Source organism: Myxocyprinus asiaticus, chromosome 21 (assembly GCF_019703515.2).
Source record: "Myxocyprinus asiaticus isolate MX2 ecotype Aquarium Trade chromosome 21, UBuf_Myxa_2, whole genome shotgun sequence".
Classification (NCBI taxonomy): Eukaryota; Metazoa; Chordata; class Actinopteri; order Cypriniformes; family Catostomidae; genus Myxocyprinus; species Myxocyprinus asiaticus.
The window spans coordinates 33,003,639-33,068,308 of NC_059364.1; the positions used below are offsets into that span (position 1 = coordinate 33,003,639).

Below are 64,670 nucleotides of genomic sequence, written 5' to 3' on the forward strand. Positions count from 1 at the left end.
AGTGCCACTGGAGTGAGAAAAGAACAAAGAGGACTACAAAAATGTACTAACTAGTGCTTGACATTGTTTGCCTGGATACAAAGAATGGACCAAACCATCTAATCATTGGCTCAATGTTTAAAACGGAGTGGCATGAGTACCAGAGGATTGCTGAGTGTCTAGTTGTGTGTCTGTTTGGATCTGCCATGTTACATTAAGAGAAAAGGTTTTGATGTCACATTTCAGTCAAGAAATTAAAATAGAAGACTCATACAGTCAGCCAGGTTAGCTATAAAGCTAATGATCAGGTCACTCTACAAATGGGCAATTTTCAGCTGTCGACATTTAGCAAGACACTACACATGTTTATATCCGAGAGAATGATACAAACCTTAAGTCACAGTATTACTCTGATGATGTCCGTTTCTTTAAAAGTTTGCGGCCTTGGGGCTTATCTGTATGTGCTTGATTCCATTCTCATGAAAGCTCTGTGACTCTGGTCCCACCCTGATAGTAAAACAAAGCGTGATTGGTTGAAGATAGAACATGCTACGATTGGTCTGAGTAATGTGGTCATTATCTGATTGGCTTGAGTAGATGATGAGTGGAGTCCACCTATTTATAGATTTGTGTGCACGTCTTGACGTTAGATTTCTTTCAAAATCGATAAATGCATGTAGCGATCCGCAAATGCACAGGAAGCAATCCACAAATAAATGCTGGACAGAGTTGTGTTTGTGAGTTAGAAAATACATTTGTACTTTCTTTCTTTTTTTTTTTTTTTTTGCAAATCTCATTTTATTTATTTGTGAATTCACTTTATTTTTTGTGAAACTCTTTACATTTATTTCTAAATCTCATTCTTTTTATTTGTGAATTCATTTAATTTTTGTGAAACTCCTTACATTTATTTGTGGATCTCATTCAAATTATTTGTGAACCAACTTTCTAATTGTAAATCACTTTCCATTTGTATGTTAATATGCAACAATTCTATCTCCATACTTAACAATCCCATAATCCCTCAGGAGCTGAGGAGACGTCACGTTCAAACGCTGGATTTAAAAAAACGCTCTTTCCAAAAGTACATGATTTATATACTAAGTTGTTCCTTGTGCTTAAATGGTGCTTGTTTAACAAAACTAGAGCAGATTATTGTTATTACGTCATATTTATTGGGTCACGGGTCAATACCCAGGTCTCCGAATGAAGTATACGGATGCAGGGAGAGATTTTGCTTGAGACGGAGCACTTGTTTTAAAATGAATGGGAGAAATTGGAACACTCAATATGGCGGATGTAGAAAAGGAAGTCCCGCCTTACAGGTAAAATAGCCAATACAATTTTTAGATACAGACATCGCCTGTCAATCAACTCGAACGCACATATGCATTAGCATTTTTTAGCTTGATCTGAGCTAAAGAAGCACAATTTATGATACCACTGTTGTCAGATTTAACAGATGATTTGAAATATGTTCTTTGATCATAATCTTGACCAACCGTTTTATAGATTCCTGTCTTTCCCCATTCAAGTAGATTGGAGCTGCACTTCTGCTTGTATCCATAGAAAATACAGTAGCTGTCCGGGAGCATTCCCAAGATGGCGGACTGAGAAGTCCCAAGAAGTGGACCGAGTTGCTTTGAAAGGGACTTTGATATAGTCCATTATACAAATTTATATTTTAAGACCACATTTTTGTCATTAAACGTAATAAATGTATCTGATATTTTAAGACAACATAATGGTTAAATCTTACATTTAGATTTAACATTATGATTTACAATTAAGAAATAGGTCCTACATCTTGCTCTTATATTTAATACAACATATTTATTTAACCATAAAAGTATAAAAATTAGGCATATGAAACCTGCTATATTTTAAAATAGATCTATCTATTCAGGTATGTCAAATTTGGGCAGCTTTTTATAACATGCTTTATTTTACATTTGGCAAACAAGCAAGAGTGACGATTGGTACAGATTTTTTCTTAGTTTGGGCAAGTTTCTTTTCTCCCCAATTTGGCATGCCCAATTCCCAATGCGCTCTAGGTCCTCGTGGTGGCGTAGCGATTCACCTCAAGGAGGACAAATCTCAGTTGCCTCCGCATCTGAGACAGTCAATCCGGCATCTTATCACGTGGCTTGTTGAGCTCGTTAACACTGAGATTGTGGAGGTTCACGCTATTCTCCGCGGCATTCACGCACAACTCACCACGTGCCCCACCGAGAGCGAGAACCACATTATAGCGACCACGAGGACGTTACCCCAACGTGACTCTACCCACCCTAGCAACCGGGCCAATTGGTTGCTTAGGAAGCCTGACTGGATTCACTCAGCACGCCCTGGAATCGAACTTGCGACTCCAGGTGTGGTAGTCAGCGTCTTTACTTGCTGAACTACCCAGGCCCCGATTTGATACAGATTTTTTGTTTATAATTTTAGATGTGCATATTCTTCGAGCACTGCAGAGACAGTTTTTTTTTTTTTTCAGTTCTACAACCAAAGGCATCAAGGCATCTCAAATACTTATTTTACTTTTTATTCCATACTTGCATTTACGTTAAACGTGATAAATGAATAAACAGGGAACTTTGTTAATAGATATAGAAGATGAATGGATAAATGGTAAATGGTAGTCTGAATACTGAAACTGAAATATCACAAATTATCCTGTAAAATGTTTTTTTTTTTTTTAATAATTCTAAACCTGTAAAAGTGAATATTTTGTTAGCACTTGGTGTGGGTAAAGCTGTGTACCATATATTACTGAGTTCAAATAATGTTACGTGCTGTTTCTCTACTTCTGACATTTGAAATTCTGTGAGCAAAGTTTAAACTCAAGTTTTATCTCATGTATTTGATGACTGAAATCAAAACTGGAGGTCTGGTATAATGACAGACAGATTAAAAGGCTGAAATGTATGTATGGCCATAGGGTGAAGGTCTGGCACTGCAACAGGATATTGTGTTTCCTCTGTGTATGTAAAGAATACATTGCCTCTTCCCACCATTAATCATGTTAGGGGTAGACGTGCATAACCGTACTCTCTTTGGAAGATTGCCATACAACTCACTTTAAGACCCCCGCCAATCTCCACATTCAATGAAAGACCCTGTGTCCTTATACATCTGTGTTTGAAAATCCAAGCATCTGCTCTGACTGCAACCACATCAGTACTGGTAATATTCTTTGTATATATCAAGTTTGGCCTACTATTTTCATTACCCAAGGTCAGTTTGATTCAAAGCTTCTTTATTTCCCATCTGGCCAGGAATTACATTGAACTGTTGCTGTTATTTTAGAGTTTATGGTGGGGGTAATTACAAGGGTATTATGCTATAAATGTGGTTTATGAGGACATTTCTAGTGTCCCCATAATTTAAATCACTTAAAAAAAAAAAAAAACATACTAAACGATGTTTTTTTTTTGAAAATGTAAAAATGCAGAAAGTTTTTTGTGAGGGTTAGGGTTAGGTTTAGGGGATAGAATCTATAGTTCATACAGTATAAAAATCATTATGTCTATGGAGAGTCCTTATAATGATAGCTGCACCAACGTGTGCGTGTGTGTGTGCGTGCGTGTGTTCATGTTTCTGTCACAAATAATTTTTCATATTGTCTCTTCAAAGATGCTCTCATTACCTTTTCAGACAGATTTTAAACTTTACATGTACACAGGTGAATCACATGGAGTAAATAACCTCTAGCGTTAATGAGCTGGTGAGCATTGGTAATTTTTTCACCTACATTTGAATATCATCTTTAGTGTCATAAATTGTCTAGAACATTTCAGGACATAGGAACTTTATCCACAATTAAAAATCTCTCATAGCAAAAAAGGCCTTACTTCGTCTACACACTTGCCTTTGACGGTGATTTTCCTTTGCAGGCTGAAATGTGTCTCCTTCATTACTCTTTCATTATGAGTGCATGTGTAAGTACTCTACTGCAGTAAACTGGATCAAAGCCACCCTTCACTGTTTCCTGTTAAAACTTTATGGTGTGAGCTGATGGACAAGAGGCAGTTAAAAGTGCCATTAGACATTAGAGAAAAATCAATGTGGTTATTGAGTGGTGCATCAAAATGAAGTTTTGACTGAACAAATGTGTCTGGTGAATACTAAACGTCTGTTCCAAACATTCATAAATAAGGCTTACAGAACTGTTTTCTTTACTTTTACTGGACAGTGGATACCCTGCTAGGGTCTCAGGATGTGTGGTTGTTGAAACCATTTCAAAGTGGGTTTATACAGTATTTATGCTTTCATTTCCTCATAAATAGAATTACAGTGAAAGGCAATCTAATACATATTAAATTTTGTGTGACTATTTTCTACTTTATAAATCTTTGATATTTGTATCATAAATAAAAGTGTTAGTCAATATATTTACTTGACAAATAAGGCATTTGAAAATATGTGTGAAATAATAGAAATGTCCCAATTGTGAGTAACACTTTATAATAATGGTCCGTCATTAATAGGTAATTATGCAGGAATTAATACAGGATTAATGAGTAGTACTACATTAACACTTTAGTTATTACTATTAACTAATATGGAAACATGATTAACCAATCAGTAAGTAATAGTGAACTGATGACTGAGGTAGTTCACTGTTAGGTAAACAATAATTACTGAATTTGATTTTCCTTATTGAGAACTATCAACTAACTATGGCTAATTTAAAATAACTACTTATTAATTACTAACCAAAACATAAATAGTGTCTAAAATGTGAACGATTATGTTTTTATTGTGAACATGATCATGAAATACCCCTTCAGAGAAACATGCGCCTCACGTGATCTTTGCTGGAATTAATTTATGAACATAACAACTATAAATCATGTCTACAATGTCTGGTAGAGTATCATAGTCAGCTTACAGATGTATGTGCCCAACCTGTGTATTCCTTTGGATATCTCTTCTGTTCATTACAAATTATTAACTTCGGCAGGTTTGATATTGCTGGAGGTCTTTATTTATTTATTTATTTATTTATTTATTATAATTCTGGTAACCCATAAGTAATGAGTCAAGTGTTACCACATAAACAGGAAGGAATTACTAATTATTTTAAAGCGAGGGTCATGGTAACGCATTATTAATTAATGAATACACACTTGAATAAACTCCAAAAAAAATAATAATTACAAAACATTTTTTAAATGAATATTTTATTCATAGATACTGTAGGTTAATCTTACAAGAAGTGTTTAATTTTATGTAAAGTGCTTTTTTTTTTTCTGAGTAACGTAATGGAACCAGTGAAAAATGAGTGTCTGGTCCATCAAGCTTCTAATCCAATCAGGGTTCGCCATATTCAATGCTCCCGCTGAAACTGAAAGAAGAGCGGGTGTGATTTTGCTCCGCCCTCCCGTCAATCTGCCTGCACGCGGTAAACTTTAACAAGCATTCTGTTCTGTTCATACCTAACATAGGCAAAGGAGGAAACATGTCAAAGTAATTTGATAAAAACTACGTATTTACAGAGTGGGCTGTCTAGGACAGAAGTACACATGTGGAAATCGGCCTTATGCTGCACGCCGGTTTTCTCTCCGTTTTCTGTTGAAGTCTTGTGGAGATCAACACACTTGTACTTTGGACACATAATTTTATTATTTTACTTTATGTTAAGATATAAGACTTTTAAAACATGTAGTAACCGTGAGCAATTAAAAGCATTATCCTGCTAAGGTTTGTAGCCTATGAAATTATGTTCAGTTATTTCAATGATTCATAATTCAATGCCAGAATAAAATGTTTTGAACGTCTGTGAATGTTTGTTTGATCTGTTTGATTAAATTAATAAAATGTAGGAACAAACACTTGAGTATTCATTACTAACTGACAAGTAACACCTCAGTTACTATTAATGGTTTATAATGTGTTTTCACTTTAGAATATTGGTCCAGATAATATTTAACTCCCAAGGAAGGAAACAGTAAGATCTCATTAATTAATAATATGTTACCATGACCCTCACTTTAGAATAATGGCCCAGATTATTAGTAATTCTTTCATACTTATGTGGTAACACTTGACTCATTACTTATGGGTTACCAAAATTATTGAAAATGACCTTCAGCAATATCAAACATGCAGCAGTTAATATTTTTTTAATGAACAGGAGAGATATCCCAAGGAATACACATGTTGGGCACATACATCCCTATATTTCTGTAAGGTAAGATAACTATGATTATGGCCACAGCCACCATAGACATTGAGGGGGACTAAAGTGTTAATGTAGTACTACTCATTAATCCTGTATTAATTCCTGCATAATTACCTATTAATGACAGACCATTATTATAAAGTGTTACCCAATTGTGTTGTGATTTTCTTGCCTGTCTTTAGCTAGTGGTGTTTACATTATAGAGTGGATAAAGTAGGTTAGAGAGTTCCAAATAAATCTAGTTCAACAAGACATCACAGATCTATGTATTTTCATCTCCCTGGTGAATGTGTGCAGACAGTGGTCCGATGCTACACAAAGGGGGGGGGGGGGTCTGTTATTCAAACAAGTGTCTGAACGTGATGTTCACAGTAGAGTGAGAGAAGAGTAGATGGCTGCAGTTTGAACCCAAGTGCTAGAATAATTGCAGGGTGTACCGCAAGAAGACAACACAAAAGGATGACAACTGCAGGTGTGTTTGATGATGTCTGTTTTACACCAGGGTTATTAATGTAGGCCATACTAAATCTTAGACTAAAACTACTGATTTAAATAACAGTGAATCTGAAATAAGACCATTCTTTCTCACCACAAATAAGTATGTTCCTTCATTGTTATTGAGCACTTGATATGGCGTTGAGCTGCCAGTGAGGAGACAGATATTGATAACAAAGATACAGATCTTATATCCGCCAAGGTAATGGTTATTTAAAATGTAAATTGGTTCCTCAACTAATTATGTTGGCTTACTGTTATTCTACAGACTTGGTTTAGGGGTTTTCCAGAATCCATAAACCAAGACCAAAATTTCCAGTTGTAACTCCTGGTGCTTTCAAGCTACATCAACAAAACTTGGTGCAGACCTTCAGACTGTTCTGATTCGGGATGCTATGACTTTTCTAACTGATCAGACTTACATTTTTCCCATAAGAGAGGATCAAAAATCCAAACTTCAAGAATTTAAAACTGTTTTTTAAACTGTCATGCCAGGCTTTTTCTTGACAAATTCGACTTTTATTTATAAACACTGAAACCCCTAATACGTTGACTCTACTCATTTGATTGAGTAAACTCCTTCCCTCTATTAAATTGAGTAATGGCATCTCCAAAGCTTATGTAATTAAGTTCAATTAACTTGGTGTTCATATAGAATGAACTTAACTATTTAGGTTAATTTAACTGCAAGTAGACTTAACTCAGATTTGCTATATAAGTATTGTTGTTTCTACTGTTTTTAATCATTTTAATTGATTTCATTCAATTTTAGATCAAACAAAAGCTCAACTTAAATAAAGATCATAACTGAGTCTAGGTCAGTCATTGAATAAATGTAATTCTCTAAAGAAATACATATATATCTGCACTTTAACTGCAGAGTCTAACTTGATCAAATGGAACACTGATCCCTTAATGGTGACATTACAGGAAACAATTATTTGCAACACAACAACATAAATAATACAACAAAAGAGCTAAGACCTCTTTAAATTCTTAATAAATATAAAATATATATAAAACAAAATACAAATATGTCCATAAAATAAATGCTAAACTACAACTATAAAAAAAAATTACTTAAACTAAAACTTAAATGAAATGATAAATAGATTTGAAAATAGTATTAAAATAAAAACAAACCTGAAAATGTAATACCATAATAACCTTGGTTTACACAATGTGGTGGACACATTTTGTTTTACTTACAGTGTCATAAGTTAGAAAGAGTCTAGTTTATGTCAGTGACATGAAATGTTACCCATGTCAGATGTCTGTGCAGTTTCATCTGTCACCTCATAACTGGTTGATTTCCATTTGCTTTAATGAAGAATTAAAAATGACTGCCTGAGGGAAAGCACCATCAACTGTCCAAATGCCTTGTAAAATAGCAACATCAAACGTTGTGTGTAGTGGAGGTTACTTAGGCAAATGCAGGCATGTTAAAGCACTTCCTGCTGATTCAAGTGACCCTGCACCATGGTGATTACATCCATGCAGGAAATGCCTCTCTTGGACTTCCTGTTCTGTTTTAGTGCTTTTCAAATCAATGAGAGAGAGATGTGGGTCAGTGCAGAGTAGTATTACACTAAAAAGGGCAGACGACTTTCTAAACAGCATGACAGAGTTCCAGAAACATTTGAATGTTGTTAGCCAAGGGACAAAGACAGGATGTTAGACTAATGGTCAAATGTCTAGAGCTTATTTTTATCCTAAAGACCAGCATTGCTGGTGACTGTCTTATGTTATGTTTTGGATCCTGGTTCCTAGGATGGTGTCCTGTTATATCACTACCAGGCTTCTTAACCAGATTGACCAACAAGCCTCCTTCAGGCAACATTTGATCAGCTTTTTGTTGTTGTTGAACAACATGGCTATGCTGGTCCACTAGCTAGACCAGCACCAAACCAGCATAAATGCACTAACCAGCTATTGTATAATAAACCAACATATGGACATTCAAGCTGGTTTAAACTGGTATTTAGGGCTCTGTACGAAGATGGATTCCTTCAAGGTATTTCAACTATGAAATTGTCAGTAACTCTCAGAATCAGCCCAGAAACTAGCCAGAAAGCAGTTGTGTTGTCCTGTGTTTTTTTCCATTGTTGCTTGGTGCATAGACTGAAACATGCTGGAAGAGTTATTGTAAATAACACTGGGCCAGTGGTTTCCCCCAAAGCGTATGCTGTTTGTAATTTACTGTATCATTAAGGGATATCACCTTACCACACTTAAGGCATCAGATCATGGCAATTATTAAAAAATGTGGTTAAGCTGATTAAATGAATTAATCTAATCTATATAGTTAATTTGGTGAAAGTATGGTGTGGAGCAAGTAAGGTAGCTCTGTGCCCATGTCAGTGTCTGACAAAAGCTATTTAGACAACACAGGGGTGTTGCATTTCCACTAGGAGATGCCAAAGAGCCAATCAAAAGCAACCACATAGGTTTCTCACACTGTAACCCAGTATTCCACTGCCTTAGAGCTAGGAACACGGATAATTTCCTCAACAACTGCTCCACTTTGCTTCTCCCTGGGGTTGTCAAGCAGACTAAGAACTGCAAATAAGTGCCCTTTACACTGCCGGGGTCTGGCAGCTGATAAGAATGGCAGTGGTAAAGATTAATGCTTTCTCTCATGTATCATTGAAGGTATCAGGTAAGCATTATAGAGGGCGATTTTCACATTTGTTTGACTTCAGTTATGTAGAAGCTGCTGGCAAAGATCAAGTGGAGGAAAAGAAGACTCTAGTATACTACGTCACATTGGCAAAGGAGATAGAACCATTACGTTGGATGGTGCTAGTTATTTTGAATATTTTTTTAGATTAAAGTAAACACAACTACAGAGAATTCTGAGCAATGTTTAGTTAGAGGGAAAAGTCAAGGAAAATAGATACATAATGGAATTTATACAACAGATCTGGTTGTCTAAGGCCACATACACACTAATCTGTTTTCCTTTGAGAGCTCTGTTTTCAGTTTCCTATGTCATTGTTTTCCAAAGTATACGGTAAAGGAGAGCATTTTTCGAAATGGCCCATTTCGGTGGAGGAAAACGTCATTCCAGTGTGGATGTGAGGCATAAACATAGCAAAATCAATGCATTTTCAAGCGAAAATGTATTAGTGTGTATCCGTCTACTCTAATTCAATGGTATTACAGTTCGGGTCAGTCAGCCGCACTGGGGCCCATGGTCTATGGGTTTGTTTTGACTGGACCTTACCTTAAACATTTCAATAAATGCATGCCTTGCTGAGTTATGAAATACAGCTATAACAACAGACTCACTGTTCCTTAATACTCATCACTTTCATGAGAGCTAATGGTTCCAATTTATATTAGGTGCCTTTAACTAATATGTACTTAAGCATTTGATACATTGTACTTATTATGTACAACATATTTGTTGCATTGTACTTACATTGAAAGTACCTGCATTTAGTCACATCTGTAGTTACACTGATAACTTTACCCCTAATCCTAAACTGAACCCTACCCCAACACTTACTCTAAATCCTAACCCCTACTCCTTAACTTACCCGTACCTCAACCTCAGTAGCAGCAAATGTGAATCTTATGAGAATTTTGCAGAACAACAAGTACATTGTATTGTATGCACAGTGCATTCAGAAAGTATTCAGGCCCTTTCATTCTTTTCACATTTTGTTATGTTGCAGCTTTATGCTAAAATGCTTTAAATTATGATTTTTTCACATCAATCTACACTCCATACCCCATTCTGACAAAGCAAAAACCAGATTTTTTTAATAAATTTATTAAAAAGAAAAAAATTAAATATCACATTGACATAAGTATTCAGACCCTTTGCTATGACACTTTAAATTTAGCTCAGGTGCATCCCATTCTCTGGATCATATTTGAGATGTTTCTACACTTTGATTGGAGTCCACCTGTAGCAAATTCAATTGATTGGACATGATTTGGAAAGGCACACACCTGTCTATATAAGGTCTCACAGCTGAAAATGTATATCAGAGCAAAAACCAAGCCATAAGGTCAAAGGAACTGCCTGCAGAGCTTAGAGACAGGACTGTGTCGAGGCACAGATCTGGGGAAGGCTACCAAATTTTTTTGGCTGCATTGAAGGTTTTCCATAATTCTTAAATGGAAGAAGTTTGGAACAAGCAGAACTCTTCCTAGAGCTGGCCGCCCAGCCAAACTGAGCAATTGGAGGAGAAGGTAAGAGACAGAAGCCTCTCCTCAGTGCAAGACATGCAAAAAAGCACCTAAAAGACTCTCAGACTGTAAGAAACAAGATTCTTTGGTCTGATGAAACGAAGATTGAACTGTTTGGCCTCAATTTCAAGCGTCATGTCTGGAGGAAACCAGGCATCGCTCATCACCTGCGCAATACCATCCCAACGGTGAAACATGGTGGTGGTATCATCATGTTGTGGGGGTGTTTTTCAACATCAGGGACTGGGGGACTGGTCAGGGTTGAAGGAAAGCTGAACACAGCAAAATTGAGATATCCTTAATGACAACGCAAGAGTGGCTTAGGGACAACTCTGTGAATGTCCTTGAGTGGCCCAGCCAGAGCCCGGAGTTGAACCCAATCAAACATCTCTGGAAAGACCTGAAAATGGCTGTCCACCAATGGTCCCCATCCAACCTGACAGAGCTTGAGAGGCTCTGCAGAGAAGAATGGCAGAAAATCCCCAAATCCAGGTGTGCAAAGCTTGTCGCATTATACCCAAAAAGACTTGAGGCTGTAATCACTGCCAAAGGTGCTTCAACTAAGTACTGAGTTAAGGGTCTGAATACTAATGTCAATGTGATATTTATTTTTTTATTTTTTATAAATTTGTAAAGTTATCAAAAATATGGTTTTTGCTTTGTCATTATGGGATATGGAGTGAAGACTGTTGTGAAAAAATAATAATTTAAAGCATTTTAGCATGAGGCTGCAACATAACAAAATGTGAAAAAAATGAAAGGGCCTGAATACTTTCTGAATGCACTGTGCATACAATACAATGTACTTGTTGTTCTGCAAATCATAGAGAATTTTAGCATAAGGCTGCAACATAAAGTGTGAAAAAAAATGAAGGGGTCTGAATATTTTCTGAATGCACTGTATTTTAATGATAGTACATAGTAGTTAAAGACACTGTAAAGGTTTCACCAGGAAGGAAGCAGGAAGCGGGTTGGCAATCCAGGTAAATCAGCTTTTATTCAGAGTTCAGCTGCACATACCAAGTACAGGCTTTTCAGCTACACACAACTCTTTCTCCCTCACTGGCATTCTCAGCAGCCTTTTTAAGCCCATCTCCGTCATCACTGTAACGAATAAACAGGTGTTACGTATCATTAATCACCAGGTGATGGTCCTTACTGCTTCCTCTCTCCCCAATGACAGACACACGACCACATACCACTCCACATACCCCCACCGCCCGACTCAGGCCCGGGCAACGTCCGGCCTGCCAACTCCCCCCCTATTCCTGGAAATCAGCCACAACCAACTGTGGCCCCGGCCTGTGGACCACCTTAAATTTGAAGGGATGAAGTGCCAAGTAGGCCAAGTAGTGATCCGTGCATTGGTATCCTTCATACGGTGGAGCCACTGAAGCGGGGCGTGATCCGAGTGGAGGATGAAGGCCCGCCCCAGCAGGTAGTAGCGGAGGGTTAGGACTACCCACTTGATGGCAAGGCACTCTTTCTCGATGGTGCTGTACTTAGTCTCCCTCAAAGAGAGCTTATGACTAATGTACAGCATGGGGTGCTCCACCCCCTACACCTCCTGCGAGAGCACGGCCCCCAACCCCCTCTCAGATGCATCTGTCTGTAAAATAAAGGGGAGAGAGAAGTTAGGAGCATGTAAATGCGGGCCACCACAGAGTGAAAATTTCACTCTCGTGAAAGACTGTTGGCATGGCTCCATCCACTGGACTGGATCTGGTGCCCCCTTTTTAGTGAGATCAGTCAAGGGGCTGGTGACATCAGGGAAATTAGGAACAAACCTTCTGTAATAGCCAGCCAGCCCCATGAACTGCCTCACCTCCTTTTTGGACTTGGGATGTGGGCAGGCAGCTATCACTGCGGTCTTATCAATTTGGGGACGTACCTGCCCATGACCCAAGTGGAAGCCCAGATACCGTACTGCCACCCGCCCAATTGCGCAATTTTTCGGGTTTTCCGTGAGCCCCGCCCGCCTCAGCGACCTCAGGACGGCTCTCAGATGCTGCATATGCCTCTGCCAGTCATTACTGTATATAATGATATCATCTAAGTAAGCAGCGGCATACGCAGCGTGTGGCCGGAGGATCTTATCCATGAGGCGCTGGAACGTGGCGGGAGCCCCGAACAAACCGAATGGAAGAGTGACGAATTGGTGTAATCTGAACGGTGTGGAAAAGGCCGTTTTTTCTCGGAATAATGCAGGTAAGGGGTTCTGCCAATATCGCTTAGTTAAATCCAATGTCGAATAAAATTGAGCCACACCCAACCGATCGAGCAGTTCTCAATTCGGGGCATTGGGTACGCGTCAAATTTAGACACCGCATTGACTTTCCGGTAATCAACACAGAACAGGACTGACCCGTCACTCTTCGGTACAAGAACAACCGGGCTCGCCCATTCGCTGTGCGATTCTTCTATTACCCCCATCTCGAGCATTGCCTCTAATTCGTCCCAATCACCTTTTTCTTGTGTTCGGGTACGCGATATATTGGTCGGTAAGGATTTCTTTCGGAATCCCCACACGGGAGATCATTTTGAAGAGTGCCTCCACAACCCCACGTGCTGTGATGTTGCGTAAAGGCACTGCTTCCAGATATCGTGTTGCATAATCCACCAGGACTAATACAAAACGGTATCTGCATGCTGACTGTTCTAATGGCCCAACGAGGTCCATTCCAATTCTTTTTTCGAAGGGGACCTCGATTAACGGTAATGGGCGCAATGGCGCTCTTGGGGTGGCCAGTGGATTCACCAACTGACATTCAGGGCATGCCGCACACCATCTGCACACATCCCCGTGAATGCCCGGCCAATAAAAGCGGGCCATTAAACGGTGTAGTGTTCTTTCCGGTCCTAAGTGACCCACCATAGGATTGTGGTGAGCTGCCTGGAAAAGTGTTTCCCGACGGCTCCTCGGGACTAATAGCTGAGTTGTATTTTCATGGGTTTGAGTGTCCTGCGACACTCGATACAACTGCTCCCTATTAACTGAAAAGTACGGGTATGTGAGGGCGATGTCCAGCTGGAGCTGCTGGCCATCGATTACTCTCACTTGGCCAAAGGCGTGCCTAATGGTTTCATCACGCGACTGCTCTAGAGGGAAGTCCCCCTCCTGGAATTCCCGGAGGGTGGGAACACCGGAGGATTCCCCTCCTGCGTCATTCTGACACTGAGCAGATGCGGACGGCCCCGGCGCCGCCTCCCCAGCGATCGCGTCACACATCACACACCGTGTTTTCGGTTTGCAGAACCTATCTGCACATAATGCTTTCAATAATCTTTTAAACCCCGGCCTGTGGCGAGTCGGGGACCCGGATCCACATCCCCACTTCCATCACCGGGCACCGGTCCTGGACGTGTCCCGGCTCCCCACAACTCCAACAGACTGGCCCAGGCTCCCCGGCTGCACCTGTGGCAGCGGAGACATCACCCTGGGAAGGACAATGGAGAGGGGTAGGGGAGGGGTTTTGTGCATAGTGCAGCCCGGGGAAGCGGGGCGCCAGTTTGGGTAAATATGAGAGAGTGAAGAGGGAGGGGCAGAGGTAGGAGTAGGAGAGAGAGAGAGAGAGAGAGAGAGAGAGAGAGTGAGAGAGAGACTTGGACTGCTTGCCGGCTTCGGGGTAGGCCGCCATGTGGGCTTCGGCCAGCTGGACAGCGTCATCCACCGACGTGGGGCAATGGCACTGGACCCATTCCGCAGTCTTCTTGGGCAGATGAATGGTCAGCTGCTCCAGCACCATCAGCTCTATTATGTCCTCCATGGCGCGCCCTTCCCCGGCTAGCACCCATTTTCGGCAGGCATCCCGGAGCTGCTGGGCAAATGCAAATGGGTGACTTCACTCAGTGTAATGGAGCAGAACCGCTGGCAATGTTGTTTGGGGGTGTGGCCCACCCATTGCAGGACAGCGGTCTTCAGTTTCACATAGTCCAGGCGGTCTGCAGTTGGCAGTTGTTGCGCCACGAGTTGGGCCACCTTGGAAAGCAGCGGTAGCAAGTGGAGGGCCCACTGGGCTTGAGGCCAGCCAGAGGTGGTGGCTGAGTGCTCAAAGAGGCCCAGGAACGCCTCTGGGTTGTCCTGAGGGCCCATCTTCGTCAGGAGGAGCTGCGGTTTCATCGCTGCCTCCAGGGTCGCGGCAGAGAATCCGCCTGGAGTTAACCAGCTCCGTAGAGCCTGCCCATCCTCGGACTGGGCCCAGAGGAGCTCCTGGAAATGACGCTCCTGGGCGAGCAGGGCTTGGTGATGGGTCTCCTGGATGCTAGCCAGGGCGTGGATGACTTCGCCCAGCGGTGAGGTGTCCATAGTGACCATAATGAGTGGTTTTGGCACCAGTGTAAAGGTTTCACCAGGAAGGAAGCGGGAAGGCAATCCAGGTAAATCAGCTTTTATTCAGCGTTCAGCTTCATGTAACAAAGAACAGGCTTTTCAGCTTCACGTAACACTAAACAGTTCTCAGACACAGATGTGGCTTTCTGCTACACGCAACTCTCTCTCCCTCATTGGCGTTCTCAGCGGCCTTTTTAAGCCCATCTCCATCGTCACTGTAACGAGAAACAGGTGTTACGCATCATTAATCACCAGGTGATGGTCCTTACCGCTTCCTCTCTCCCCAGTGACAGACACACAACCACATCCCACTCCACAGACACCTAATATAAAGTGGGACTGAGCGAATTCAAATTTGTGGCTCTGCCATACACTATGTATCTCATCCATTGACTTCTTTTAATTCTATTCTAAACTTCTAAATTATAGTCTAACATCTAAACATAATATCTTACTCCAAAACTGGACAGCATTTGTGGCATATTCAAAAAAAAGCAAAAAAAGGCACTTACAGTAAGGCACTTACAATGGAACTGAATGGGGGCAAGTCTATAAACATTAAAATAAAAACAGTTTCAAAAGTATAACCACAAGACGTAAACAATACACATGTCAATATTTTTTTGTGTAGCTATGGTATACTTCTAAAACAATGTGTATTTTAATACTAAAGGACTGGACCCTTTCTGGCCCATTTCCATTGTAAGTGCCTAACTGTAACCACATCTTTTGCTTTTTTAATTAATAAAGGACGTTGAAATTATTTTTGTGTAAATCAACATTATGCCACAAATGGTGCTGATTGAGCTTAACCTGTATTGGACCCAGAGCATTTTTTAACACTTCAAAAAAGACACAATAACTATCCCTATTGTATCTAAAAGGTAAGTCACTAGATATTAACTTCTTGTTTTAGAACTATTGTATAAAAACAATATCACAATCGCTACAGTTACCTGCAGAATCACAGCCATGCTGATATTCAGTACAGCAGCACTCTTGCTCTGTTATTTTGCTCAAATACACATCAACAAATACTTGTCATTTATTTCCTCCTTTGGAATTTCTGAGGGGCCACAATCCTAGTGCCGTGCTTGTCAAGTAAATTCCATTTCCATGAAGTCAGGCAAATGAAAACAGAGAAGCTTGACATGTTATGAAAAGCTATCACGAGTCTCCATAGAGCACATCATTGTCATGATAATTACACCTTTGCTCAAGTGACTTGTTGAAGACGGTGAGACATTTTGAGCAGTCATGGCAATGAAAATGACTGATAGTGTGAGGAGCAGCAGCACAGGGGTTTGGACATGGTGTGAGGTCTCGTGAAATAAAGACTATGTGCGAAACAGGGAGGGAAAGGAGAATGCCAGCACAGACACTGAGAAACGAGACCGAGATGAGGGGATAATGGGTCTGACTGGAGACAAAGGAGAAACATTAGCTTCTTTAAGCCACCCAGGAATGGCAGACAAGAGGAGCTGTCCAGAAACAAAAAGAGAAATGGTTAAAACATTGAACTATCAACACCTTCTGTGATTGCTTAAATACACACATTAAATGCCAAGTTGAAAACTTTTGATGTATAAAAAACCCTCCATCTGAATATGCATGATTCCTGCCGTGCTACACAGTATGAAAAAATCAGTTCGTAAAATGAGTAAGATGTCTGAATACTCAATATGTTTGATACAGTAGGCAAACAATACCAGGATGGCATACTGCATCTAGTTAAATTCTGAAGTGTGCAACATGTGGACACTTTGCTATTAAATAAGGCCATGGGAGATGACGAGTGTCGATCAGATTCAATCAAAAGTATATAAAATGGTGGAGAGCTGTGTTTAAGGTGACTCTTTTTAAGTGCTTTACAGCCTTGCAAGGACAAAATGCAGTAACTACACATTTTGTTGAGTTATAACCGTAATCTGGTCTCTTAAACGATGATCTGTGCCGTGACAGACGGGTTCGGCTCTATGGTCAGATTCAGAGAAAACAGAGTGCGACCGCATATTCCACATTTGCCTGGACAATCAAAAAAGGTTAAACTTTTTTCTCAGGTTTGAGGGTTGATGTAGTTACTGTGTTTTGGCTTTGTAGGGCCGCACAGGTAATAAAGTTGCTCCTTGCAGTAAAATTTTTTGCAGTTGTTGTTAGTACGGCTGTTCTATAGGGTTGCCAACTTTTTGCCATGTGAATACGGGACGATCACACAATATCTCATCGAATACGGGGATGATTGGCAACCCTGCTGAAGTATATCCGTAGCGCTGTCTGAATGTGTCCCTATTCACATGCCATTTTTTAGTGTAGTAGTGTGAACCCCTCCGTTTAGAGAGCCAATTGTTCGTTAGATCAAGGGTTAGTTGTAACCTAATCTTTCCATTAATGCTGCTATAACAGATGCAACCAAACTCCCCACCCAGAAAAGACAAGGAAAAAAGCACAAGCTTGAATTCTTCTACTGTGAGAGAGTTACCCAGCCCTCTGAAGCAAAGAGAAGTGGATTGTCCCATGGCACTCTGGTGTGTGTGTTACCCAGACTGCAGAGTGAAGGTGGGGGCACAAAGGCCCTCTGTTTCAGGGAAGGAGTGGGTCTACCTGCACCAGCTCTGATTTCACAACAACACCCGTGCTTCAGCTGCAGCTGGGCTGCAGAGTAACATTGTGCCATAATAAACTAGTGTCATTTCAATGTTGATGTGCAATGCATAGACCAGATGAGAAACTGGAGCTAATTTGTAACCTGTGATTGGTGGTAATGCTCTAGGGGTATTTGAAATGAAGATAATCATAGATAAGAATGAAATGTGACATTTAAAGGATTAATTTATGCAAAAATTAAAATGCATTACTATTAACTCAAACCTTCGTCGTTCCAAACTCATATGACTTTGGTCTGTTCCTTACACAAAGCTATCATATATTCTGGGCTCAATACAAGTTAAGCTCAGTCGACAGCATTTGTGGCATAATGTTGATGACCACAAAAAATTTTCTTCTACTTTTCCCTCCTTTTCTTTAAAAAAAACAAACAAACAAAAGTCTGGGGTCCAGTAAGGCACTTATAATGGAAGTGAAAGGGGCCAATCCGTAAATACTAAAATATTCACGGTTTCAAAAGTATATCCACAAGACGTAAACTATACAGGTGCATCTCAATAAATTAGAATGTCGTGGAAAAGTTCATTTATTTCAGTAATTCAACTCAAATTGTGAAACTCGTGTATTAAATAAATTCAATGCACACAGACTGAAGTAGTTTAAGTCTTTGGTTCTTTTAATTGTGATGATTTTTGCTCACATTTAACAAAAACCCACCAATTCACTATCTCAAAAAATTAGAATATGGTGACATGCCAATCAGCTAATCAGCTCAAAACACCTGCAAAGGTTTCCTGAGCCTTCAAAATGGTCTCTCAGTTTGGTTCACTAGGCTACACAATCATGGGGAAGACTGCTGATCTGACAGTTGTCCAGAAGACAATCATTGACACCCTTCACAAGGAGGGTAAGCCACAAACATTCATTGCCAAAGAAGCTGGCTGTTCACAGAGTGCTGTATCCAAGCATGTTAACAGAAAGTTGAGTGGAAGGAAAAAGTGTGGAAGAAAAAGATGCACAACCAACCAAGAGAACCGCAGCCTTATGATTGTCAAGCAAAATCGATTCAAGAATTTGGGTGAACTTCACAAGGAATGGACTGAGGCTGGGGTCAAGGCATCAAGAGCCACCACACACAGACGTGTCAAGGAATTTGGCTACAGTTGTCGTATTCCTCTTGTTAAGCCACTCCTGAACCACAGACAACGTCAGAGGCGTCTTACCTGGGCTAAGGAGAAGAAGAACTGGACTGTTGCCCAGTGGTCCAAAGTCCTCTTTTCAGATGAGAGCAAGTTTTGTATTTCATTTGGAAACCAAGGTCCTAGAGTCTGGAGGAAGGGTGGAGAAGCTCATAGCCCAAGTTGCTTGAAGTCCAGTGTTAAGTTTCCACAGTCTGTGATGATTTGGGGTGCAATGTCATCTGCTGGTGTTGGTCCATTGTGTTTTTTGAAAACCAAAGTCACTGCACCCGTTTACCAAGAAATTTTGGAGCACTTCATGCTGACCAGCTTTTAAAGATGCTGATTTCATTTTCCAGCAGGATTTGGCACTTGCCCACACTGCCAAAAGCACCAAAAGTTGGTTAAATGACCATGGTGTTGGTGTGCTTGACTGGCCAGCAAACTCACCAGACCTGAACCCCATAGAGAATCTATGGGGTATTGTCAAGAGGAAAATGAGAAACAAGAGACCAAAAAATGCAGATGAGCTGAAGGCCACTGTCAAAGAAACCTGGGCTTCCATACCACCTCAGCAGTGCCACAAACTGATCACCTCCATGCCACGCCGAATTGAGGCAGTAATTAAAGCAAAAGGAGCCCCTACCAAGTATTGAGTACATATACAGTAAATGAACATACTTTCCTGAAGGCCAACAATTCACTAAAAATGTTTTTTTTATTGGTCTTATGATGTATTCTAATTTTTTGAGATAGTGAATTGGTGGGTTTTTGTTAAATGTGAGCCAAAATCATCACAATTAAAAGAACCAAAGACTTAAACTACTTCAGTCTGTGTGCATTGAATTTATTTAATACACGAGTTTCACAATTTGAGCTGAATTACTGAAATAAATGAACTTTTCCACGACATTCTAATTTATTGAGATGCACCTGTATGTGTGTTAACATTGTTTTAGTGTGATAAAATCGCTTACTAAACTTTTCTGTGTAAACTTGTATCCAATTTTACAACTATGTTGCCATGATGACGTTACATTGTATATCCTCAACGGCTGAAAAAAAGAGACGACTTAAACAACTTTACAGCTAAAATAATACACAAGTTGTTATGTAATGTAAGTGCTTTTATAAAATTATAAGCTTCACATTTCTGTCTTTAAATCCTCCAAAAAACTGGACCCATTCGTGTCCATTGAAAGTGCCTCACCGATTTTTGTGACAAGTCGAAATGACTTTTTATGGTAATCAACATTATATTCCTTTAAGAATACATCAAAAATATGGTTGGGACCACTTTTATGTTGATTTTCATTTTGGAGCTTGACAGCTCCATTCCTCATTCACTTTCATTATAAAATTAAATAACAAATTCACCTTCTGTGTTCTATGAAAGGAAAGTCATATTAGTTTGGAACGACATTAGGGTGAATAAATGTTGACAGAAATTATATTTTTGGGTGAACTACTCAAGATTAAAGTTTTGTTATTAAAGTTGGTAAACAGGCCAGGCTGATAGTAAACCAGCTTCCTCCTTTGAAGTAATTCACAATGTCAGAGGGCATTCTCTAAAATGAAAACAACCATTTTGTCTTGGACTGGGTTTAAAGGTGCACAAAGTAATTACATGTTAATGTTTTGCTAGCTCGGTTTCGTCTTCCTTAAGTGGTCAAGGTTTGACTGGTTGGCATGGCCCAGTTTCCATCTGGCCCCAAAAAGCACCTGTCTTATTGGACTGCTATCCAAAAGTATAGCTAGACGAAATAAAATGTTTAGGAAGCAAAATATCAATTGCCCATATTTCATTATATTATTGTAGATGTGCCCAATTTTTGGAGGGCTATTGAAAGCTTCTTGTGGATGTATCTTTTCCTGTCTGCTGCCTTTCAACTCAGCAGGACAGTTACTATATATACAAACTCTATTAACAATACTGAAATCCAAAATGGCGGCTACATCGGAAACCTCATTGGTTTTTGCACATCTCATGACCAAACATCATGACGTAATGTTGCTACCTTATTGGTTCTTTCGAAATGACGTTTGGTCATGAGACAATGGGACATTCATTAAACAATTTCCTTCTGCGTTCCCCTGAAGAAAGAAATACAGGGTTGGAACAACATGAGGGTGAGTAAATGATGACAGAATTCTCATTTCATCCCTTGGACAAACTGAAATACAGTGCTGGTTATATGATCTCAACAAGGGGGCCACCATGACGGGACAACCAGCCTTACAGTGAAACTGATATGACTGGATCTCATGTGAGTACATCATTTTAAACATCAGTTAAAAACACTATTCAAAAGTGTAAAGGTTTTTTGTGGCAACTTTGTGCACTTGTAATTTGCATCCACACAAAATGTTAAGTTTGCATTCAAAAAACTGGCACAGGAAACCTTAGACTGTTCATTTAGCCTGTAATATTGCTATCTACTGAAGGAAAACTGCACTGCAAAGTTACCAAAAACCCTTCTCACACATATCAAATTATATGAAAAAAAAAAAAAAAAAAAAAGTTTTTGGTGAAATATTAAAATGAATCACTTTTATTTATTTTTTAACCAGGACAACCATGGAGTACAACCAGAACAGAAAAATAATATGCACTTGGCTGCTTTGGGCTCATTTCCACCAAGCAGAAACCACCCACTGTAATCAGTCTCATCTTTAGTGGGCTTCTAATAGAAATAAATCAGAACAGAAGAATTCACCGCCTTCAAAACAATTACAGGAAAATGCACAGTTTTCGATTCACACTATTCTGAAACACTACAATCATTCGGAAATATTCTATGAAGTACTCAAGACTCATAATGGATCTGACTTCAGCCAGATCAAACTTGTGCATCAATAACAGGGCTCTGGTTTTGTTTGCAATGAATAAGAACATGGCCACATTCACACAAAGCTACCCTGGTAGGATTACACAAGGATCACAGAACGAAGCATTAAGGGATCAAATGAACAAAAAATTGTGCAAGGAATATTCAGGAACCGAGCTGATATGCATGCACTTATTTAGATGCATGCATAGAGACGTGGGATACGAGTCAGCAAAACAAATGAAAGATATTGAACAAAACTTTAACTATCGATCACTGTTTGTCACTGTAACGATGAAAGGGATCAGAAAGCAGGTCCTTGTAGTTCCTAATAAAATCCTAACTGATTTTTCTAAACTCAATTTAAACATAAATAACAGTTTTATTGCTAAATAAACTCTGCTAATAACTCACACATACTGGCACAAGTCATGTATTATTTCAACAAGAAAATATGCTGATAAGGAAAACATGTTAAAATTACTAGCAAAGGCAAAAGAAAAAAAAAAGCTTATTTGAATTAACATTAATCGAATTACAATTTTACATCATTTGAACTAATTATTCAACATGAGCTTGTTAAGTGTTTATTGAAAGCAATTATTCTGATCAAATTAACTTGTCAAAGAATGTGTACGTATATAATTGAGTTTGGTTAGCTCCGCTGTCATTAAAACTTTGTACAAGGAAAAAAAATGTATCAAAATAAAATTAGCTTCAGAATTGAGTACGTTTCGAGCTTATTTACATATATGAGGGGGACTAAGATGTGGATGAGCTAAAGAGTTCACTCATCAGAGCCATTAGCTTGTGTTTTATGGTCACCATCTTCTGAGGGATCGACCTGCATCAAGTAGAGAGAAGACAATTTAGTAGACAGATTATAGGAGATTACAGATCTCATAGTGATGAAACAGACAAAGTTAAGTGTACGGTAGGTTCATACATTTGATAAAACACTCTGTATTTTCTTCATGATGGTGTCAAGGTTGGAGACTGTGCTGTGGAGCTGTTGTTCATAACTGCCTTTCTGCTGGTCTGATGCTCTCAGGTTGTTCTCTGTGTCCCTTAAACTGTTCTTCACCTCCTCCAGCTCGCGTTGAAGACTACGGTTAGCTGCCTCTAGTTCTACTGTATGCTTTGCATCTTCCTCTGCAAAACAAAAAGGTTAAATTGGCAAAACTAATGTTACTTCAGTGCAACAAAAATATTATACCAGGACTGAAATTCAGGGTTCCAAAACATAATGATCAATGAATTTCCATGACTAGAAATAACGTGTACTGATGAATCATGCACAATTAAACCAGGATCATGTATTTAGAAAGTAAATATGGTCAACATGCCTTTTTAACGTCACTGACATTATTGTTCAAATACACATAAGACATATCAGATCATTACCCATTTTAATGTCCTGCTGCATGAGTTTCTGCTCAATCTCCTCTCTGGTTTTCTTACTCTTCTCCAGCTTCTGCATCATGCTGCCCACGTCCACCATGGCTCCATTGTAGACAATCAGGCTACCTGACTCGCAACTCTCCACCAATTCCCGCTTGCTCTTCTGACTGGGCAGCAGTGTTTGGTTACCTGTGGGCACACACAAATCAGTTTCAGTCTACTGTAGGATGATGGAGATGTAATCTCGAGTTACACATAGGCATCTCAGTTCCAGCTATCATCCTCTTTCCATACCTAAAAGGTTGTCTATTTGAGCATCAGGGGTCAGTGTAGGACTGGGCTCATCTTTAGGCCGGTCCGTTAGCTTGCGATAGTAGCAGGACTCTTTAATCAAAGGTTTGTTTAACAGTTTCTTCACCTGAAAAAATCAGCACAAAATAGATTAGATGGCGAACGATAGTGGACTTAGCCGATACCGATAACTAAGGTAGTAAAAGGCTGATAACACATTAATCGGCCAATTGTTTTTAAAAACGATTCATAGAAAGTTTAAAAAAAACAATTCGTTTTTCTTTACTATGACGGGCACAGACACAGAGGCCACAGGAGCCCAAAATGACAAAATTCCCATATGCAGTTTATTGTTCAATTAAAATCCCAATAATAACCAGAAATTTTGTGCATAACTTTTAACTATAAACAATCCCGAAACACACCGGTGACTCTTATTTTTAAATAACAGAGACTTGGCTCCATTACAATGCTCTATAGTTAAATAGGCTACTTACCAAACTATCACCAAAAAAAGCAACTATCGATACCGATTAATTGGTAAAACCGGTATATCGGTCCACAATAGGTCAAAGCAATTTACGCTATGCTATGTAACAATACTGTACCTGAAATTACAGCTAATCATAAAAAAAATATATCCAGAGGTGTTGAAAGAGCTTCTACATTCTCTTCCCTTTACTGATAATCTTGAAATTTATGCAAGCACTATATGCGAGTGAATAATTAATTACAGATTTTACAGATTAACCTAGATTTTTTAAACCTGCTAAAACAGACTTTAGTCAGAATAGATTGCATATTTAAAAACAAGGCTGAGGGACAATGTACAGTCCACTTAAATACATTGTACTTTTGTGTACTTGGTTTCCATCTGGCTGTCAAAACATTAAATTGAGTCTTTTTTGCCCACTGCAAATTAGCCTGAAGGCTATTTTCAAAGTTTCCTCAGCTGAACAATTAACATCCAAGTAACAAAACAGCACAACATATTAAATGGACTGTACTTTGCCCCTCAAAAGTCTCCTTTTCGTTTGCTCCAAATGAAATATGACATCTACTCTAGAACATCTCAACACTAAACACTGCACAGCAGCAGCACCTGGGCTCTGGAGAGATGCAAGCCCAGTGTGTACATGATCTCCTCCAAGTCCTTCTCCAGCAAGTAGCCACAGTGACTCTGGTCGAAGTACACAAAGGCCATCAGCAGATCCCTGTTAAACGTCAACATCTGCTTTTTCTTCTCATCCTACAAACAGACAGATGAAGACATTTAAGCAATAAAATGAATAATCCCACTCCTCACCTCACTTACTATGAGGAAAGTTGTATGCTGCAGGAGATGTGTGTAGAACTCACTTTATCTTTAGAAGATCTGTCTTTGGATTTTCGGTCATCTCGACGGTCATCTCTTCTGTCTCTCCCATTGGAGTCTTCATCATCTTTATCTAAAGAACACAACAGATCACCTCTGTCTTTAGTTCTGACAGTAGAAATGTTTGCATGCGCAGTTATAATCTTCATCAGTCTGTTCAATTATACATGACACAATGTGTAATTGAATATTTGAAGAAAGTGACGTAGATGTTTTCCGGTTGACCTTTTGCATAAAGCATGCTTTTTCAAGCTTTCTAGGTGACTTGTGTATACACTTCCTTGTTTTTTAAGAATGTTTAGCTCTTTCAGCTGCAACAAGATGAATGCGGTTTGCTCATCCATCTAAAATTTACATACCTAACATTTGTCATGATACCTCAACCTTGTTTGTTGCGTTTGACCGGGTTAAATACATGGAGCGTATCACGTCTGTCTTTCAGAACATACGCCCATCGCCGAGGCCAATTGTGGTCTTTTTACGTGCATACATGCTGGGCGAATTCGAGCTACAATCGCATCATCTAGGTCTGTTAGACCTACTTCAAAAAAATCAGAATGTGATTAAAGCGTTTACACAACATATTATTTATTCTGACTGAAATCTCACTTTTAAACTGCATGTAAACATACTGAGTCACATAAACTGAAGCCTCTGTTTTAAGACCAGATGCATTTGCTTGTGAAATAGTTTCAGGCCTACCATCATCATCGTAGTCGTCTGCGTCTTCTGCCTCTAAGGGGTCATATTCATCAGCGTTGTTGTTGCTACTTCCATCTTCATTATCATCTTCATCTTTGGATTCTTCTCTCTTAATGCCTCTCTCCTTCTCCTCATCCTACACTCAGCACACATAAAGTCACGCTGATGGATTACTCATGTATTTAAAAATCCCCAACCTTCAAATGAAATTCATTTGAACAACCATGATGCCACTAAGGCACATCTAAGGCAAATCAATTAGAACTATGCACCCACCTTTTTCTTCTCATCATCTTCTCTCATTCTCTTTGAGACAGGCTCTCCATTTTCTTCATCCTTCTCCTTCTTTATGTCCCTCCTTTCAGCCTCTTTCTTAGCTTTCTCTTTTTTTTCTTTCCTCTCATCCTTGCTCGGAATAGCAGCAAGTGCTTTGTAAATCCTGTAGCCAAAGTCTCGTTGAAGCATCTCATTAAACAGCTCAGCAAACAAAGACACCTGAAACAGAAGCCAATAGACAAGCAGAAGTGAGACCATACATGAAAGTTAGGTCTTTATTCATTATGATGTCTAATGCAAAGGAATGCAGGGGTCTCATGATGCATTTTTAAAAGTTGAACAGCAAGATGCAATGCAAGAGAAACACGTCAATTAAACGCATGTGTACACAGACCAACAAAAAAGAAATGGCAGAGACAGAACGCAAAAACCTGTTCTGTGTGAATGGCCGGTTTGAAGCAACATAATACATAACACAGAATGTATTATTTTTGGGTGAACTATCGCTCTCCATTCTCTAAGTTGGTTTGTCTCCATGCAGCGCTCCTCACCTCAAAGGAGTGCTCCTTATTATCCTCCAGTCTGTAGTCCAGCAGCACACTCAAGGACATAATGCTGCAGTCAAATTTGCCGTTCTTTGCAGCCCAGTTGGGGTGGACGATAATGGTGGGCTCATCCGGCAGAACATACCTTCTTTCCCTGCGCTGGCGCTCCTGTTCCTCCTGCCGCTTACGCTCCTCCTCCTGGAAGGAAACATTTTCATGTTTGGATCTGATTTATCTGATAGACCCTCCACAAGTGCAGAATCCTCTGAACTCTCTCACCTCTCTATCATCCTCAAGTCTGCAGGTCTCAACCTCCTCCACGCATGGAGGTTCAGGCTTCTCCGGCTCCTTGGACTCCTCTACCTGCTCCTCTGTCTTCAGCTGTTTGGTGAGGCGAGCGATTAGCTGTGACTTCAGCCCTTTAGAGCTCAGAGAACGACTCTCCAACTCCTTCCGCAAGTCATTCACCTATGGTGCAAATCAGATTAAAATCAAAATTGGGGGTTTTGTAGTATTTAGTCCATGTCTATTAGCTTTAAAGAAATATTCCCGGTTCAATACAAGTTAAGATCAATCGAACAAAAAATTATTTCGACTCGTCCCTACTTTTCTTAAAAGAATCGAGGTTACAATGAGGCACTTACAATGGAAGTGAATACCAGAATATTCCTTTAAGGCCATCTATATGGAAGTGTCCTCCAAAAAGTCAGGGTTCCCACACTGTTTGACCATGTTCTTTTCAGTTGTTTATAATTAGAGGATAAGGATTTCCTTAAAAATAATTTTATAGAGATTGCACAAACGGATTTCCATTTGCACGCTAAGAACTAATCTTTGAAATGTATTGAATTAAATTATTACACTACTAGTCTCCAATAAGATTCTCAATGGACAGACTGATGTTATCACGCTGGCTTGCGAGCAAGTTGTACTCTACACAAGCACTCACAGAGCAATACACAGTAATTAAAATATTTGAGCACAGCAAAAATGAGGAAAGTTTAGCAGATATACACACACATTTAAATCTACTATCTCTTCCAAGAAAATAGACTAAAATTTTTAAGACTCATCTTGTTCGTAGGGGCATTTAAATTAAAACATAAATTGTTTTCAAATAAAATGCTCTCTAGAATGAGAATTGCCCTCCCCTAATACCGCCTGACACAAGCAATAGCAAGTGGCAAATCATGCTGTGATGTAACCTAGACTAATTTGTAAATGCATTTTCTTTTTTAAATACTGCACTTATCAAACAATGCGATCTTTCAAGGAAATGTACATCTAGGGGATGACAAGACAATAGGCCCTTTCCCACTGCAGGGACTAAGTACCGTTTTAGGTACTTTTCCCCAGGACTAAAATAGATAGTTTGGTCTGTTGCTGATAAGTCATCTTACCTTCATTGATTTCGGATCAAGCTTAGTCCAATGAGTCGGTGTGGTGACTTCCTTTGCATCATCTTCATCTTTATCCTCCTCCTCCTATTGCACATGTGTAAAAAAGAGGGAGAGAAAAAAAGGACAAAAGTGTTAAAACGCCACTCTCTGACTCCAAATGAGTTTTCTGCAACAAAAGTTGATCCGTGCAAGAAGCAAGGTCACAACTGTCTCTCATTGTCTCCTCCTACTGAGTTCTTGATTGGGTAAAAAAAATATCCATTGCTAGGATACACGGAAGCTCTCTAGCTTTCAGAAACAGATCCATATCCCACTCATCAGCCAATCAATGCCAGTTCTGTGGAATACAAGAAGATAATCATTGACAGTGGGTTCAAGAGATGGACATGGGGACAGATGCACTCACAGATGGTCTCCAAACTCATGTGTGTGGGGACACCCTACAGCTACCTTTAGCAAGTTTATTGCTTTTTAGCTTGTTTTCACCTAGTCAGAACTGTCCTGGGATAAACCAACCTCCCTGGAAAAATCACATCCACAAGGGTCTAAACACAATCCAATCAGAGAATAACATAAATCAAAATAAAAGAGACAGACAAGAGACAGAACTCAGAATATTTGGAGCTCAGCAGGCATTGAATTATTCAGATAACAAAACATTCTAAAAAAAAAAAAAAAAACACAAACATAAACACAACTGGCTCTCCAGATTCCAGTATTCATTTCCCAAATCTCATTGGTTCTTCATCATGCACAAATTGACTTGGAAAGTTTTTAATCAGATGTTGAATCAGGTAATTGACCCTCCGTGATGCTCCGCCTTAAAGGCGTTTCTGACCAATCCTATCTTAGCAACTGTCACAATTTCTCTGACAAAGGCTTGCTTTTTTCCAACGAGAGTTTACAGGAGTAACGCGTGTTCGAGTAGTTTTATGACGAATTTTATATAAATGATCCAAATTTTTTTGCATGTTTCTGGGTCACTTTTATTTAAAAAAAAAAAAAAATTTTTTTAAACAAATCTCAAAAAGCTAATGAGGGCTACGGATAAAACTTTGTCAGCCTTCATTCCTAAATTTATATGTATGGCATCAGCAAGGACACCAACATTTTTCAAAGTAAAAAACTTAATGGTAATTCATTTATGTATTGATTGATTCAGGTCTTAATAAAGGCGATAGTAAATAAATAGTTCACAGCATCATAGTGAGTTTATTATGAGACGTAATGAGCAGTTCTGTTCACTTACACTAATGTTATCAGGTGTGTAATCGCTATCAAATGACGCTTCTCTCTTTTCAACTGACTGATAATCATTTACCTCAATTCTGATTCAGTCTTCACAGTTTTCAACCAAATTACTGTAGAATTAAAAAAATATTATCGATTCCATTTATAATATAATATTTAGCCAAAAACTGCACCGTTCACAACAATCTCCCATTTATTCCTATGGGAAGTTCTGCAAAGCTTGTCAGAGCAAGCAACAGTAACCAAGGGGGCTTAGCGAAGGGTCAACTGAGTCAGTGTTACATTGCCGTCTAAATTAGGGCCCTACGGCCATCAGATGAGTAATTGTGCTTTATTGCTAAAGCTGGAAGCTGGTTTACCAGTTGATGCATGTGTCATTAAAGTAGGACCTAAGCTCTTCCGCTGTGTGTGACTGCGTGAGAGAGGGAGAGCAGAAGGAAATGGGGTGGAGGATCAGGGATGAGACAGGGATGACAGGAAGGGATGGTAAAAGTGGGTTTGTATGATGCCTGTGATACTTGTCTGTTTCTTTGTGTTTTTTTTTTTTTTTTTTTTTTTTTTTTTAGTGTTTTGTTTGTCTATTCCTGTGCCTGTGAGAAGCGGAAATGAGAAGAGAGGGATTAGCGTTCAGTGCCTGTTCTCCATCAGCCTCCTTCCGTTCAGCCAAGATTTTCTCTGCCAGCTGCTCCTTGAGTCCACGGGACAGGCCCTCCCACTCTGAGCGGGTAGGAAGACAATGCCAAACATCCGGGAGAAATAAAACCACTGTCTCCACATGTGCGGGGACTGTCCGCCCTTTGTGAGTCTCCTCAGGGCGGTGATAGCGTATCTCTGCAAAACGATACCTGTCGCAAAGGAAGAGGCGCGTTGGAAAGAAACATTCTGTGAGACATCACACAATTTCACACACTTTCCCCAAAACACACACATACAGAAAGATCCGATCCCCTTGCGACCCGTTTGTGGTTACACAACCCTCCCTCCCGAATGAGAAGTGTATGAAAATACAGTCTGCAAAACTCCATGGCACTGTCTCAGGATGAACGGCAGCCACGTATTAGGGAGGTCGACAGACAATATAAACTAAACAAAACAAAAAGCCCTCCCTCTTTGCCTCAGGCCCCACCCCCCGGCACTCATGAATCTGAACCAGTTGCTTGTGAAAGATAGCTTACAAACCCCCGGGGTGTGAAAGAAGGACAGATTGAGACAGTGAAAAGCAAGTTAAATATGTAAGATATTTAACACAAGACAAAGGTCATAGAGAACAGAAAGTAGCGATGGCGGCGACTCCTCCGGCTCTGCTCTCGGAGCAAAACAATCAATGCATTCACCACATAGATAGAGAGGCTGGACTGCCACACACATTAGCGTACACATTGCATAACAAAAGAAAGAAATCAAATTAGAATCAAAATTAAGAAAATACAAAAGCATCAAACATGTCAGGAGATTCACTGCTGTGTCAAAACCATGCAGCGGGTCAGACGTTTGGGTGTTGTATATCGGGCCTTTTCTGATGCTAAGGCCTAATATTAAGAGATGCACACATGGAGATAACAGATGCAGCATCAGCACAAACGGAGAAAGTGTCTGTACTTACCACTGGGTACATAAACTCAGATCAATGCCTGTCAGAGCCTTACAACAACGTATGGCTGTCTTTATAAGGACTGAGGCATCGTTTTCAGGGTCAGCCCCATCCAAAGAGGGAGACCAGTGACCCCCGATGGCCATGGCCTCATCTTTTCCTCGCATCCCCACCAGGAACTGAAAACAGATGAGTTCACAAAGAACACAGGGATTAAATAGTATTCAACACAAGAAAGCTGCTGCCACACAGGCATTGTGTGAATGCGGTGGACACAGGGAGAGACAAAATCAGATAACATAATATTCCACATAGCAATGCGTTCAGCAATGGAATAGGACAGAGACACCACAGTCAGCTCCCCAACACCAGTGACACAAAACATACCCATATCACCATTAAAATGGACAAACATCTTTTAGTGACCAGGAGTACAAGAAAATTAATGTCATTGTACAGATCCTTTAATTGACTGCAACAGCAGGGTTTAGGAAATAAAAATGGCATTTAAAATCTCCATAAAATTGATTATAAGTGAATGAACATGTATACCTTGTTAAAAGATGGAATATGTTTCCTTAGAAGCAACAAGTGGTGTGATTTGCATTCATTTATAAATTCATGTTCATTTAATTGCTGAATTCCAAGTGAAGTACTACACTACCCATAATCCTGAAGAGAAATCAACCAATCAGAGATGTTGCCATTATCATGGAAACAGAAACCGTGGAGAGTTTTCACAAGATGGTAAAGGCTGACTATGTAACGTTATCTAGCTACCTATCAAGCTATTTGTCTAACATTAGTTAGGGTAAGTAAATTATTTTTTAATGGCTGATGCCAATGCCGACATATCACACAATTGAATATAATCGTAAAATGACATTGTCTAAAAAATTAATTAACTTTCATTTAGCATTATATTTACTGAAACGTTCACACAATTTTTTTTTTTTTTTAAACACGATTTTGTGTTTTAGATGGTACATAGCAGTTTCTCCTGGTTTTTGTTTAGTCTTCCAATTTTAGTACTTGTTTGCATATAAAGAAATTTTAATACATTAGTAGGAAGGAAATAACAACAGTACACACAATAGTCCAGAAACCACAGAGAGTATGTGCGCATTAGTAATTGCATTTTCTCACAAAAAGACTGAATAAAACTAAATTCGATAATCTGGAGTCATTGGAGAGGGAATTATCTGCTAATCTGCTAGTGACCAAGGTGGATTTGGAGCGTGTCTGGGAGAAGTTGGAAGACATGGAGAACCATAGCCGGTGGAATATTGTCCGAATCGTAGGAATTCCTGAGGCTGAAGAGGGTCAGGATATGGTGAAATTCCTGGATGGGCTCCTTCTGAATCTGCTCGACATAGCAGGCCATAAGATGGAAATCGAGCGAGCTCACAGGTTTCCTTTTTGGCGATCCGTAGAGGGAGACAGGCCCCGATCAATTCTGGCCAAATTTCTGAGATAATCCGATAAAGATCTTGTATTATGCGAGGCGAGGAGTAAAGGAAGGCTTTCTTGGAAAAACCACAGCATTTTCTTGTTCACAGACTTTTCAAATTCGACAAGAAAGAAACATTCAAGGAATGCAAGAAACTTTTACATCAACAGAAGGTCGCTTTTCCACTGATGTTCCCGGCCAAACTGAGAATAGATGCTAAGGATGGCTGTAATACATTCACATGCCCACAGCAAGCGATGTCCTTTATAAAGCCAATGGAGTGAGTAAGTCATCTTGTGGTACTCACGTTGCAGCCAAGTGGACCGGCTCACTGAATAGTCACTTGACTGTTCGAGGAAACTGAGCGCTTTTTTTTGTGCTGGTTCTGCCTAGCGGCTGGAGTTTATTTTGTAGAGTAACAAACCTTCAGGTCAGTTTTATGGATGAATCTACATGCTCTTTTTGTTTATTCCGACCAATTGGCTGGAGTTTGTTTTGCCGTGTAATTCTGTCTCACAACATTTTTATAGAAACACCGGATTTGAGTAATCCGACGGCAAAGCTGTCACGGGGATTCTCGTAGGCGTACATGGACTGTTTAAGTTTAGAGGGTCGGACCCCAGTTGGCGCTGTCGTGCGCAGGGTTGATGCACACGTTTTTCTTTCTTTTTTTAGGGGAAGTTCGGGGTTTGTTTTTTGCTCTAATGTTGGAATGTGGTCTTTATAATTTTGTTTTTGACACACAATCTATTTTTTCTAATATGTCAAAATGTCAAATGTTAATATGAGTAGATTGTCTCTCTCCACGTAGAATGTGAATGGATTGGGGCACCCCAAAAAAAGGAAGGTTATTTCTTTTCTTAAACATAAGAAATATGATATAGTGTTTGTTCAAGAAATGCATCTTTCCCCGCAGGAAGCTGAAAAATTTGGGAAGATATGGGGTGGACATGTTTTCTTTAATGCTGACTCAAGTAAGAGCAGGGGAATCATTACAGGTGCTGGTCATAAAATTAGAATATCATCAAAAAGTTGATTTATTTCACTAATTCCATTCAAAAAGTGAAACTTGTATATTATATTCATTCATTACACACAGACTGATATATTTCAAATGTTTATTTCTTTTAATTTTGATGATTATAACTGACAACTAAGGAAAATCCCAATTTTCAGTATCTCAGAAAATTAGAATATTGTGAAAAGGTTCAATATTGAAGACACCTGGTGCCACACTCTAATCAGCTAATTAACTCAAAACACCTGCAAAGGCCTTTAAATGGTCTCTCAGTCTAGTTCTGTACGCTACACAATCATGGGGAAGACTGCTGACTTGACAGTTGTCCAAAAGACGACCATTGACACGTTGCACAAGGAGGGCAAGACACAAAAGGTCATTGCAAAAGAGGCTGGCTGTTCACAGAGCTCTGTGTCCAAGCACATTAATAGAGAGGCGAAGGGAAGGAAAAGATGTGGTAGAAAAAAGTGTACAAGCAATAGGGATAACCACACCCTGGAGAGGATTGTGAAACAAAACGCATTCAAAAATGTGGGGGAGATTCACAAAGAGTGGACTGCAGCTGGAGTCAGTGCTTCAAGAACCACTACGCACAGACGTATGCAAGACATGGGTTTCAGCTGTCGCATTCCTTGTGTCAAGCCACTCTTGAACAACAGACAGCGTCAGAAGCGTCTTGCCTGGGCTAAAGACAAAAAGGACTGGACTGCTGCTGAGTGGTCCAAAGTTATGTTCTCTGATGAAAGTAAATTTTGCATTTCCTTTGCAAATCAGGGTCCCAGAGTCTGGAGGAAGAGAGGAGAGGCACACAATCCACGTTGCTTGAGGTCCAGTGTAAAGTTTCCACAGTCAGTGATGGTTTGGGGTGCCATGTCATCTGCTGGTGTTGGTCCACTGTGTTTTCTGAGGTCCAAGGTCAACGCAGCCGTATACCAGGAAGTTTTAGAGCACTTCATGCTTCCTGCTGCTGACCAACTTTATGGAGATGCAGATTTCATTTTCCAACAGGACTTGGCACCTGCACACAGTGCCAAAGCAACCAGTATCTGGTTTAAGGACCATGGTATCCCTGTTCTTAATTGGCCAGCAAACTCGCCTGACCTTTACCCCATAGAAAATCTATGGGGTATTGTGAAGAGGAAGATGCGATATGCCAGACCCAACAATGCAGAAGAGCTGAAGGCCACTATCAGAGCAACCTGGGCTCTCATAACACCTGAGCAGTGCCACAGACTGATCGACTCCATGCCACGCCGCATTGCTGCAGTAATTCAGGCAAAAGGAGCCCCAACTAAGTATTGAGTGCTGTACATGCTCATACTTTTCATGTTCATACTTTTCAGTTAGCCAAGACTTCTAAAAATCCTTTCTTTGTATTGGTCTTAAGTAATATTCTAATTTTCTGAGATACTGAATTTGGGATTTTCCTTAGTTGTCAGTTATAATCATCAAAATTAAAAGAAATAAACATTTGAAATATATCAGTCTGTGTGTAATGAATGAATATAATATACAAGTTTCACTTTTTGAATGGAATTAGTGAAATAAATCAACTTTTTGATGATATTCTAATTATATGACCAGCACCTGTACATTGATAAGTAAACATCTACAATTCGTATGTCTCAAACAGATTAAAGATAAATTAGGAAGAGTCATTATTGTTTTAGCAGAAATTCAGGGGCAAAGATTGATTTTGACTAATATTTACACATCTAACATTGATGATCAGGGCTTTTTTTATAGATCTTGTAGGGATGTTGCAAGCTGTTGGCACCTCTCATGATATAATATTGGGAGGAGACTTTAATCTATTGATGGACTCAGTCCTTGATCATAGTGAAGCAAAAGTGAGCTGAAGCGCCGAATGTCATCTGATGGCCTCAAAGAATTGACCCGATTGAAATACAGATATAATACTATTTTGTCACGGAAGGTGGAGTTTTGGCTATTAAGGGCAAGACAGTCATATTTTGAATCAGGGGACAAGGCAGGGAAGCTTTTGGCTAGACATATAAAGCAGAGAGAGTCTTTTTCTACCATCCCCTCAGTGAAATCTGCTGGTGGTGAAATATTTACCTCGGCCATTGATATTAATAATGCTTTTAAAGAATTCTATCTTGATCTCTATAGTTCCACATTTCCGTCTACTGATGAAGATATTAGAAACTTTGTGAACCCATTAGATCTCCCTAAACTGATGACTGAGCAAAAAAATTATCTTGATTCTGAGATAACCTTGGAGGAGCTTGGCGAGGTAATTAAGGTCCTGCCTACAGGCAAAGCTCCGGGGCCAGATGGCTTTGCTGCTGAATTTTTTAGATCTTATGCTACAGAACTGGCTCCACTTTTGTTAGAAGTTTATCCGGAATCAATAAAGAATGGAAAGCTTCCACCAACCATGACACAAGCCCGGATCAGACTGATTCTTAAAAGAGACAAAGATCCAAGCGAGTGTAAGAGTTACAGTCCAATTTCCCTGATACAGCTAGACGTAAAAATATTGTCAAAAATGTTGGCTAACCGATTAAGTAAAGTTATGACATCTCTTATACATACAGAGTAGGTGGGGTTTATTCGGGGCCGTAGCTCTTCTGATAGCATTAGGCGTTGCATTAATATCATTGGTCAGTTGAGAATGATCAGACTCCAGTCGCTGCCATCTCACTTGATGCCGACGTTCGATATGGTAGAATGGGATTATCTTTTTAAGGTTTTGGAAATATACAGGTTCGGGAATACTTTTATTTGATGGATTAAGTTACTTTATATCTTACCCTGGAACCATTAGCAGCCACGATAAGAAAGGATGATGATTTCCCAGGAGTGGTGGTGGGAGGTATGGTGCATAAGCTTTTGCTTTACGCAGGTGATATTTTATTATTTGTCTCCAACCCCACTAGATCTATGCCTTGCCTCCACAGAATTATTAATTCCTTTACTAAGTTCTCAGGATACAGAGTCAATTGGTCTAAATACGAAGCTTTGACTCTGACAGCATACTGCCCAGTAACGGCTTTTCAGCCGGGTGCCTTCCAGTGGCCCAAACAGGGCATTAAGTATTTGGGCATCTTATTCCCAGCAAATTTGTATGATTTAGTTAAGAGTTAATTTTGACCCCTTAATAAAAAGGTTTAAGCGATGTGAGCAGGTGGGCTTCATTACATTTATCTATGAGTGGGAAGGTTAATGTTATTAAAATGAATTGTATTCCAAAATTAAACTACCTGTTACAATCTCTCCCTGTAGATGTCCCCTCTCTTATTTCAAACAATTTGATAGAATAGCGAAGTCCTTCATTTGGAATGGTAAGCGTCCCAGATCACATTTCAATAAGTGGCCGATGCCGATAATTTACAAATACCAAATATCTGCTGATTTACTGACCTCGGCGATATATTGTGAACCACTAGTTTTTGATGTAGTAATATAATTCACAATGCTTTATGTAATAAGTAGTTAATTCATTCCTTCACAGCTAATGGAGACAGTCTTACCTTTTGTTTATAAAGTCTCGTACCATTGACTTTTTTCAGATTATCAAGTACTTTTTTTGAATCAAATGTTATAATGTTGCGGACTCATCTCTGTGCTGGTTGGTTCGATTCAAGGCCTAAAACTCTTTATTGAAGAATTGTTTTAAAATAACTATGGTGAAAATAAACAGGAAAAGTACTTCCTAAAACCAAGGCCATTTGGAAAGTGGGTGGTAACTGTTGCAGTCTGTTGCCTATAATTGTTAATATAATGTATAATGGTTTGCTGGTAATAATAGTCCCTAACACTTTGATGTCATCTATTCCAGTGAAACACTACAGTATATCAAGTGCAAAACAATTTTCATTCATAACACAAGTTAATGTTACATAACATGGCACAAACAAAAGCTTGCTTTGAGGTTTTGTTTTTGTTTTTTTTTACTCAAAGAGCTGTACCTTGATGAGGCGAGCAGGATGCTGGAAGGAGTCTCTCAGCTCTGCTGGATCTTCTGCCAGAGCACAGGACTTATGATACAGCTCATCTAGACTAGGGTTGGCCAGCAACATCACCTATAACAGGCATCAATATTAATCATACATGGAGATTAAAAAGACAGCACGCTGTAAAGGAACACATAATCAAACCTGGCAGGAAGTTTACTGAGTATTAGCAGATCAATTAACAAAAAAAGATTACCATAATTGAGGGATGTTTGTGTGGGGTTACCTTTGCACTGTAGGTATGATTGGCATCAGGTGGGTCCAGCACAGCTGTGTTCTTCACCAGAGAGTCCACCTCTTTATGCATGATGTGGAAGTTACAGTAGTTTCCAAAGGTAAAAGGTCGAGATAGGGGGAAGGCATCCACCCAGGTAAACACAGCGTCAAAAAAGTCGCTAGGGATGTAGAGGCTCTGATACCTCCGTCGTAGCTCCATCATATCACAGTTTGAACTGCCGAGAACAGAACAGAACATAGAGTCATAACAAAGGCATATACTTAATGTACTGTTCTACTGGACAATACCATATTTAACATATCTAAACAACTTCAGAAAATTCTGTTATAACAAAAACATCATGATGGTGTATTTTTAGAAAACCAACTAAATAAATGTAAAATTGTTGTTTGTATGGGACAAAAAATGTCATTTGCAACTCAATATATGTCAAGATTCTTGTTCTGAAACATAAAACCTACCCATCAAGGGAGAATTTGGAGAACTGCACAGTATATCGTGGTACCACTCTGCGTGGCCGTCTTGGAGAACGTTCCCTTCGAGGAGACCGATCCCTAGAACGTTTCCTTGTGGGTGAACGTTCTCTTGATCTTCTCCGCTCTCTCTCTCTCTCCCTACTAGACAAACAGCCAAAATAAAACTTGAACATGTGCAGCAATTCAAAAGATTCACAATATTTAATACTTTTTTGATTGCGATTCTAAAATCAAAACAACCTCTCCACAGTATGTTTTCATAGTACAATGAACTCTTTTATCTGAAAAGATCAAGGAAATTTGATTTCGCATGACATGAGTGTATACTTATGCGCTGACCTGCGGTCATCCTTCCTCAGGATGAGCTCTGGTCGGTCACTGCGACTGGGGAAGCGGGTAGAGGGGTCCACACGCCTTACTTGTTGTGGCTGAGGCATCATCCGCACTGGGGGCTGCAGTAAACCCCCTGAAAACACAGAATCTACACACAGCAGAGAGAAAGATCATATTCTATTCTGTAGAAGTGTGGCACTTTGAAAGCCAAAGGGGTGTTAATGTACCTTTAGGGGGTGGCTGGGGAAGCAGTGGCTGAGGTGGATTCTGCAGCAGCGGGGCCAGAGAGGCTGCAGAGAGCTGGGCCTGCAGAAGAGATGGAGGCGGCCCTTGGGCCGGGACACTGAACGTGGTGGGAGGGGGTAGGGACTGCAGCATGGTGGGACCAGGTTTCATCATGTTTGGGCCTGGTTGCTGACTCTAAAATACAGAGACGAAGCAGAAGAGATGGGTTTGCTGCCATGTGGAATCTTCAAGACGACAGAGCATGATCTTGATATCATTACAATCAACTAATGCTTGAGAATAGGGCTGGTTAATACAGCTAAAAAGGATGTTTTTTTATCCAATCAAAGGAACCATAATTTCAGCCAATCAGCCATGTTGTTTGCAAAAATTAAATGCATTTTCAGCAACTTCTGCATTTTTGCTACAGAGGTTCTAAACAGATTCTAATACCTGTCCTAGTAATATCATAAGGCTGAAACTGTCTCTAAAAAACATAATGGTCATATAAAAAGTGCATTAGTCTTTGCACATAAGATGTTTCACAAAAACATTTGTCTTAAGATGGTTATTTATATCTTCAGCTTAAGTGTGTCAAAAGGAAATATACATTTTAGACTCCCAAACTTTCCTTTTGCAAATAAAATAGATTAGAATAGAAGAACAGAGAGCCCCACTGAACATCGAGTCAGTCTCGGAACATCCTATCTGACAACAAACCAAGAAAAACTGTGTCCAGGAGTACCTACGAGAATTGGGGCTGTTTTAAAGGCAAAGGTGGTCACATCAAATATTGATTTAGCTTTTTTTTATGTTAACAGGACTTTGTATGACATTAATTGATAAATGGAAACTATTTAAGGCATTATTTTTGAAGAAATCCTCACAATTCAAATTTTTTTACAAGTGCCAAAAATTTTTGCACAGTACAGTATATCATACATTTTTGTTGATATACATCACCCAGCCCTATCCAAGACAACAGTTGTCTTTCAAAACAAATCACAAACATGTTGTTGTACAATAATTGTATAATTGTGTAATAATTGTTAGACAATTAAAATAAGAGCTTTCCACTTGCAGCAATAGAACAAGCTTTTTAAAAAATAAGATTAATCCGCCTACAATACCTAAAGTTTACACAACCTGTTTTAAAAGAATGGGAGCAAAAAAGTGCCTGAAGTAGTTATCAAGACGCACTGAACCCAGTGAAGAGAAAATAAATGGTTAGAAATAGCTGGAGTCAGAGGAAATGGCAGCACTGCTGTTATCATTTACCTCATTTGGCCCCTGTTGAAAGACAGAATAGGTTTTCAAGTCTTCCTTAAAAAAGCACAAAGAGCACTTTCTTTCAAGACAAAAATGCAAGAGCACAGGCATTCTGGGGCGTTTCAAAAGGATGCACACTGTGGTATGTTAAAGTATTGTTTAGTTAAATACAACAGCATCATGCACTTGCTCAGTGTGATGTTTGTTTTCAGATGTAGTGATGTCAAACGCCACAACGAAAAAATGGTGAGTGCTTATGAGTATTACGCTGATCTCCAGGAAGAGCAGAAAGACAGCGCTTTCTGGTTGTGTTTTCATCAAGTTGGCTTGGGAGTTTTGTTGGTAAATCTATAGTCTGTAAATTACAATGACAGCCACATGACTAGACTTTTTCAATTGCCATAACTGTAGACTGTTGTAGGTGATGATTGCCTTATAAATCTGAGTGTAAACAGTCATAAGCTTTGAGTTTGGCATTTTTGGTACTCTTTGTAATATAATACATTCATTTAAGTAGTTTTATTTTACATTTGATTATTTATGCAGCTGGAGGTTCACTTAAAATCCTTAATACTGCTGTTAGGTACCTGAAAAACGTCAAGGACTGTTTACTTAATTTGTATCTTTGTTCTATTGCTTGCAATTTTATTACTTATCGTTTACTTACATAATGACTTGAAAGACTTGTTTGCTTTGAAATATTTGAAAGCGACATGTCATTGTTTTAATTTAATTTGTTTATATTTATACTAGTATTGAACTTTTTAAATAGTGTCTTTAATAGCATATTCGTTTTTGCTGTGGTACCGTATTACATTTAAAAAAAGGTGCAAGACAATCACCTGAAACCCCACTGAATGCTAACACAAAATAAACAACTACATCTTTCTCCCAAGACAACATGCATTAATAGCACAGCAGGTGTGATTAGCCAAAAATGCAATCTATGGATTGCAAGAAAATGTGTAATTACAAAATTGGCATCCAACATACAAGCTGTGAGCTGTAAAACAGGGAGGGATGAAAAAGCAGCAACATCGGCTCGTCTTGGGCAGACGGAAAGGAAACCGAAGGACTTGTGACTAAAGCCTGTTTGTGAAAGAGAGTGAAGGAGCAGATCAAGCAAAAGATATAGGGCAGGAGGAGAGGATGGGGATTTGGGGCGCAGGGTTCAACTGGCAAGGGTTACATTTTGTCTTGAATCCACCGCAGAGTGCATGTCAGAGTAGCGCGGCATTCCTGCTTCAGAGTAAAAGCTGGACAGCTGTGGGGAAACCTGAGGTAAGGGCTGGGGCTGCTGGTGCTACATGGAGATTAAGAACACAGGAATCAACAGCAATGTCATGACACACTGTGGAAGCAGAATGATATCACAGGCCTTGTTAACATCTGGTATTAACCTCCATCTTGGATGATCCAATCCAAAGTGGACAGGGCTAAATATGTGTGTATATTTGTGTATGATGGGGTCTAAAACATTTTGTGATTGGATCAATCAAACCAAATTAAAAGGTTGTCAGAAACACACCTGAAAATAGTGCATTTGTACTGTAAACTAGGGCTGGGTATTGATACAGATTTCCCAATTCGATTCCACTTGACAAGCTCTCAATTCGATTCTGATCTCGATTCAGTTCTATATCGAGTCATATTGGTACATTTCTGTTACAATGTCCATTTTGCTTACAAATAAAAGCAATTCTCTCTCAGCTTATGCTCTTAATTAAACAGGAACTTTCTAGGCAACCATTCTAGGTACAATTCAAAAATATAAATTTTACAAATTATATTTTATCATTTGTTTTCATCAAATTGGCCACATTTTAGCTTTAGAAAAATGTTCAAGTTCAGTCTATTCCATCAATGTCTTGAAATTGCATATATTATGTTGCATATATATATATATTTTTTTTTTAAATATATTTTTACTCCTCCACTATACTACTCAATCACTGGTGAGTGAAATCTGAACATTTATTAGACAGTGGCTAATCATAGACATTTTTAGTCAAATAGCATGAGATTTGGTTGCATTATAGAGGGTTGCTACATAGTGAAAGATTGATCTTGAGATTTAAGAATCGAGATCGTTCAAACGAAGATCGCGATGCATCAGGAAAAGTATATTTTTACCCAGCCCTAGTGTAAATGCTTATTAGTCCTGATGCATACCGGATAACAGCGAACGACCTATTCGCCTATCAATCAGTCACTTACTGTGCTACAAAAAGGGTTTTAAACTACATAACAACTACAAGATCAGACAATTTGTAAGACCTCATACACACAGACTTGACAGACTGTCTGTTAAATGAATAAATGTAGAGTATGTAGATGAAGCATGCATATCTGAAATTCATTTAACACAGGTACTTGACTAAAATAATTGAGCATTCTGCTCAAAACATCACATCTCATCAAAAGTGATCACAGTAGATCCACTTGAGGCGCATGGTAACCAGGTGTAAACGGTAATATGTCTCAGCTGAACACCAGTAATGAGACCATCTGAGATGAATGTTAATACCAGGTGTAAACAGAGCCAGATTGTATTTGTTAGCCTTGCTGTCGTGGATCCATTTAGACCATGCGCTCACCGTTTGGTTGGGCAGCTGAGGTAAAGTCTGGATGCGCTGGGCATTCCATTTGAAAGGCATGTTGGGATTGTAGATGGCCTCCACCAGTACACGATCACCGATTTGTGGCGTTTTCCCCTTAACCGCACTGCAGAAACATCACATGCGAAACATGTAATTGAAGAGCTATGCATACTAAACACCTGTAAAGGCTTTTCCAGAGATGAATATAAACTGATCCAAGCATATTTTTTATTACATTTAGATTAAAGGTAAAGTGTGTCATCTTTTCTGTGTTTAAATTCTTTCTCCTATCCTAGTTTAATGTGAAGAGACAAATTTAAATAAGCCATATGGTTGATTTCAAAACACTGCAGTTTGTTTGATCATCCCGACCAGCCCGACAGGAAACAAATTGAAAATCAGTAAATATTTTTGCAATTCTGTGAAGCAGTTAGCAGTGCAGAAATGACCATTTACCTAAAAACAGATTGAATCTGTTGAATCAATATTTTTCACTAATGAGATGTGACAGACACTTTCTAAACCTGCACATTTACTATGACGAACCTGAGCTGGAAGAAGACATCCTCATCTACAAAGCCAAAAGTATCGTGGAGCTTGCTTACGACACCAGTGAAGACACGCTGCTTTTGGGGTTGGGTCTGCTGCTGATGACTGGAGCGGGGGGTCGGGTAGGACACAGTTATCTGGGCCGTCTGCTGCGGGTTTGACAGGCTCAAGCTCGTGGGCAAGGCGACAGGGGGCTGCAAAATACATACAACCTGAATTCTGCACTTCTGGAAATGTAAAAAGCTCTCTTGCTTCTTTCTGCACATATTTCCATAAGGAGAGATGAGATGCTTTCTCAGACAGAGGCAAATGCATCACTAACGCAGCGTACCTGTGAAAGCAGGGCTTGTTGAGGTTGTTGGAGCTGTCAGAAAGAAGGAAAGACAAAAAGCAAATGTCATCCAAAGAAATCACTGCAGAAATTACACATCGGAATGTAGAAAAACAATTCATTTCACTAAGGAACCAATCAACTTTTTCAAACCACAATTAAATGAAGGCCTTACAGATTGAATTGAAAAATCAATACATGGCATTGGAGTTAATAATTTCAACAGACCACATCTACCAAGGCCCAGTGAGATGAGTTTGCAAGAGTCCTGAGTGTTGAGTTAAATAATGCAGACAGGCACTCAGTGGCCTGGGCTGTTTAAAATGGCGAGATTAATATATCATGCACTGCAGCACTTTTGAGTCACCACTCTGCTGACTGCAGTTCTTTAAGTTCCTCTGTCATGGTGCATCAATACAGTGCATTAACTCTAATTCTCATTGTTAAAGGGATAATTCACTCAAAATTTTAATTCCGTCATCATCCACTCACCCTCTTGTTGTTCCAAACCCTTCCTCTATTCCATGGAACACAAAAGGAGATGTTAGGCAAAATGTTCACCTCAGTCACCATTTACTTTCATTTAATCTTTCTCCATACCATAAAAGTGAATGCTGACTGACACTAACATACTGCCTAACATCTCCATGGGGTTTGGAGCAACATGTGGATACATAAATGATGACAGAAATTTCATTTTTGGGTCAATAATCCCTTTAACAGCATAGTCACTACTTCCATGATAAAAGTAGGGCATCAACCACTTTTAAAAAAGCTAAAAGACGACGTAAATGAGGTGAGGGTGAGAGTGAGTGTATGTACCTGATGTGGGACATTGTAAAGGGTCTGCTGGGGTGGTGGCTGAGGTGGGGGGGCTTGAGCTTGCTGCTGTTGTTGTTGCTGCTGCTGCTGCTGCTGCTGCTGCTGTTGATACTGCTGCAGGGCTGAATTGATCTGAGACTAAAATAAAACACACAAATGACTCAAGACTGTTCACTGCAGGATGAAGGGTTCGCATTACAGGACTCAAACACTATGCATGCTAGAAATGCAGATCTGTGCAATTCAACCAAAGAAACACTTAAGGAAAAGATTTAAACATCGCAATAAACAGCATCAGTTTAGGTTTTAGTTTAATGTAGGTTTAGCTGCATACACTTGTGTTGTGAATTTTGACAACAGTCTCTAAAGCATTAAGAATTCAGAATACAGTAACTTCTTAAAAATAGCTAATACTTCATTTTATATGCTATTATTTCAGGAGCTAGGCCAGTTGTATTTTGAATGCATCTTATATATATATATATATATATATATATATATATATTTGATACTTGTTTAATTTAATAATAATCATTTAGGCTATATATGTTTCCAAATATTTGAATGTCTGATCTGTTACAGTTTGACACACATTTTTTCATTTCACACATTATCATCAACTAAAATGCTCTTTTCATTGGCTAAAATTATATGGCATTTTGGTCAGGGTAAAAATTACTAGAAATAAAAGTCGCAAAAGTCGCAGTTATAGTAAGGCACTTACAATGGGGTGAGTCGATAAACATTAAAACACAATAGTTTCAATAGTAAAACTTGACTTTATTGTGAAAAAATAACTTGCTAACCTTATCTGAGTAAAGTTATATCTAATATTACAACTTCATTGTCATGACGTGTAATGCTAGTAAAAGCTGCAATGCATATATATCCCTGATTTTATCACACTAAAATCATGTTAAGACTACATTTTTGCATCTTGTGGCTATTCTTTTGAAACTGTGCATTTTAACATTTATTGACTGGCTCCATTCACTTCCAGTGTAAGTGCCTTAGTCTACTGTAACTGGAAAAATTCTAAATGAACAGCGGATCAAGTCAAGTCAAAATGTATTTATAGAGCACATTTATAAACAACAGGAGTTGAACCAAAGTGCTGTACATTAAGAAACATAACAATAACCTTGAGAAAAAAAGAAAAAAAAAAAAAAAAAGGAAAATAAAACAAAATAATAATACATTATTAAATAGATTAATACAATCAGAAAATGTATGATCAGTTGACTTAAATGCTAACGAATAAAAACATGCCTTTAGGTTAGATTTAAAAACAACTATCGACGGCGAGTCCCTGATGTGCAAAGGCAGATTATTCCAGAGAATAGGGGCAGCTACAGAAAAGGCCCGATCACCCTTAGACTTACATTTTGAGCGAGGGACAGATAAAAGTAGTTTACTTGATCTGGATGTTCTTTTGAATGGTTGGAATGTTGCATGTGAATGGCTATGTTCGGAATCAAATACTAGCTTAGTTGCAGTACACATTGCAACTGTTACTTTGAATTTTTAATTCAATTTTAAGTACAATTCTTATATAGCATTCCAATAAAATAGCGAGTCAAAAAAGATACAGTATTCAGTGCAGTGTGCTGTTGTACACTGCACATTTTAGCAATTGCGGTAGGTCATCCAGTAGAAATTCGGAAAAATGTCCATACTGTCCACAGTATACACAGCCTACTTACTACATACTTCAGAAACAGTGAGAATAGTGTGTTAGTATATTCCAAACAAAACCCAATGATTCATTTAGCATTTAATCTAACTGCATTACGGTGTTGCATCTTTATAAAGTGCAGAGTGGATGATCATGGCAAGGGCCTCACCTGCTGTAATGCAGCTGCAGCGGCTACAGCAGCCTGCTGCTGCAGAGCTGCAGTCTGCTGGGAGAGCTGGTAGTTGGCGGCAGACTGTGAGTTGAGGGAGGCTGCAGCTAAAGCTGACTGCTGAGAGTACATAGGGGACGCACCCAAGAGGGATGGCTGCTGTACCCCTAAAGCTATGTGGGAACACGTATGATATTGTAATAGTTTTTGCAACAAATAATTTTGTATGTGACCTACATTCAAACAAACCCAAGCAATCATACACAAGTCAATGTAAACCATATAAAGACATCCAGACAGATACTAGGCTATATTTATTATTGTATATATGACTAACATTTCCAGTCGGGTTATTTGTAATTAACCAATCAAAGTGAAGCAAGTGCATATAAAGCAAATACCTTACAGTGACTTACAGTGTAAACTGTTTAGGTCCAGAGACTGTCCTGAGTGGCCGGGCTGCGACACCGCTGTTGCGGCAAACTGGGCCGCCCACGGAGGGTTCTTCTGCCCTCCGAACTGGGCCATGAAGACCTGCTCACGCTTTCTGCTGAACCGGGCAGCAGATTATCTCCTGTAGGAACGGAACTCGCACTTACTAAAGGGGCCGTTCACACCGAACGCGTCATAGACGTCCGTCTAGCGCATGTTTACATAGGAAAACAACTGAAAAACAGCGAGGACTGTCGCAAAAACGCGACCAGTGTGAACGGCCCCTAATACTAACAGCTCAACACATTACAAATCACAATACAGTGACTGTGTGTTTCTAAACCAAGTGCACTGCACTACCAAGACAGCATGTTTGATTATCATAAGCGCTGAACATGCTCAAACGTTATCTATGTAGACAGCTCACTAGGTTTTGAAACACAGCCAATGCCATCTGTCAGTTTACAACGCAAGCTGACTATTTACAAAATCAACCTACTTTAAAACTCAGTCTAAAGTCCAAATCAACAGCTAATCAGATCAATTAATATTCCTATGGCTTGGGTTTCAAAAGGGACGGTGGTAGCAAACCCAAATGATCATTTTTACGCAGTATATATATAGACCTGCACTAGCGAGTTAGCTTAGCACACGAACGAATTCTCAATGCAGCAAGCTAACAGCTAACGTAGAAACATAACAACAACACTGTTCTAACAATCCTGTTTTTATGTGTAACCAGGCCTCGAAATCACAAAGAAGTGCATTCAATTAAATTAAGCATGAGACCAAGTGTTTACACTACATTTGTGCTGACTGGAGTGTTTTTTATTTTGTTTTTTGTTTTTTGTTTGTTGTGCAGCAGTGCTCTCTGGTTCAGGCCCATGAATTAGCACACTGTCTAGTGTTCTTGCCTTCTTACACTTATTAGTCGGATTTACACCTCAGAGGTGGATGCAAATTGCTCAACACAGCTAATCGATCCCGTGACAAATCATAAATAATAAAACTAAACCCAATGTGTAAGCATGCAGGCTAGCTCGTTGCTTACCCTCCGTTCTGTTCTCATTCACCGGTGCAGAAGTCTGAGCGACACAGTGCTGCGCATGCGCAAAATTGCTTCAACTACATCACGGGATCGGAGGAGATACGCAGAACTTGGAAGTCGTGCAATTTTCGCTGATAAGGAAATAAAAACGCAACAACACAAGTCTTCTCTCAAAGCCTCTCCCAAAATACGTCATTTGATCTCTTTCCCAAACAATTTAGTACCATTTAGTTAAGGTTTTCCATTGAGTTATTTCTTCTTCGCATAAACAACGTCCCTATCCAAAAAAAAAAAAAAAAAAAAAAAATTACAATCGCACGAAATGCAAATAATCGAGATGTTTTTTCCCTTATATGGGACATACTGAAGTGCAACACTGAAGAAATGAATGTTTATTGAATGTTGATTCACAAATGTGTTCACCTTTTTGTGTCAAAGGGAGAACTTGTTTCAATTTGTAAAAATGGGACAAATAACAGCACAGCATGTTGAAAAGAATGAGGTGTTCAATACTTTGTCTGAAATGTATTTTAAAGAGACAGCTCATAAAAAAAAAAAAAAAAGAAAATTCTCTCATCGTTATTCACCCATATGTCCTTCCAGGTGTGTATGACTTTCTTTCTTTTGGCTTTTAGAAGAATATCTCAGCTCTGTAGGTCTATATGCAAGTGAATGGTGACCAAAACTTTGAAGCTCCAGAAAGCACATAAAGGCAGCATGAAAGTAATCCATAAGACTCCAGTGTTTTAATCAATCTTCTGAAGAGATCCAAATTGTAACTCTTTTTACTATAAATCTTGACATCAGCAGTCTCTTTGGTGATCATGATTTCAAGCTCGATTACACTTCATATAGCATCATCTAGCGTTCTGCACATGCGTCAAGCACTAGAAAATGTAATCAAGCTTGAAATCACGATCATGCTTAAGAGACTGCTATGGCAAAATATACAGTGAAAAATTTGTTACATTTTGGTCTGTTCTTACCCAAATCCGATTGGATCGTTCGGGAGATATGGATTAAACCACTGGAGTCGTATGGATTACTTTTATGCTGCCTTTATGTGCTTTCTGGAGCTTCAAAGTTTTGGTCACCATTCATTGCATTCTATGGACCTACAGAGCTTAGATATTCTTCTAAAAAAGTTTTGGTCAACACGTGCAGGTAGAATCACTCTGGACCCCACACAACCTGCCCACTCCCTCTAAACTGTTGCCCTCTGGCCGGCACTACAGAACACTGTGTGCCAGGACATCCAGGCACAAGAACAGTTTTTACCCCTCAGGCCATTTTCCTCATGAACAATTAAACTGCCTCAGGACTCCCCCTAGTGCAATAATGTGTCATGTGTCATGTACATTATGTAAATTTACTCATTTTTAATTAAAAAAATTTACATACCTCTACCTTGCACATTCTGTGTTATATGTCCTATTATTTATATGTCTATTTATACTCTTACCTTGTTGTATATTCTCTGTCACACTGTAATGTTCTGTGTGCACTTGCTTGTTTCTCCTATCACCAAAACAAATTCCTTGTGTATGTGAGCACACTTGGCAATAAATCTCATTCTGATTCTGAAAATCTTAATTTGTTTTCTGTAGAAGAAAGTCATACACATCTGGGATGGTATGAAGGTGAGTAAATGATGAGACTATCCCTTTAACTTATGTGCCATGAGCCCATTTCCTTCTGACCTTTCAATGGAGAGATTTGACAAAACTTAACAACACTTCCAAATTTTATTCAGTGTAAAATCAATTAATAAAAAAGCCCTATAAATAAAACTATATATATATATATATATATATATATATATATATATATATATATATATATATATATATATATATATATACAGTGCATCCGGAAAGTATTCACAGCGCTTCACTTTTTCCACATTTTGTTATGTTACAGCCTTATTCCAAAAATGGATTAAATTCATTATTTTCCTCAAAATTCTACAATACAATACCCCATAATGACAACGTGAAAGAAGTTTGTTTGAAATCTTTGCAAATTTATTAAAAATAAAAAATGAAAAAAATCACATGTACATAAGTATTCACAGCCTTTGCCATGACACTCAAAATTGAGCTCAGGTGCATCCTGTTTCCACTGATCATCCTTGAGATGTTTCTACAACTTGATTGGAGTCCACCTGTGGTAAATTCAGTTGATTGGACATGATTTGGAAAGGCACACACTGGTCTATATAAGGTCCCACAGTTAACAGTGCATGTCAGAGCACAAACCAAGCCATGAAGTCCAAGGAATTGTCTGTAGACCTCTGAGACAGGATTGTATGGAGGCACAGATCTGGGGAAGGGTACAGAAACATTTCTGCAGCATTGAAGGTCCCAATGAGCACAGTGGCCTCCATCATCCATAAATGGAAGAAGTTTGGAACCACCAGGACTCTTCCTAGAGCTGGCCGCCTGGCCGAACTGAGCGATCGGGGGAGAAGGGCCTTAGTCAGGGAGGTGACCAAGAACCCGATGGTCACTCTGACAGAGCTCCAGCATTTCTCTGTGGAGAGGAGAGAAACTTCCAGAAGAACAACCATCTCTGCAGCACTCCATCAATCAGGCCTGTATGGTAGAGTGGCCAGACGGAAGCCACTCCTCAGTAAAAGGCACATGACAGCCCGCCCGGAGGACTCTCAGACCATGAGAAACAAAGATTGAACTCTTTGGCCTGAATGGCAAGCGTCATGTCTGGAGGAAACCAGGCACCACTCATCACCTGGCCAATACCATCCCTACAGTGAATCATGGTGGTGGCAGCATCATGCTGTGGGGATGTTTTTCAGCGGCAGGAACTGGGAGATTAGTCAGGATCGAGGGAAAGATGAATGCAGCAACGTACAGAGACATCCTTGATGAAAACCTGCTCCAGAGCGCTCTGGACCTCAGACTGGGGTGAAGGTTCATCTTCCAACAGGACAGCGACCCTAAGCACACAGCCAAGATAACAAAGGAGTGGCTCCGGGACAACTCTGTGAATGTCCTTGAGTGGCCCAGCCAGAGCCCAGACTTGAACCCGATTGAACATCTCTGGAGAGATCTGAAAATGGCTGTGCACCAACGCTCCCCATCCAACCTGATGGAGCTTGAGAGGTCCTGCAAAGAAGAATGGGAGAAACTGCCCAAAAATAGGTGTGCCAAGCTTGTAGCATCATACTCAAAAAGACTTGAGGCTGTAATTGGTGCCAAAGGTGCTTCAACAAAGTATTGAGCAAAGGCTGTGAATACTTATGTACATGTGATTATTTTTAAAAAAAATTTTTTAACAAATTTGCAAAGATTTCAAACAAACTTCTTTCACGTTGTCATTATGGGGTATTGTTTGTAGAATTTTGAGGAAAATAATGAATTTAATCCATTTTGGAATAAGGCTGTAACATAACAAAATGTGGAAAAAGTGAAGCGCTGTGAATACTTTCCGGATGCACTTTGTATATATACACAGTACTGTGCAAAAGTCTTAGGCACATAAGATGATTCACAAAAGCATTTGTCTTAAGATGGTTATTTATATCTTCAGCTTTAGTGTGTCAAAAGGAAATGACTGACATTTCCAGTCGGGTTATTTGTAATGAACCAATCAAAGTGAAGCAAGTGCATATAAAGCAAATACCTTACAGTGACTTACAGTGTAAGCTGTTTAGGTCCAGAGACTGTCCTGAGTGGCCGGGCTACGACACCGCTGTTGCGGCAAACTGGGCCGCCAGTAAATGTTAAACTCCCAAACATTAATTTTGCAAATAGAAAAGATTAGAACAGAAGAACAGGGAGCCCTGCAACAGATGTCATGGCCCCCACAAAGCCCCCCACTGAACATCGTGTCAGTCTTGAGATTACATAAAGAGACCGAAACAATTGAGACAGCCTAAATGGAAGAACTGTGGTGAATTCTCCAAGAAGCTTGGAACATCCTATCTGCCAACAACCAAGAAAAACTGTATCCAGGTGTACCTAGGAGAATTGGTGCTGTTTTAAAGGCAAAGGTGGTCACACCGAATACTGATTTAGCTTTTTTTTATTTTTTTTATGTTTACTGGACTTTGTATGACATTAAGTGATAAATGAAAACTATTTATGTCATTATTAAGACATCCTCACTATGCAACATTGTTCACAAGTGCCTAAAACTTTTGCACAGCACTGTATATACATTAACTGAGCACTTTATTAAGAACACTTGTACACATACATATTCACGTGATGATTTAATCAGCCAATCGTGTGGCAGCAGTGCAATGTTAAATAATGCAGATAAGGGTCAGGAGCTTCAGTTAATGTTCACATCAACCATCAGAATGGGGAAAAATTTGATCTTAGTTATTTTGACTGTGGCATGATTGTTGGTGGCCAGTGGTGGACAGTAACAAAGTAAAAATACTTAGTTACTGTCCACCATGGGCATCAACAATCAATGTACTTAAGTACATTTTTCAGGTATCTGTACTTTATCAGAGTATTTTTATTTTAAGAAACTTTTACTTCACTACATTCAAAAGCATAATATCTTACTTTTAACTCCACTACATAAAAAAATAAAATAAATTGCTGTTCCTCACTTCTTTGAAATTAATAAATTAATAAATAGCGTTAAACTAAAATTGACTAGTAGGTCTTCTTCTCGCGAAACTATAACTGTAACAAATGTGGTTTCGCGAGAGTTTCCGCAGAACGAGGGTTGCCGTTTAGATAAAGATTTGCCCAATGACTTTAAGCGGCAAAAGTACTGGAAATAACCTCAGTGTCATTTTTAAATGTCTTCTGTGCCTGCCTAGCAAATTCTCGATGACGTTATTGGCTTTCAAGAACTTGCCGTCAAACCTGAAAAACACATCAAAATAAGTAATTTTTAATATTATATTAATAAAACTGCCTCGAATGTACTTGCTTGCTAGCAGTAATCTTGTAAATGCACTCTGGTAAATGCAAATTAGTTTGCAGGGGAATACAGGATATATAGAGAGAGTTATATAAAGAGCCAAGAACAGTTTATTAGGCCTATTTCTCTTTATACGTCAAAGAAAATATATTAATCTCTGTTTTAGGAACTATCAAATCATAAAATGAATAGCAAGGCTAAAGCATGAAACCACATTTGTCTAGCTTTAGTCCTACAATTACTTAAACAGTAAAACAATTATGAAGCACAAAATTATTGATAAAATAGCAAAGATGTACTAATTAGCAATTTACAAAGATAAAAAAAAAAAAACATTGTTTGGCCAACAGATATCGTAATAAATAAATCATAAACAATTTAAAACACAATCTGCACTGACCTGACATTTATGATGAATAATCGTCCTGAGAACACAAGTGAGCCTTTTGGTTAATGTCTTCATTATTGGTGACCCTTGCTTTAATGTATGGCAGTATGGTTTTATAATATGAAAAATCATATAACCCAAATAACCATACCGTACCATTGCATTCACAAAGTTGTATTAGTTTAACCATACTTACAACTGTATATTGTTTAGTACAGTGCTGTCATTTTACCATTTAAATGTGGAAAATGAATTGTATGTTTGCAAAAAATTTGAGTAGCAATTAACAATCACTGGATTTCAGAAAAGGACTGCTTTTCAAGTATGAAACACACATACAGTCAGGAAAGTGGCACACACACACGCACACGTTGGTGCAGCTATCATTATAAGGACTCTCCATAGACATAATGATTTTTATACTGTACGAACTATAGATTCTATCTCCTAACCCTAACCCTAAACCTAACCCTCACAAAAACTTGCTGCATTTTTACATAAAAACAAAACAAAAAAAAAAACATAGTTTAGTATGTTTTTTAAATGATTTGAATTATGGGGACACTAGAAATGTCCTCATAAACCACATTTATAGCATAATACCCTTGTAATTACCAGTTTGTAACCTAAAAAAATGTCCTCATAAACCACACACACACAGTTGTGTGTGGCAGTTTTTCTTAATAAAAAGCTCTAAACTATCTGTGTGTCTGTGACATTAGAACACTCTATCCTTACATTTATACACTGCCTGGCCAAAAAAAAGTAGCATACTCTAATATTTTGTTGGACCGCCTTTAGCTTTGATTACGGCGTGCATTCATCGTGGCGTTGTTTCGACAACCTTATGCAACGTCACAACATTTATTTCCATCCAGAGTTGCATACATTTTTGGCTGAGATCTTGTATTGATGACGGGAGAGTCGAACCACTTCATAAAGTCTTCTCCAGAACATCCCAAAGCCTTTCAATGGGTTAAGATCAGGACTCTGTGGTGGCCAATTCGTGTGTGAAAATGATTCCTTATGCTCCCTGAACCAATCTGTCACAATTTGAGCCCAAAGAATCTTGGCATTGTCGTCCTGGAATATGCCTGTGTCATCAGGGAAGAAAAAAATCCATTGATGGGATAACCTGGTCATTCAGTACATTCAGGTAGTCAGCTTACTTAATTTTATTGCCGAATAACATTGCTGAGCGTAGATCTGACCAATTGAAGCAACCCCAGATCATAACACTGCCTCCAGAGGCTTGTACAGTGGGCACCATGCATGACGGGTGCATCGATTCATGTGCTTCCCTTCTTACCCTGACGTGCCCATCGCTTTGGAATAGGGTAAATCTAAAAAAAAATAATAATAATTTTTTCCATTGCTCCACAGTCCAATCTTTATGCTTCCTAGCAATTTGAAGTTGTTTTTTTCTGATTAGCCTCACCATCAAGTGGCTTTCTTGTGGCCACACAGTTGTTTAGTCCAAATCCAGTAAGTTCTTGTTGTATTGTGCCTGTGGAAATGCTCTTTCACTATTAAACATAGCCGTGAATTCTACTGTCAATTTATTACGATGTGACTTCAAGCGTTTGTGATCTCCTATCACAATCATTAAAGATTTTTTCCGACCTCATTTCTTCTGCGAAGCTGACGGTTTACCACTATCCTTCCAGGTTTTAATAATGCATTGGACATTCTTAACCCAATTCCAGTGATTTAAGCAATCTCCATTGTTTTCTTTGCTTGATGCAGTCCAATAATTTGCCCCTTCTGAAACACAGTAACATCTTTTCCACGACCACAGGATACGTCTTCCGACATGGTTGTTTAAGAAATGAGAAGCTACACACTGCATCAGTTAGGGTTAAAATAATTGTTGCCAGCTTCCAATCATAGGCTCTTAAGTATCTGCTTATTTAAATCCAAACTTTTTTTGGCCAGGCAGTGTATGAGCAGGAGCATACAGCATATTGAATTGCAAAAAAAAAAAAAAAAATTAAACAAAAGCCTTAAAGGGATAGTTCACCCAACAATGAAAATTCTCTCATCATTTACACACCCTCATGCCATCCCAGATGTGTATGACTTTCTTTCTTCTGCAGAACACTGAAGAAGAATATTTCAGCTCTGTAGGTCCATACAATGCAAGTGAATGGGTACCAAAATTTTGTAGCCACAAAAAGCACATAAATTCAGCATAAGAGTAATCCATACGACTCCAGTGGTTAATCCATACGACTCTGTAGGTCCATACAATGCAAGTGAATGGTGGCCAGAACTTTATGGCTCCAAAAGCACATTAAGGCAAAAAAAAAAAAAAAAGTGATCCTTGAGTCCAGTGATTTAATCCAGGTCTTCAGAAGAGATATTATAAGTGTAAGTGAGAAACAGATAAATATTTAAGTTCTTTTTTTACTATAAATTCCCCTCCCTAAAAGTGGAGATTTATAGTAAAAATGGACTTGTTATATATTGATCTGTTTCTCACTTACACTTATAATATCTCTTCTGAAGACCTGGATTAAATCACTGGACTCAAGGATCACTTTTTTTTTTTTTGCCTTAATGTGCTTTTGGAGCCATAAAGTTCTGGCCACCATTCACTTGCATTGTATGGACCTACAGAGCTGAAATATTCTCCTAAAAGTCTTAATTTGTGTTCTGCAGAAGAACGAAAGTCATACACATCTGGGGTGGTGTGAGTGTAAGTAAATGATGATAGAATTTTCATTTTTGGGGGAACTATACCTTTAATAGACCAGTACTTTTACTTTTGATAATTAAAGTAATAGTTCACCCAAAAATGAAAATTCTCTCATTATTCACTTACACTGATGCCATCCCAGATGTGTATGAATGTCTTTCTTCAGCAGAACACAAATGAAGATTTTTAGAAGATAGAGCTCTGTCAGATCTTTATAGTGGAAGTACACTGATGCCAGCACTTTGACGGTCCGAAAGTCATATTTAGGCAGCATAAAAGTAATCCACACGACTCCAGTCGTTTAATGAATGTCTTCTGAAGCAAATCGATATGTTTTGTAAAAATAAATCTATAATTAAAATGTTATTAACTTTTAAAAAGCGCTTCCTGCCAGCAGCTGATGTGAATTGTGATGTAAGCGTGTTGGGGAGTTCATGCGAGAATTCGGAAGCGGTGCTTATTTACAACAGAAAAATGAACATCACGTGAGAATTCAACCGTTTCAAACTGCATCAGATTCCTGGATGGAAGCACCAATTTAAAGTTAAAAACATTTTAATTATCGAATTGTTTCTTACATAAACCTACTGATTCACTTCAGAAGACATTCATTGATTGACTGGAGTCATGTGAATACTTTTATGCTACCTAAATGTGACTTTTGGACCATTAAAGTGCTGGCACCAGTGTACTTCCACTATAAAGATCTGACAGAGCTCTATCTTCTAAAAACCTTCATTTGTGTTCGGCTGAAGAAAAACAGTCATACACATCTGGGATGGCATCAGGGTAAGTGAATAATGAGAGAATTTTCATTTTTGGGAGAACTATCCCTTTAAGTACATTTGAAAGCAAGTATTTTTGTACTTTTACTCAAGTGGAAATTCACAAGGAGTAATTTTATTTTACTGGAGTAATTTTTCATCAGGGTATCTGTACTTTTACTCAACTACAGGATTAGTGTACTTCGTCCATCACTGTTGGTGCCAGATGGGCTGGTTTGAGTATTTCTGTAACTGCTGATCTCCTGGGATTTTCAAGCACAACAGTCTCTAAAATGTACTCAGAATGGTGCCAAAAACAAAAAACATCCAGTGAGTGGCAGTTCTGCTGTGGAAATGCCTTGTTGATGAGAGAGGTCAACAGAGAATGGCCAGACTGGTTTTAGCTGACAGAAAGTTTACAGTAACTCAGATAACCACACTGTACAATTGTAATGAGAAGAATATCATATCAAAATGCTATTCTGAGATGTGGGTTGGCACTGTTTTGGTGGCATGAGGGGGAACTACACAATATTAGGCAGGTGGTTTTAATGTTGTGGCTGATCGGTGTATATATATATATATATATGTAGCATATATCTATTTATATATATATATATATACACTGTATTGCCAAAAGTATTCGCTCACCCATCCAAATAATTGAATTCAGGTGTTCCAATCACTTCCATGGCCACAGGTGTATAAAATGAAGCACCTAGGCATGCAGACTGCTTCTACAAACATTTGTGAAAGAATGAGCCGCTCTCAGGAGCTCAGTGTATTCCAGCGTGGTACTGTGATAGGATGCCACCTGTGCAACAAGTCCAGTCGTGAAATTTCCTCACTACTAAATATTCCACAGTCAACTGTCAGTGGTATTATAACAAAGTGGAAGCGATTGGGAATGACAGCAACTCAGCCACGAAGTGGTAGGCCACGTAAAATGACAGAGCGGGGTCAGCGGATGCTGAGGCGCATAGTGCGCAGAGGTCGCCAACTTTCTGCAGAGTCAATCGCTACAGACCTCCAAAGTTCATGTGGCCTTCAGATTAGCTCAAGAACAGTGCGTAGAGAGCTGCATGGAATGGGTTTCCATGGCCGAGCAGCTGCATCCAAGCCATACATCACCAAGTGCAATGCAAAGCGTCAGATGCAGTGGTGTAAAGCACGCCGCCACTGGACTCTAGAGCAGTGGAGACGCGTTCTCTGGAGTGATGAATCATGCTTCTCCATCTGGCAATCTGATGGACGAGTCTGGGTTTGGTGGTTGCCAGGAGAACAGTACTTGTCTGACTGCATTGTGCCAACTGTGAAGTTTGGTGGAGGGGGGATTATGGTGTGGGGTTGTTTTTCAGGAGCTGGGCTTGGCCCCTTAGTTCCAGTGAAAGGAACTCTGAATGCTTCAGCATACCAAGAGATTTTGGACAATTCCATGCTCCCAACTTTGTGGGAACAGTTTGGGGATGGCCCCTTCCTGTTCCAACATGACTGCGCACCAGTGCACAAAGCAAGGTCCATAAAGACATGGATGAGTGAGTTTGGTGTGGAAGAACTTGACTGGCCTGCACAGAGTCCTGACCTCAACCCGATAGAGCACCTTTGGGATGAATTAGAGCGAAGACTGCGAGCCAGGCCTTCTCGTCCAACATCAGTGTCTGACCTCACAAATGCACTTCTGGAAGAATGGTCAAAAATTCCCATAAACACACTCCTAAACCTTGTGGAAAGCCTTCCCAGAAGAGTTGAAGCTGTTATAGCTGCAAAGGGTGGGCCGACGTCATATTAAACCCTATGGATTAAGAATGGGATGTCACTTAAGTTCATATGTGTCTAAAGGCAGATGAGCGAATACTTTTGGCAATATAGTGTATATATATATATATATATATATATATATATATTTTTTTTTTTTTTTAAACAAGAGAGAAATAGAATGGTGATAAGCACATGTCTGCCAGGACATTTACTCATTTTTGACAGTTTAAACTGTTTATTTAATTATAGGTCCTACAGAACTGCTGGATGGCAGCTGAAGATGAACATGAACACAAACAACACTCTCACAATTGATCTCAACAAAGATTTTGAGAACTGTGGAAGATCTGCATTACTTTACTGTGGCAGCGAGGGCGTGGTCAAGCGTCCGTCCGGAGAGAGAGAAAGCGTTAAGGGCACTTGCACCTGAGCTAGATTATGTTTAACACCTGTCTCTAATTCCAGTGAGCATGGGGAGAGTGGCATATAAGCAGCCATGCCTCCAGCAGAGAGAGAGAGAGAGTCTGGCACAAGGAATGCCACGGTGCTCGTTCATTCTGTTGTATTTATTAAGCTGATGTGTTTAAGTAACTACGTGCCTGTGAAGCTGATCAGTTTGTGAAGTTGAAAAGCACTGAAGTGGCCGATTAAAAGTCTTACCTGAGCCTGGAAAAAACAGCTTCCCTACGTTCTCCTTCCCTTCTGCTGTGAAGTTTGTTACGTTTACATTTTCATTTCAGGTCTTAGAATGTAATCGGATCACAGTATTGTATACATACATCAGAGGTATTCCCTCTTAATTACGGCATTCGTCAAATATGTCTTTGAAATTGCAATGTGCAATAAATATTGTAATTACAAGCACAACCATCTTGAACCTTTTCTCACATACAAGTAACAAAACCTGTTAAGAATAATGAATCTTGTAACACATAGCGAGTGCTAATCTAGGAGTGCCCGCCAGAGTGCATAAAGGCAATATGAAAAGTGCAGAGCTCAGTTTTTTTTTTTTTTACTTGCAGTCACAATATTGCACTTATTATAGCAAAAACAGACTAACTTATGAAGAATTTGCACTTGGTTAAATATTACATTACATACTAGATTCTGAACTCTAAATATGGAACTTCCTTATGGAGTGTCTCACTGTATTTATAACACATTTACAACACTTTGAAATGTGGTGACAGCAGAGAAAGGTCTCATGCTATGAGTCTGACCGGTATGACCTGATCTGGGTGTCTAAAAGCTCCTTTATCATGGAAACTATGTCATCGTCATCCTCTGTGACACCTGAGGAATAAAGTCACCTTAGAAATCATGCCAGTTCTGAAAAGTTTCAATTCTCTATTTCTGTGAGAACAGAAGTTCAGAGGCATGTTATTGAACTTCACTCACTTCTCTCAGCATGCGTCACTCTGGTTGTAATGGGTTCTCCACTGTCCAAAAATTTAGTGATGACCTCAATCGCATGCCGCTTAATGTCTGTCCACTCAACGTCATTGTCCGTCTTTAATAAATGACAATTAATTCAGTTAAATGCAGCCCTAAAACCACACAATAATATTCAAATATCTAATCTTTGAAAGCTACCTTAGTCAGTGTGATAAAATCTGGCTCATAAAAGACACTTTTCACACATTCGATTTGGAAAAGATCTCTGTTGGATATATTACAATACATTTATATAATACACAGTGATGCTATGAGAGACTGATATTTTGTAATATGTTGCAGTTGCATATATGATTACCTCAAAGTGACAGATAATCACTTATACATAGAAGCAGATTTTATGGTAAATTCAAATGACTACTTGCAAGGGGCACTATATAATTTAAAAGACCCAACAAAGCTAAAACAGTATTTACCTGGCTAAAGGGTAACTTTCTGCTGAGTCTGGCAATGGGAAATCTCGAGTCCCTGTGCCTAATACAGGCTTACCAGGAAGGAATTTTAAACTTCTTGGATTTGGTGTGTCTTGAGTTAAGATTCGTGTTCGCACTGCAATTTAAAAGAAAAATCTGTTGTCATCAGAAAAGACTGCATTTCAAACTGTGGTCAATCAGGGTTGATCTGTCCTGGAATAAAGAGGACACCCGTTAATGAGTTTAGAGTCTCACCTGAGAATGCTTTGTTCTCACACTGTTGAGACTGTTTTCTGGGGTTTTGGGCAGCCCACGGTGAATAGCACCGATTTCTCATTTACTGCCAATCTAAGGGGTGAGTATACAGTAGCTGATTACTATCCTCTAATACAGTGTACTGAAAAAGTATGTTTCTAGAGGTGTTCCATCAAATGAAAATAACAAAGACAGTATTTTCACCTCCAACTACTAAAACTTGCACACACACACAAAAAAATAAAAAATAAGCTGAGTTTCCACAGATACTACAGTTACTGTAAATAATGGTAAATCATAATACATTAAACTGGGTTCTCATTAAACAATATGAGCTTTTAGAACATTTGTCGATTTAATTTATTTTTTTATGACAGTTGTAGCTAATAGCAATTAACCAGTTTGTTGTAGTAATTAAAAACTATGGTTACAACGCATGATGTATATGATTAATAAAAATGCTTTTAGAAATGCACTGTCATATAAAACGCACACCTTATCAACTAAAGCTTATTAATCATGTTTTTAAAGAAGAGATCCACGCCCTTTTAAAAGGTAGCAGGTTTGAGTGAACGATCCAGATGCATTTACAGATACTGTTATTAACATATAATGTCTCAGCTAAATAAGCTTGCTGACTCCCGATCTCTCTAAGAAGTTTAAAGTGGACAAGATTTGCCTATCTGGAACTGAATGAGCCAGCCAACTAGACCAGGTTAATAGATGTTCACTTTCAAAGCACAGGACAGTAGTCTTATGACATTATATTATCTACGAATACGCGTCTTGGTTTTTGAATGTTGTGAAAGATGTAATATGTTCAACTGTGGCCGAATGAAGCGCAATAGTCTCCATCTTATAGACGCCGCCATTTCGATTGTTTTGAAATTTAGGACCCTAAAGCGAACAGTAATTCTCCTGTTCAGAAATAAGATTTTGTAGATATTTTGCAAATATGTGCGATAGTTTATAAATACACAGGCTCTGTTATAAATATGTGTCATGAACGCGTATGAAATGAAAATAAATAACGAAAAAATTGTATTGCACCTGACATCTTTCTTCATAGTTTTTAATATTTTTTGTCTTTAGAATTATACATTTGTTTTGAATTATTTATCTGTCACAGAAGTGATCTGACACAGAAGAAATATTATAGCTTAATTATCAACATACTGATATATTTTTAATATATTTTCTATAAGATTCATAGATTCAGATCATTATTCTGCATGGAAAACTTAATTTTTAAAGGAATATTTCGTACAAGTTAAGCTCAGTCGAGGACATCTGTGGCAAAATGTTGATTACGAAAAAAAAATAATAATAAATAATAATAATAATAATAATAATAATAATTTTTGACTCGTCCCTCCAAAGGAAAAATCTGGGTTACAGTGTGGCATTTACAATGGAAGTGAATTATGTCATTTTGTTCCTCATTTAACAAGTTTTAATTCTAATGAAATGAATAGTAATTTTGAAACATATGAATAAAATCATGACCACTCATGTATCAATAACCTTAAAATCTCTTTTATTCTACATGGGGCAGGGGTGCCTCATGGGGGCAGCCATGTTAGCATCACATGACAAACTGAATACGACTAGCTTAATCTCAGTTACTACCCTGTTATTGGACACTTTCATTCATGGGTTAAATTAATCCTGGTTTACTGTGCATAGTGAATTTCTACAATGGCATTTGTAACTAAAAACTGCTGTTTGAATGATCCAGACCACTAGGTGTCAATGTAAGCCAATGTAAGCCACATCGACATCAAAAAATTACTGAGTACACCTTTTTTTTGTACAGTTGTTTAAAGTGTTTTGGATCATTACGCTTACGAAACATTGAAAAATATCTTTCCAAGAAATTTCAGTTAACAAAAAACTCCAGAAAACATGAGATGTTATTTACGAGCTTTATACAATGGATGCCATTGAAGATACTGTGGCCATGTTCACACAGTCAATGTTTGACCACCGTATTTACTTTCCTGTTCATACAACAGCTTACAGTAGTGGCTCGAATCATGTTTGTATGAACAAACAACCGAAATCAAGCCCGTATTCTAACACCTGTAACCATAACGTAAATATCAAAGATGGCGGCGTCCATACCATTGGCAAGTCTTTTTATGTGCTATTCAAGTGGAGTCGGAAATACCGTAATTACGTGTTCCGAGCACATGAATGTCCCAGCGAAGTTGGAAGTTCAAGTGGGAAACTTGGAATTCTAGATGATACCTGAGTTGCCAAGATGGGAGGAGTCGTAAACTTTCAACATGGCGGAGGAGAGTATGGTTTCTGTAGTGAATGACAGGTTTTATTCATTTTTCTAAATGCAGCTAATTGTTAATGCTTGTTAATGTTTCGGTCATATTCATTTATATATATCAGCAACCATTTGATGCATTTTGTAAATTTTTACACTGTGAAAATAGCTTGTATTGTACCAAAATTCCAGTATCGTCAGCAAGCAAACTGAGTAATGTATTATACTGTCAAAATAAAAGTTCCTCAAACAATATGTATGAATGAACCTGGCGTTGTCCATGTTTCTTGTTCTTTCCAACAACAAAGCACATAAACGCGACGTACTCATAATTACTACTTAAGAAGTGAAAAGTAGGATAATTCCAATAGCACATGAAGGCAGCATTATCACAATTTATGATGTGTTATTTATGCTGCCTTCATGCTTTTCACTTCTGAAGTGGTAATTATGAGTACGTTGCGTTCAAGTGCTTTGTTGTTGTAAAAAAACATTCATTCATATCTATTTCATGAGGAACATTTATTTTGACAACATAAAAAATATTACTCAGCTTGCTGACCATAATGGAATTTTGGTCAAATACAAGCTATTTTAACGGTGTAAAAAATTGACAACATGCATCAAATGGTTGCTGATATATATAAATGAATATGACCGAAACGGCAAGCGCTAACAATTAGCTGCATTTAGTAAAAATAATAAAGCCTGTCATTCACTACAGAAACCGTAGTCTCCTCTGCTATGTTGAAAGTTTAGGACTCCTCCCATCTCGGAAACTCGGGTATCTGTTTCCAAGTCGTAATTATGACTTGAGGGGTCCTTTATGTGCAACTTCCGAGTTGGAAACTCGTATTTACTATAATTCCTATAGCACATGAAGGCAGCATAATTAAATAAATAAGTCTAATCAATGTGCGAGTTCATGCATCAAACAGGGGGTCAGGAATTGGCTGGTTAGCAGGTCCCTGTTAGCACCTGCTGGTAGATACTGGAACTACATCACCTGATGGCAAAAACCATGTTTCTCTATAGACAGACATTCAAAAGTAGCCGTGTTTTATGACGAAAAAAAAAAATTCCAAGAACCATTTCTATTTAAATTATTTCATTCCATTATAGAACATCGTCATCCAGTGACGGATTGTTTTTGAAGGGCTCATTAAAGCGTGAAATGTATTTATATTTTTCCCTATCTATTCCCATTGACGAGTGATCAGTCACGTTACACCCGGTCCCGGAACTGAGCACCCATGAGCAAAGATGGCAGCCTCCATTTCGCTTGCTTTCTGGGAACACTGCGCTGGCTGAACAGAGTCATTAGGTGTGTGTTCGACTTCATGCAGAGCTGCGCAGAACGATCGGTGCTGGACTTGAAGCAGTGTATGTTGGTTAGAACTTTTGTTTGACTTGAACCGGCACCACCGCAGGGTCACTGTTATGCCATCAAAGTACCGCGAGAGCGGTTCGAGAGCAGGCGGCTGGTGCAGCCTCTCTGTAGTTGCTCCTGCACAAGCTGAATGACGACTAGTGATGGGTTGTTCATGAACGATTTGTTCATTTTGAACAAATCTTTTATGTGACTCAGAAGAACGAGTAGTCTCAGAGAATGATTCGTTCATTTTGTGTTGGCTGCGCATGTGCATTGCGCAACCGCCGTTCGTTTATTATGTGAAAACCGCATAGGCGCTGAACAGGAAACAGAAATGATTAGTTTACCTCTCGAGTCTTTTGGTCCGTGTCGTTCGTTCTTTTGTCACGTGACAGCCGTATACGTTATGCATTGCTCACACAGGAAACAGAAACGATTAGTTCACCTCTCGAGTCTTCTGGTCCGAGTCGTTCGTTCTTTTGTCACGTGACAGCTGTATACGTTATGCATTGCTCACACAGGAAACAGAAACTATTAGTTCACCTCTCGAGCCTTCTGGTCCGAGTCGTTCGTTCTTTTGTCACGTGACAGCCGTATACGCTGTGCATTGCTCACACAGGAAACAGAAACGATTAGTTCACCTCCCGAGCCTTCTGGTCCGAGTCGTTCGTTCTTTTGTCACGTGACAGCCGTATACGCTATACATTGCTCACACAGGAAACAGAAACGATTAGTTCACCTCTCGAGTCTTCTGGTCCGAGTCGTTCGTTTTTTGTCATGTGACAGTTGTATACGCTATGCATTGCTCACACAGGAAACAGAAATGATTAGTTCACCTCTCGAGTCTTCTGGTCCGAGTCGTTCGTTTTTTGTCATGTGACAGTTGTATACGCTATGCATTGCTCACACAGGAAACAGAAATGATTAGTTCACCTCTCGAGTCTTCTGGTCCGAGTCATTCGTTCTTTTGTCACGTGACAGCCGTACACGCTATGCATTGCTCACACAGGAAACAGAAACGATTAGTTCACCTCTCGAGTCTTCTGGTTCGAGTCGTTCGTTCTTTTGTCACGTGACAGCCGTATACGCTATGCATTGCTCACACAGGAAACAGAAACGATTAGTTCACCTCTCGA

At 39.1% G+C, this 64,670-nt stretch overlaps 2 protein-coding genes across 4 annotated transcripts; both read right to left on the bottom strand.

Moving 5' to 3' along the window:
- Positions 1-21,489: 21,489 nt before the first annotated feature.
- LOC127412472 (cell division cycle and apoptosis regulator protein 1-like) lies at positions 21,490-47,341 on the bottom strand. 3 transcript variants are annotated; one of them, XM_051648862.1, is made up of 26 exons: positions 47,252-47,341; positions 46,185-46,342; positions 45,769-45,941; positions 43,925-44,062; positions 43,103-43,135; positions 42,769-42,965; positions 42,220-42,346; positions 40,812-40,925; positions 38,356-38,548; positions 38,135-38,276; positions 37,781-37,933; positions 37,308-37,533; positions 37,037-37,150; positions 30,646-30,812; positions 29,677-29,887; positions 27,792-27,875; positions 26,671-26,859; positions 26,398-26,589; positions 25,847-26,065; positions 25,571-25,706; positions 24,853-24,941; positions 24,596-24,742; positions 23,497-23,620; positions 23,206-23,391; positions 22,748-22,953; positions 21,490-22,645 (listed from the first exon to the last, which is right to left on the bottom strand). In XM_051648862.1, the coding sequence occupies exons 2-26, from the start codon at positions 46,294-46,296 to the stop codon at positions 22,589-22,591; spliced, it is 3,729 nt and encodes a 1,242-aa protein (XP_051504822.1). In that variant the 5' UTR covers positions 46,297-46,342; positions 47,252-47,341; the 3' UTR covers positions 21,490-22,588. The 3 variants fall into 3 exon arrangements, with proteins under 3 accessions (XP_051504822.1, XP_051504821.1, XP_051504823.1); XM_051648861.1 differs by having other exon boundaries at positions 37,781-37,936; XM_051648863.1 differs by lacking the exon at positions 40,812-40,925 and having other exon boundaries at positions 37,781-37,936.
- Positions 47,342-58,887: 11,546 nt separating this feature from the next.
- Positions 58,888-60,731, bottom strand: LOC127412487 (NFU1 iron-sulfur cluster scaffold homolog, mitochondrial-like). The gene is made up of 5 exons (XM_051648887.1): positions 59,885-60,731; positions 59,633-59,765; positions 59,355-59,421; positions 59,160-59,271; positions 58,888-59,054 (listed from the first exon to the last, which is right to left on the bottom strand). The coding sequence occupies exons 1-5, from the start codon at positions 59,964-59,966 to the stop codon at positions 58,969-58,971; spliced, it is 480 nt and encodes a 159-aa protein (XP_051504847.1). The 5' UTR covers positions 59,967-60,731; the 3' UTR covers positions 58,888-58,968.
- Between the last annotated feature and the right edge of the window lie 3,939 nt (positions 60,732-64,670).

Excerpts from the sequence above, each read along its gene's own strand:
- LOC127412472 (XM_051648861.1), bottom strand. The coding sequence starts at position 46,296 with ATGGCCCAGTTCGGAGGGCAGAAGAACCCTCCGTGGGCGGCCCAGTTT. Across the intron at positions 38,277-38,355 it reads TCCCCAGCCACCCCCTAAAG|ATTCTGTGTTTTCAGGGGGT; the intron begins GTACATTAACAC and ends TGCTGTGTGTAG. Across the intron at positions 23,621-24,595 it reads TGCATCTCTCCAGAGCCCAG|GTGAAGAAACTGTTAAACAA; the intron begins GTGCTGCTGCTG and ends TGATTTTTTCAG.
- LOC127412487 (XM_051648887.1), bottom strand. The coding sequence starts at position 59,966 with ATGAGAAATCGGTGCTATTCACCGTGGGCTGCCCAAAACCCCAGAAAA. Across the intron at positions 59,766-59,884 it reads TGAGAACAAAGCATTCTCAG|TGCGAACACGAATCTTAACT; the intron begins GTGAGACTCTAA and ends TTTAAATTGCAG. Across the intron at positions 59,272-59,354 it reads ATTTTATCACACTGACTAAG|ACGGACAATGACGTTGAGTG; the intron begins GTAGCTTTCAAA and ends CATTTATTAAAG.